The following is a 72089-nucleotide window of genomic DNA, read 5'->3' as shown; positions in this document are numbered from 1 at the left end:
TGCTCCATCTTCCTCTTGTGCAGTGGTGACTCTTTCTAGCCAAGGTCCTGTGTCACAGGAACTAAGTTTTCAGAACATATACTCAGGGTTTTTTGTTTTGTTTTGTTTTATGTAGGAATGCAGCATTGATTTGATTGACAATAATAACAGGAGAAAGAAAATCAAATAAAAAAGAAATCTTTGAAGAACAGAAGAATGGGTTTGATTCAAACATTGATTTATAAGCTGGTTATTTGAAAATGGTAATATGGTTCCCATTTATTAGCTATATATCCTCTATGGCTGTTAGTAGGACTCCTAGACTAGACCACTCAAGCATATCCTATACCCACATGGCTGAAGTGTGTGTGTAGTATTGCTTTTGTGGGGAAGATACATTTAGCTTTCCAGTTTGATTACCGGGGACATGTTTTCCCACCCATCACTGTGGTTCTACCAGCTATTGAGAGGCATGCCTCTAGTCAATTGCTCGAGTCAATGTCAGTGAGAACAGGGCTTCTCCTGGAAATGACAATACTTGGCACAAAGACAGGAATGGAGGAGGAGGAGAGGTGACTTGAGGCACCTGACTGGGTGGCTTCTATCACTAGGGATGGGAATATAGGGAAGAGTCAGGAAAAAATGTTGGAAGGGGTAGTCTTGGTGAGGAACAGAGTAAAAGATGTCCTAGCATTTGTACCTGCTAGGAAAGTGAGGACTGGTTTGCTGTCCTCACCAGTGGGTATGAAGTGGTATCACATTGTGATTCTTATTTGCATTTTCCTTATGACTGATGATAAGCATTTTTTAAGGTACTCATTGACCATTTGATGTTTTGCCTCACAGCTTTCAGGAGTTCCTCCTTTGTGTTGACTTTGGCCAGTCTGATGACTGTGTGTCTTGGTGATTGCCTCTTTGCAATGAATCTCCCAGGTGTTTGTTGAACTTCTTGTATCTGGATGTCTAAATCTCTAGCAAGAACAGAAATGTTTTTCCTGAATTATTCCCTCAAATAGGTTTTCCAGCCCTTGCATGTTTTCTTTTTCATCCTCAGGGATGCCTATGATTCTTATATTTGGTCATTTTACATACTCCCATATTTCATTGTGCTTTGTTCTTTCCTCTTAATTCTCTGTTGTTTATTTTTGACTGACTGATTTAATTTGAAAGTGTTATCTTCAAGCTCTGAGATTCTTCCTTCTGTCTGGTCTGGTCTATTCCAAAAACTTTCCACTGTGTTTTGTATTTCCTTAAATGAATTTTTCATTTCCAGAAGTTCTATTTTATTTTTTTAATATGTCAATCTCTTTAGTGAATTTTTCATTCATTTTCTGAATTGTTTTTCTGGTTTCTTTGTGTTGTTTTTCCATTTTCTCTTGGATTTCATTGAGCTTCCTTCCAATCTATATTTGGAATTCTTGACCTATCATTTCAACATTTTCATTGCTAGAGAGCTGGCATTCCCTTTTGTGGGCATCCTTTTGCTCTGATTTTTCATACTTCCAGAGTTCTTTTGCTGATTTCTTCTTATTTGGGACAGCTTCACTTCTTATCTATAACCTATCTTCTTACCTATCTCTGAGATAGTAGGTGATGCTTGTGGGTAAGAATCAACCACACTGTGTATGATTGAGTCAGTAAATGCTGTAAAAGGATGTGAAAATTGACCTCTCTGTCAGTGGGTGGCACTTGCTGGAAGGAAAAGCTGCAGTGTTGTTTTTGGGACCCATGACCAGCTCTAGCTCCTCAGGAGAAGCACTCAAATGCCCTAGAAGCTGGTGTCTCTGGTCAGCCATCTTGTCTCTCATCTGTTTCTATCTCCTTTGTCTTACTGCCTACCCTATCTGGCATTCTTTGCAATACTTCTCTTCCCGGAAATTCAAAATCTTAACCATTCACTTCAATCCAAACCTTTGTTCCTCTTTTTCTTCTCTGAATTCTAATATTATATATGGTTTACCTTATACCAGTATTATGGCTGGGCCTGGGAAAATTCTAACTGGACCACAGTAAACTTTGGAACATTTAAAAAAAGATGTAAATTGTTCAAAACTGTTGTCTTAATTTATTTTCTGCTGTTATAAAAGAATATCACAGACTGGGTAATTTATTTTTTAAAAAAGCAGCTTATTTGGATCATGATTGTATAAACTAGAAAGTCCAAGAGCATGGTACTGGCCTTTGGTGAGGGTCATCCCATGGAGGAAGGATAGAAGGCAGAAATAAGCCCACAAGTCAGAGGTAGAAATTGGGGCTAAATTTATGCTTTCTTTTATCAAGAGTCCATTCCTGCAATAATTAGCCCAATCCCAAGATAACAGCATTGATTCCTTCATGGAGTCAGAGCCCTCATGACCTAATCGCCTCTTAAAGGCCCCACCTCCCAATACTGTTACCATGGCAATTAAATTTCAAAATGAGTTTTGGTGAGGACATTCAAACCATAGCAACTGTCAATAGGTTTTCCAGAGTCAGTCTCTCTAAGTCTTTCTTCAATTGTAGGAAGGGAAAGAGGGTGAGGCTGGGTATATTAATGATTCCTTTCCATTTAATAAAGGTTTCTAAGAGTAAAAGTGTAAGTTTTACACATATGAAAAATAATCACAATAGTTTAATTTCAGACAATATTGGGCACATTCAGGGTGGTATGGCTATAGACACACAATAGTTTATTTTCAGAAGTCTAACACAGCCATGTTGTGGTACCACCATAGACACCAAAAAGCACATGTTTAGAATTCTCTAGCAAGGATGCTTCCTTAATGGTTCTGCAGCTCCAGGATGCGGTTGAAGTGTTGTTCCATTTGCTCCATGTTGGTAACCATGTGGCTTGTAAAGAGACTTCACCCTTCCATTCTCTCTATGATCCACCGAAAATTTTAAAAATATCATAATGAGAAGCTATAGGTTAAATATGAATTTTTCCACTGTAGGATTAAATAACAAGTTCTGGCTAGACATTAGATAATATTTATGAGATTTGAACATGTCTTCACTAGACAATGAATATGATTTTCGGTGATCCAGTACTCTGCATGGTTCTGGAGGAAGCAGTTAGAGAAAAATTTAAATTCTGACAAAGATTTATTCAGCCTGTTCTTTGGTGGGGAAGAGGAGAGGTATAGTAAAACCTCAAATATTCAAAACTGAATAATTTTCCTTGTTCCAAGCAAAAAATGACTCTCTAGATGATTCAATTTCAAAAGTGTTCTTGTAAGTTCCCTCTTCTTCAATACTCACAGAAACATCTATCCATGTCAGCAAAAAACATAGCCTTAATATATTAAAATATGAATCATATAAAAGGGAAATGAAAATGACAAATACGGGAAAAGAATGTGATGCAAAGAAGTGCATTATGTGTTTATTAGAAAAACTTCTGTGAAAAAGCTAAGTGCATAAGGTCACTAACTCAACATTTTAAATCCCCAGTGCTAAATTTTTATGGTTTTCAAGCAATCTGAAGGGCATTCAGGCTTCTGGGAAGAAGTTTTGCAACTCTGAATTTCTGCCTATCTCTTGGTCCTAACATGGCTGTTTAAAAATAAAGTATCAAGGGAACTCAGCCTGTCTCTAAAATGAGGAGTAACATTCTAATTTTATAAGCCTCTGACATCACATACTTACTTACTTTACAAAAGCTCAAATTCAGTGAGGATTAAAATGTTAAGAACCTTGTCATGCAGAGAAAACAAGAGTGGCATTCTCAGTTTCAAAAGTGACTGGCTCTGACACCCTAGTGTTCTCCAAAAGAATGTTATGTAAGGATGACATTTTTCTACATATATTCTGTCCAATATGGTGACCACTACCAAATGAATGTTTTATTTTTTTAAACTTCAAATAATTAAAATTAAAATTTAAAGTGAGATATGATGGTATGCTCCTGTAGTCCCAGCTATTTAGAGGCTGAGGCAGGAGGATCCCTTGAGCTCAGGAGTTCAAAGCCAGGCTGGGCAACAGTCAGACCATACCTCTGTTAAAAAAAATGCATCAGCCCTTTATCAGAGGGCTGATAACTAGAATCTATTTAGAACTCAGGAAAATCAGCAAGAAAAAAATCAAACAACCCTATCAAAAAATGGGCAAAGGACATGAACAGTAACTTCTTAAAAGAAGACAGAAGAATGGCCAACAAACATATGAAAAAATGTTCAACATCTCTAATCACTAGGGAAATTCAAATCAAAACTACAATGAGATATCACTTAACTCCAGTGAGAATGGCCTTTATCAAAAAGTCCTCAAACAACAAATGCTGGCGTGGATGCGGAGAGACAGGAACACTCCTACACTGCTGGTGGGACTGCAAACTAGTTCAACCTCTGTGGGAAGCAATATGGAGATACCTCAAAGTGATACAAGTAGACCTACCGTTTGATCCAGCAATCCACTACTGGGCATCTACCCAAAAGATCAAAAGTCAGTTTATGAAAAGGACACCTGCACTCGAATGTTTATAGCACCACAATTCACAATTGCAAAGCTATGGAAACAACCCAAGTGCCCATAAATTCATGAGTGGATTAATAAAATGTGGTATATGTATACCATGGAGTACTACTCAGCTTTAAGAAACAATGGCGATATAGCACCTCTTGTATATTCCTGGATAAAGCTGGAACCCATTCTACTAAGTGAAGTATCTCAAGAATGGAAAAACCAGCACCACATGTACTCACCAGCAAATGGGTATTAATGGATCAACACCTCAGTGGACATATAGGAATAACATTTATCGGGTGTTGGGAGGGAGGTAGCGGGGAGGAAGGAATGGGTGTATACAACCACAGTGAGTAAGATGTGCAACGTTTGGGGGATGGACATACTTGAAGCTCTTATTTGAGTGGGGAGGGGGGCATAGGCAATATAAGTAACCTTACACTTGTACCCCCATAATACGCTAAAATAAAAAAACATAAAATAAAGTGAAAAAAAATTGAAATAGCTACATGTGGCCAGTGGCTATAGGGCTTAGGCAATTAGGAATAGTTTCTTTACATTGTTAACAAATGTAGGGCATTGTTTTTATATTATAATGTTATTTTTTAGTTTATGTATATAGAAAAACTCGTTTTGTACCTCAGATGAGCACAGATTGTTAAATATTTTTAGTGCCATTCTTTGGAGATTTTTTTCTTGGAAATAATGACATCAGTGGTCCATTAGATGATGTTATGTGAGTCATGGAAATGCTTGACATAAAGTCCAAAATACCCTCACACATGCAGCCTGTGGAGCAGGCTTGGCTGTTATATAGTGAAAGGATTGAGGAAAACATGAATACAGGGAAGGAGGTGAAATCATTGCTGGTACTGTAGATCTTCTGTTTCCTTCTATTGCAATTTATAATTACTTTAATAAGCCATTGATTTATCTTATGCTAAATAAAAAGGATTACATATTTTATCCTCTTCTGAGTGATGTTTAAAATTTGAGATTAGACTAAGTAAGGACACCCATTGTTTAGATGTGTACACTGACCACCAGCCATCATATCATTGGCAAAGCCTTTAGATAATGAACTAGTACACATGATAAACTCCAAAGAAGCCCCTATTTGAGCTCTTTCCTTATTTTAAATATCATGTTAATGGTGTTTCTCAAAACGTTATGATTTTTTCCTGGAGTATTTCCAAGATAGGCTTATATATGCCACATAAGGAAACAAATTACCAATTACTTGATAATTATGCTTTGGTTATATAACCAGTTTTTGAGTGGGCTGGACTGATGAGGCAAGGTGGAAGACAGTCTTGTTCTTTCAAACCCCCTCTCAGATCCCATTAAAGTTCAGCCCTGGGGAAAACTGGATATTCACATGTGAAAGAATGACATTGGATCTTTACCTAACACCATATATAAAAACTATCTCAAGGTGGATCAAAGACCTAAATGTAAGACCTAAAATTGTATAAGTCTTAGAAGAAAACATAGGGCAGAAATTTCACAACATTGGATTTAGCAAAGATTTTTGGCTATTGCTCCAAAGGCACAGGAAACAAAAGAAAAAATAGACAAATTGGACTTCATGAAAATTTTAAAAATTGTAAACCAAAATATAAAATTAACAGAATTAAAAGGCAACCTGCAGAATAGGAGAAAATATTTGCAAATCACATAAGGGATTAATTAATATCTAGAATAAATAGAGAACTCCTAAAACTTAACAACAAAAACACAAACAACTTGTTTCAAATGGGCGAAGGACTTGAATAGACATTTCTGCAAAGAAGACGTACAATGGCCAGCATGTGGCCAATGAGCATGTAAAGATGCTCAACATTGCTAATTATTAGGGAGATACAAATCAAAACTAAAATGAATCTCACCTCACACTCCTTAAGATGGCTACTAGTGTTGGCAAAATTCTAGAGAAATTAGAACCCTTGTGCAACATTGGTGGGAATGTGTTTTCCTCAAATTATTAAAAGTAGAATTACCCCATGATCCAGCAATTGCATTTCTGAGAATATACCCAAAAAGCTAAAAATTGTGCACCCATGGTCATGGCAGCAACATTGTATTCACAAAAGCTAAGATGTAGAAACAAGCCAAGTATTCATTGATTGATGGATAAGCAAAATGTGGTAAATGCATACAATTATTCAGCTTTAAAAAGGAAGGGAATTCTGACATATGCTACAAGATGGATGAATTTTGAGGACATTATATGAATGAAATACACCAATCACAAGAAGACAAGCATTGCATAATTCCACTTATACAAGGTGCCTAGAACAGGCAAAATCATAGAGATAGTACAGTGGTGGTTTTTAGAAGCGGTGGGGAGGGGGAAATGAGGAGTTATTGTTTAATTGACATAGAGTTTTAGTTTTTAGTTGAGATGAAAAAATTTATGCAGATGTACTGTGGTAATAGTTGTACCACTGAACTATATACATAAAAATGATTAAGATGGTACATTTTATGTTATGTGTATTTTAACACAATAAAATAATTTGGGAAAAAAAGTCTGGCCTAGGACAACATCAAACTTTTAATCACTCATTGAATAATTTAAACCTTCTGTCCCTAGAGCTCAGGTCTGTCAAGCCTGGAAGCCTACAGTGGGGAAGGGGGCATTGTGGTCAGCTTCTTTGCTCTTCCCTAGCACCTGCTCTATCACCAGCTACCTGCTGTTTCTCATGCCTCTAGGGCAGCGGTCCCCAACCTTTTTGGCACCAGGAACTGTTTTCATGGAAGATGATTTTTCCATGGACCAGGGAGTTGGGGGATGGTTTGGGGATGATTTAAGTGCATTACATTTATTGTGTCCTTTATTTCTATTATTATTACATTGTAATATATAATGAAGTAATTATACAACTCACCATGGGTTGGGGACCACTGCTTTAGGGTAGGATGCAGGAGGGTGGGGAGGATTAGAGTTATAGTGAAGTCTTAGTTGGCTGGCACTGTTGCAATTGGGTGTTTCTACCTCTCTGGGGGAGGGGGACATGCCCAGATGCACCCTCGATATTTTCTCTCTTGGAGTGGTTGGTGACAAGGCCCAAAAGGCCTCCACACTGCCTCATTCTCTGGTTTTGAGTATCAAAGACCTTCTCGTTGTGAAGTAAGCTGTGTGCCCCATGACTGCTTATGAGCCCTGCTTAGCAACCTGGTCTGATGGGGCACCTCCCACAGCCTCTGCTCTACAGGTCTTGCTTTGCTCTTGCAGGCAGACTCCTTCCATGTGGTCCTTTCAAAACTTCTCGAGATGGCTACCTTCCATAGTGCTCCTTTAACCCACAGAACACTCAGCAGTTGGCTTCAGGCAGAGTCTCTCTTCACGTTGTTTAAGAGGGGGCTCTAGCAAGCCTATCATTAGATTTTTCCAGGTGAGTCAGGCACCTGTCTTGTGTCTCCATAAATCCGGGAAACTCTAGTGCAGTTTCCCCAAGAGCCTCCACTCAGGATCCGTGCTATTGCTGGAGCCTAGAAGTTGTACCCATGGTGCTGGCATCCAGCTGGTTGGTGGGGGGTGGGGTCACGGCAGGAGGGCAGAGTAGTGGGGGCGCTGTCTTACTCCCTTCCTGCTAGATACCCTAGGCTCTACAAGTGGTACTTCTGAAGACTCTTATTTGACGTGTGCTTTGGACTGAATGTGTGTGTTCTCCCCCAAATTTGTATGCTGAAATCCTAATCCCGAATGTGATGATATTAGGAGGTGGAGTCTTTGGGAGATAATTAGGTAATTAGGTGGAGGCCTCAAGGTGGGATTTTTGCTCTTATGAGAAGAAACCTGAGGGAGCTTGCATCCTCTCTCTCTCCACCATGGAGGGCTTCATCAGGAAGAGGGATCTCACCAAGAACTGACTCAGCCCCTTGATCCTAGACTTCCCAACCTCCAGAACTGTGAGAAATAAATTTCTGTTGCTTAAGCCACCCAGCCTATAATACTTTTGTATAGCAGTCCAAAGTAAGACAATGTGAAAATGGGAGAGAGGGATTCCTCCTATTCTCCCAGAGAGAGGTAGGCCAAACATACCAAAAAAAAATCCTATTAATCTGTTTACTCCTTCTGAACAGAAGCTGAAGGAAGGTGGGATAGGATGAGTTTCGAGTCACCTCTTGGCCAGTTATGCACAGATATTCTAGTACCTCTCTTCAGGACTTGAAACATGGTACACTAGGGTAACTCTCATTGAACTGAGAAAATTAATTGGTCTCAGGTTGAAGCAATCTCAAATTTATGAGGTACAAGATTTATAAAGAACAAGGAATATAAATACATTTTAAAAATACCTTTCCTAACCCTCAGGGGATGACACCAAACTGGAAAAATACCAATCATCTCCTATTAATCATGAATCACCTCAGAAGAGTCCACAATGTACACTATTATGCGAAACTACCTTCACAGGTTTTAGGATGTATTTACCCTTTAATTGTAGAATTAAGATTATTTTTAAAAATGGGTAAGTAGGAACTGAAATGTGGGGAAGTTGATCCCCGATAAACTCCGTCCACCCATGCTTTTTTGTTTTGGGTAATACCCATCCCTCTCCTCTGCAACCCTCTGCATCCTTTGCCCCAGCGGAACACAGAGACACGGACACGCCTCCACACACACGCATAGATTCAGAGACACCTGATGTGGAAAAACAGAGCCCTCAGTCTTTATGCCTCTTATTTATTCCCTGGTCCTCTTTCTCTAATGCATAATCCACTTAAATATTCTGGTGCAGTGTCTCAGGCTCTGGATCTTCCTGTCTTCTAAACCCTGGCAAGAGGCTGTGTGTCTTTGGTCCTAGTCCCTTGGGCTTTATTTTCTATTTGCTACTCAGAAAAAAGTAATTCCTGCTAGTGTTCTTGGTGGAGAAAAGAAAAATGACATTCAACCAATACCTCTCAGGTACCAAATGTATACACCTGATGGGTAAACGGCTTTTGGAAATCAACCGTATTAATCCACAGGAGTGCCTCTAATGACCGGAATCTAAAACACTCTGGCAGCTGGTGGAAGAGATGTTTTGGGAGCCTTAGGACCTTCTTTGTTCTCTGCAGTTCACACCATGTGGATACGTTTACAAAGGATTCCTCCTGGGAGGTTATTTGATACCTGCTGAATTTGTTTTGGGGGCTCAGCCACATAAAGAGATAACAGAAGCACCCTGTTATACAGCAGATATTGTGCAGATTTAATACATGATGTGTCTATTCTTTGCAAGTGGAATTATTTATCAGTAGGTTCTAAGAGGCTTTTAAAAAAATGACTAGTTTCATGGTGACTAAAGGTTCATTTTATATAAGTTTAATATTAAAGATTTTCATTCCTTCTTCATTAGTCTTTAAAAGTAACAAGTTCTCATCATGAAGTAAACTATGCAAGCCATGTAATGTACAAGACACTCCTCCTACCCTCTTCCAGTGCAAGGCATCCACGAACTCAGTAAAGATTGTTAGAATAGAAATGCAAAGAGAGGGAGGAGTCAAATCTTGGCTTTTGGCTGTCAAAATAGGCTCTTAAATCCTCCCAGTTTCCTTTTAGCACCTTCATTGGTTAACCCCTACTCATTTTTTAATGCACTTGAGAAATTATTTCCATACAAAAGCTGTGCATAATTAATATGTATAACTTGGTAAGTTTGGAGATAAGTATATACCCATGAAACCATCTGGCAATCTATGCCATAAACCTATCCATGCCTCCTGAAGTTTCCTCCCACCCTCTTTATTTATTATTATTGTTGTTATATTTTTGGTGATAAGGATCCTTACATAAAATCTACCCTCTTGGTAAATTTTAAAGTATACAATACAGTATTGTTAAGTTATACAACATAAAAATTACTACTCATCTTTTATCACTTGGCTTTGGTCTCATCTCTCCATAATCCCTCTTACAGCTTTCTGGGAAATTCTCCTCCTATTTTCCCTCATAGTGTCAATGCATCCCTCTATCTCAGTACTTAGAATATACCTGAAATCATCCAGGTTACCTCTTTCTCAGTCCTTAAAGTGTTCTTGGCAGGAGCCATGTCTCAGTCATCTTTGTACTTCTCTCCTGAAGTGCCTGCTTCCGTGCTGACCATATAGGTGCTCAGTAAATGTTTACTGAATAGAAGAAGGAAATAGGTAAGATCGGGATATATTTCTAATCACATTTTGCAGGGAAGAAAACCAACACTAACCAGGAATGGGCAAACTATTTCAGTAAAGGGCCAAAGAGTGAATATTTTGTGCTTTGTTGGCCATCTGGTCTCTTTCACAGCTACTCAGCTCTGCAGTTGTAGCAGGACAGCAGCCATAGGCGATATGTTAGTGGGCGTGGGCTGTGTTCCAATGAAAGTTTATTTACAAAAACAGATGGCACACAGATTTGGTCTTAGAGCTCCAGTTTTCCAGCCCCTGCACTAAACTAAGAGTGGTTTACTAGCTTAATTCCACACCTGGAATTTATTTGTGTGTGGCAGAACGCAAAGCATTTTTACATATTTGAATGATAGTGTATTATGGTGTAATCTTCTCAGTAGTTTGCTTGTGGCCTAAAGATTTGATGTTTAATCGAAAGATGTATAATTTACTACTGAGAGGTAGCTTCCTCACTATGAGAGAGCAATTTAAGTTTCAGTAACATACTTGTGAGTGGGAAGATACAATTAATATCAGCTACAATTAATAAAGATACAATTAATAAATTGTAACAATTTATTAATAACAATTAATAAAATGTAACAAAAGAGTACATTTTAAAGAACAATCTGTGCTCCTAGGGTCTCCTAGGTCATCAAGAGGATGAATTCCCTAATGGACAAGAATTATGTAATTAATAAAATTGTAACACTGGCTATGCCTGTCAAAGGAAATACTCATTATTCACAAATTTATATTTATCAGAGTCTTCCTGAGTCAATACCTGTTTTCCCACCATTTCTTTATAGTAATAACTTCCTCTGATGGGTCTATCTCCTCAGGGTTCTCCATGTGGTCCAAGCTGGATCTTTGCTTATCTGGTTCTTCCCACCAGGATGTGGGGGTGTTGGGAGGACAGATCCCTAGATCTCTTAAGGTCTCAACCAGCCCTCGAATTTATAAGCTTTTATCTCCTTTCCAAATGCATCTTTTCCATCCCAGCCCACTCTGGCCTTGGAACCCTTTCTAAGTTTAAATTAGCTGCTCCTTCTCTGACCTCCAGTTGCTCCTTTAGGCTACAGCACATATGGCAGGATTATTGTGACTGTTAATCTGATTTCTGTGTATTTCCTTTTCCTTCTGGGTCTTGCCTTCATTTGAACCCAGAGGCATGCCCAGACTCTAATCAAACAGCTACCTAAGCATTTTCAGATGGCTGCTGGTGAAGACAACCTAAGTCTGGGGCTGAGATCATGAGGGAAAGAAGGCAGGAGGGTGATTGGGATATGAGAGGAAGGTGTGGAGGCAACGGAATTTTCAGTGTAGAATCAGGCAGTGGAAGGAAGGATCAAATGTAGAGGGAGTCAACACCACACTGTGCTTGAGACCAACCTGCCCTCAGCAACTCATTGCCCATGGTCAACCTGTCATCCCAAAGTACTGTTCCTTTATTTGTCCCCTGAGCAGAAGGTGGGGTTACCTTGTCAGGGCAGGAAGCATGAGAGAAAAATATGGTGTTTTGGCCCAGATGAAACTGATCAGAACAGTTGGGAATTCCCCTGTCAGAGGGCTTAACTTTGGATCTACCATCACTGTTAAACACACTTCTTGGCCTTGCATGTCTGTTATTTCTTGTGAGTTAGTCTTGTTTTTAATTATTTTTCTGTAATGAATTTCTTCCTCTCAAGGTGGATAGCATAAGACCAAACTTGTAGATTTACCACGGGGATAAAAGAAAAGAATGTGTGCAATGTCTGTGAAGTTATCGTGATATCCCAAAATAAAAAATGATTATTACATTAAAAGCTCCCTGAGGATCGAGTTATATTCTTTTCTTACATCACATGATGACTCACATGATAGCTTATCACTAAGATGTGGTTTATGGGGAGATTTTCCTGAAATTACATCATAGTGATGTCACATTTACGAGCTTCTGCAGTTATAGAATTCCTCCTATGTCCTTGAACGTTGTCACTCTTCAAGATTCAATTCAAATGTCTTTGTCAACACCCCACTTTGTCAACACCTGGGATGCCTTTTTTAACAGCCCACTTCCTCCAGGCTCCCCAGTGCTCTGTTCACATTCTCTTACCCACAGCACGTTGTGTAATGATTATATATTTACATGTCTGAGTCTCCTGCTAGTTTGTGATAACTCGGAGGACAGAAAACACTGAGGCCATGTATTACCCATGTCTGTATGCCCAACAACTGCACCATCTGACAGCACAAATGCTCCATGTGTGTTAAATATCCCCTAACTATAATGTTGGGAGTAGTTCTGTAGCTTTGGAATTTTGCTCGTGTTTGAAGGGAAACCCAAGTTCAGAATTTTAAGTGCACTTAAATGTTTCTCAGGCTTGTAAATGCAGCTTGGAACTAAAGGCATCTGGTCTACCATAAAAATCTTCCTAGTGGTCTCCATTCCTCCATTCTTGTTTCCTCTCAATCATTCTCCAATTCCTGCCAAAGAGAATATTCTAAAACAAATCTGCTCATTACTTTTTTAATTAGAATTTTTCGAAGTCTTCCCTTTGCTAAGGGATAAATTTAAACTTTTTAGGATAGCAGCCAAGACTGTACATAACTCAGCCGTGCCTACTTTTCATGACTTATTTCTTGATGCGTCTTCTCCATCCTTTCCTGAATCCCACCAATACACAGAATTCCCCCCCATGCACTTCCCACCCCACTAGAAATGATCCAAATGGACTACAATGCATTAACGTCTGTTCTGTCTTTTCCTATCATTGTCCTATCCTTTTGTTTATCTCCTTGATTATTTAAACCATACTTATTTGATAGTTTGCTGAGATCTATTATATCTAGTTTGTGACACAAACTTTCCATTTGTTATATTTAGTAACTCTCATGGTGGTGGATTGTTTCCTACTGTGCCTGTGTGTGTGTGTTTTATTTTTATTTACTTATTTTATCGTGAGATAATCTTCATCAAGAAAAGAAACTTTTGCCAGTTTCTTCATGGCTTCATCCATCCTAGACGACTCTGTTGTACTATCTTAGCTTGGGATTTTGATACCATGGGGATAATATAAATTGTGCCTTAGGTTTGGGGTTTCCAATTTTGTTTTCCCACCTGGAGTCCCAGGCAGATAGTGAGCTTCCTTGCTACTTTTCTAGGCTGGTGGGCGGGGTGCTTCTGGTTCCCTTTTCACACACGGGCCTGGCTAAGTGCAGAGGACTCGGTTCCAGCTCTCTGCCTCACATGGGCCAGTGTCCTCATCCTCTTCCTGCCTGGACATTAAAACTCAGCCCTATTGCTAAGGAGGGCGGACAACCCCCTGGGAGGCTGCTGCATCCACTCCATTTACTACTTTGTATGTCATTTCCTTCTTCATTTCTTCAACCTGTGGGTTTCTTTCCTTTTCCTTCTTTCAAGCTTGGCTACTTTTACTTACGCTGTTTTATCTAGGACGCATGAGAGTCTGCATCGGTGTTGTCCAAAGTTGCTGGAAGACCTCTGTGCGTCCTGCTGTGGTTGTACTCACATCCGCTTTTACCTATGACACTCTGTCCTCAAACCAGTCTAGACCCCAGGGAAACCTCGCTCATCTTTCTGTACTCAGCTTGGGCATCCCCTCCTCAGGGGAGCTTTCTTGAACCTTTCTCTAGATTAGAATTTCTCTCTCCCTCACTGGGGCCTCCACTGTATACTGCTCAGTTTTCAACAGTAAGACCTGTGACACTGATTTGCACACGTTGTGTTCATGACTCTCTTTTCCTCCCTGAAGATTATATTTTCTTTATCTTTGTGTCTTCAGGGTCCCACACTTTACAGGGTCCATAATAGGCACCAAATAATTAATGTATGAATGATATATAAAATGAGTGAATAATAAGGAATAATAGAATTTAATAGTTATGCCTCTGCTTTTCTGCCTTTTTTATGGTAGTTTCATATCTATGAAGACATTTAAAAAGTCAAATTTAAATGAAACATATCATCCTGGTAAGAAGTGAAGTGTGAGATGTGTATTGAAAATAACAGCAGCAATTTCATGTAGTGCCCACTATGTGCTAGGCACATTAAGCCAACACATTTAATTTTTACACCAATCTTTTAAGATAGATACTATGAATATCCCTTTACAGGGGTGGAAACTGAGTCACAAAAAGGTTGATTAATTTGACCAAGCTCATAAATGGAAGAGCTGGGATTTGAGCCCAGATTCTGGTTCTAGAGTCTGTGCTTATAACCATAATATTAGATAGCCTCTCAATACTAATGAAGGAGACAGATTGGAGTTTCTGGGTCTGTGATTTTTTTGAAAAGTAATTATTTGTGAGTCCAAAGTAAATAGCTGTTTTCTAATGACTACTCAGCTTTTCTTAAAACCCTGCCACATGGGAAGATAACAGCTTCACCCAATAAACTATCTCTATATTTAACCGATAAGTCTAAAAATATCCTTCCAGAATTGAATTTATATCTCAGATATTGCTGTTTAAGCACCTTCTTTCCTTTTTGTTTTCCTTCTGGTAAAAGATGAAGAAGTAGAAGAAGAGGAGGAGGAGGAGGAGGAGGAGGAGAAGGAAGAAGAAGGAAGAAGGAAGAAGAAGAAGAAGAAGAAGAAGAAGAAGAAGAAGAAGAAGAAGAAGAAGAAGAAGAAGAAGAAGAAGAAATGAAAGAAAAAAAGAAAGGAACAAATACAACAACCTCCTCCTTGTCTTCCTGGAAATATGAGTTGAAACTTGATTAAAAATCATATGGTGGTACATCTCTTTTTCCTTAGGTTCCAGAAAGCATCTATCAATATTTTGGGTATATCAATACAAAATCACCACAGCCCTCACTCACTCATTCTTCTTATCACTGATCGAGAGGAACCAAGACAATAGTAGAGCAAAGCAACAGGTTCTGTCCACCCAGCTGTTCTGACTCACACCACCTGTGGTGTTACCACAATGCTTACACTGGCGGATGCACATGCCCAGTGATTCCTACACCTCCAATATGATCTCATCTCTTATCTTAACTCTTTCAATGGAATTTTGTGGAGAAATGATAACCTGCCTTCTATGAGTAAGAGTAGGCAAAAGAATCTCAAACCACAAGACTCATTAACTATAAGCAAAATGAGAATAAATTTTTAGAGCAGCGGAAATTTCTTACTTAGGATTATTAAAGAATATGCTAAAGAAAGATAAGCAATTCGAGCAATTACCAAATGTACCAAGTATGCATGGGGCTAAGATATGTGGGCTTATGTGCAGCTGAACAAACAAAATGACTATTTCTGTAGGGACTCTGAGTGTGTGGTGCTTTGGGTTTGATGACGCACCTTACTATTTAAGGAGTGCTGGAGAATTATCTTATCTGAGTCCAGAATAGATTTTTCTCTTCAAGAGAAAATTATTTTTAAATGTTTGAATGGACTTTGAGTAAAATATTCCACAAAAATTATCTAACAGTTTACCATGACACCAAGATGACACAGCCTAAGAACCATGCTGAGATCAGAAGAAAATTGATATAATTGGTAGAGTATAAGGGACCTCATTTTCCTTTTCCATTTTTGGAATAAGCTGGTTTCATTACTGTGATAGTGAATTTCAGAAAATGGATGGTTAATCAGATGAGATTACTTGTGGAGCATAATGTGGATTATTTGGGTGAAAAAACTTTCTTTTTAGGCCTAAATTATTATATTTAGGCCTAAATATATGCTCAAAGACAGGGCAGAAGTTATTAAAGTATTAAAATTTAAATGGGCTTACATTTAATTAATGAATAGCAGCCTTGCTTAAGGTGTCTTAACCATGCATAGAATTGTAAGATTTTTAAAGTATTAAAAAAGAAATTTTACTGAAAGATGGCATCTGGTAAAGAGTTCAGGTGGTTTGTGTTTATGCTTGAACCAGTATCAGGCAACAGATTTATCATTTTGAAAATTAATCTCCCTTGTGAAAGATATCTGAGTTATTTATGAGTTGCTGGCACTTCTGATAAAGCTCCAGTTGTTGCTTTTCTCAGAGAGCTGGGAAGTCCCTTTGGATTTTTTTTTTTTTTTTTTTTTGAGACAGAGTCTCACTTTCTTGCCTAGGCTAGAGTGAGTGCCGTGGTGTCAGCCTAGCTCACAGCAACCTCAAACTCCTGGGCTCAAGCGATCCTCCTGCCCCAGCCTCCCTAGTAGCTGGGACTACAGGCATGTGCCACCATGCCCGGCTGATTTTTATATTATATACATTAGTTGGCCAATTAATTTCTTTCTATTTTTATGGTAGAGACGGGGTCTCGAACTCCTGACCTTGAGCAATCCGCCCACCTCGGCCTCCCAGAGTGCTAGGATTACAGGCGTGAGCCACCGCGCCCGGCCTTTGGATTTTGGTTGTGTTCTGTTGACAGCCCTCTACCTCCAGAGATCGGACGATCTGATCTCTTTTCCAACTCTGGGAGAAAAACTGGAGCAGAGATGACAACAGACACAGGGACCTCGACAAAAAGATTTTCTTGCCGCAGCACTTTCTATGCCTGAAACTCCAATAGTTAATTATTCTTTAAGTGTCAGATACCTGTCAAAATGACTCAGAAAGAAAAAAACACGTTCTTTGACTTTGGAGGGATGTGTTTTTACGGTCAGGTGATTTGAGAGGGGATCACACAGTATCGGGATAGTTGACCTGAGTTGACTGAAGAGCCTAAGCTGAAAAAATAAAAATAGCAGCTTATTTCAAAAAAATATCTAGCACCATCGAGTAAAACAGTAGGGAACTCCGAGAAAAAGCAGAGAGGGTGCGGCTAGGGCCAGCTCTGGAGTAGATGGAACCTCACATGGCAGATCTTAATTGTAATACAGTTACTTATTTTATACCTGGAAGTTTTTCCGTTCCAAATGAAATTTTGTTGGGTAAGAACATTTTTCAATGACCATTTAAAAAGAAATGCAATCATACCCATGTGTTCTGGTATATGGGTGGTTATAAAAGGGCCAAAGAGCAACAGTAAAGAAATGCTATTAATACTGTGGCATAGAAAATAATCCATGACTGATTTTTTTAAGTAAAAAAAAATTGTATTTCAATGTCATTTTAATTTAACTGAGAGAGAAAATTAACTTAGGTAAAACTCAGAAAATAATTGAGTTTTAGACTTAGGATTCTTTTTTTTTTATTTTTTTTATTTTTTAATTTTTTTTTTATTTTGGCATATTATGGGGGTACAGATTTTAAGGTTTCAATAAATGCCCATTTCCCCCCCTCCCCCCAAAAGTCTGAGTCTCCATCATGACCATCCCCCAGATGGTGCACAAGACTTAGGATTCTTATTCCCCAAAATACTATTTTCTGGAAAAAGTCTTCTTTAAAAGAAAATGTGTTAAATAAATTTTGAAATGGATTTTATATGTTTTAAGAAACACTATATTTCAATTTTAGGTAGTACTTTTGAATAACTATGATAAAGACAGAGATTCTGCCATGTCACATTTCTTTTCCCTCCCCTCTCTTATAGGGTTAGGAAACCATAAACCTGCAGGTCAGGTGTGGCCTGCTGTATGTTTTTGTAAATAAAGTTTTATCATAACTTGCCTATTTGCCCATGTCCATTTGCTCATGTATTGTCTATTCTTTTGAGCTAGTCTTGAGAAAGACAATATGGCCCTGTTTTTATAAATACAATTTTAGTGCAACATGCCATGCCCTTTTGTTTATATGTAGTCTATTCTTGTTTTTGAGCTACAGTTGTGAAATTAAATAGCCTTGACAGAGACCATATGGCTCACAAAGCCTAAAATATTTACTATCTGGCTCTTTTCAGAAAAAGTTTGTTGACCCTTGTACTAGACTGCTACTTTTTATAGTATCAAGATTTGTAACTTCTGTAACATTTTTTGGTCTCATTATATTTAAGCACTCATCACTAGCTCTCTTTACCATAACTTCTCCAGTTATGAGCCCTTTTTAAAATTTTTTTATTTTGTTATTTTTTTTCTATATATGAGCCCTTTATTTTGGTTCTTTTTAAAATTTCAATAAAAGTTTCTAAGACTGAATTTTCTTTCTATTCACAAATGTGTGTCTTCACAAATTTACTTTGAAGCCTCTTTGGTGGCTATTACATTCTTCCTTAACAACTATGTAGACCACTGTGGTCTGATACAAATATAATGTGAGCCACATATGTAATTTTAAATTCTCTAGTAGCCATATTAAAAATAATGTATGGAAATAGATAAAATTATTTTACTAATATATTTCATTTAACCCAACATATCTAAGAATTTCAACATTTCAAGTGCTCAGAAGCCACATGTAGCTAGTAGCTGTCATATTAGACACTCTGCAGACAATTTCCTTTACTATTTGGGCATTTTGCCTTGCTAAAATCTGAGGTCTGTAATTGTTTCTTTGTAGATGATTAGCTTTTTGATGCCTGAAAAGTTACTTTTTTCGTTCTTGAAATTCAATCTTAACAAGCACATATGTATATTTTTTCTTCCTTTTATTTCATCATATTATAGGGGTACAAATATTGTTAGGGTTACAGATATTGCCTCTGCCCCCTCTCCCTCACCCGGATGTGCCAGAATTCAAGCGTGTCCAATCCCCTGGTGGTGCACACTGCACACATTATGTAAGTATACACCCTTCTCCTCCTCCCCCCTCCCACCTGCCCACCACCTGATAAAAGGTTTTTTTTTCTTTTTTGTTTGTTTGTTGTTGTTGTTTTGACATTTTGGTTACATTGTATATCTTTGCCTCTCCCTAAGAAGGGTTAGAGTTATGTGCTTCCCCTCCAAAATGCTCGCCACATCCCTAAGATTGGGTCTCCCCCCCAATCCCTGGTGAACATTATTACCACCATAGTTTTAATCAATCAGTACCAATTTGATGGCAAGTAGATTTTCCATGTCAACAAGCACATATTAATGTAAAAATTTCCATACCTAATTTTCATGTTCATTCACTATGCCAATTGAGTTCTGATTTCGGGGACATTATTTCATAATATATCTTTGTAATACTTTTCTTGTTCCACTGGTGAACTATTTTTTTCTTCTAGGACATCAATTTAATATTTGTTGGGTTGCTGATTTTTGTCCTCCATACTTAGAAGTTTCTCTGTGGTTCTTCAAGCACACGTTCATTTGCATTACTGTGATTATCACATTCTTTTAAATGTAAGTAAATGGATTTTTTGTTGTTGTTCTTTTGATCCTATTTGTTTTTAGCTTGTGTTTAGCTTGTTTAATTTTAGTGATATTATTTTGGTTCTCGTTTTGTTTTTTCTAATAGTATTTTTCCTTTTCATATTACGGTGTTTTTAATATTCTTTTTGCTCTTATTTTGTCAAATTCAAGTGGTGGTTGTTAACTTGTTCTATCACTCAAAGCTCTTCTGAAAATTTTCCATCTGTTTCTTGTTTGTTTTTTCCTCATTAGGTTATTTATTATTTACATATTATATTTTCTTCTCTTCATACTGTCCATAGTTTCTTTTCATTGTTACCTTGCCCTCTATTTTTTTTTTTTTTTAATCTCTTTCACTCATATAGTTGGCCATAGTCTTTGCTATTCTGGCCAGCAGGTATCTCACTTTAAGATAGTGGACTTTAGGAGATCCACTCTTAGTACCAAACTCGTGGGCTGAGGGCATGGGGGATGTATGTATGTGTGCACGTGTGTGCTCTCATATGTGTGTATGCACAGGGCTGGACTCTGTTTTCACTTTTGAGGCTCTCTTAATGTAAGGCACCTGGATTCTCTCCACCTGGTTGGGGTGTGTTCCATCCCTTGACCTTGGATTCACATTGGGCTTCAATTCCTGAGCATCTCAGGGACCTTATTTCCTTGGCAAAGAATCAGCCGTGTTGTTTGCTTCTCCTGCTTTTCTTTATTGCCTATTTTTCACCTTCCCTGTCAGAAGAGGGAAAAGATAAGCTTATATACGAAATTTCCTTCTTTTCAGATGTGTGTGTGTGTGTGTGTGTGTGTGTGTGTGAGAGGGTAGAATTCTCAGGATTTTGTTGATGGCTTGATGTGGATTCTTGGGAGCAGCTGGTACCCTTATCTTGGACTTGCAGCCTCTACAACTGTGAGAAATAAATTTTTGTTGTTTATAAACCATTCAGTCTATGGCACTTTTTAATAGCAGCCTCAACTCACTAAGGCAGTCTCTAAGACCATACTGTCTGTAGGCATCAGGAAAAGTAGAAAAGTTAGTTTTCATGGCCTGTATTAGAGGAAAGCTGAAATTTCTAAAAAGTTACTATATTGGTACATTTCTGTGCAGTCACTGGATCTGTGCAGTATATAACAAATGGTGTTATATACTCGATTTTAGAATTGAAATTTGGGCTATTTTCAAATAAAGACTTGAAAAGCTCTGCAATTTGCAAATCAGTGTGGGGTTACCATTGTGAGTTAGCATGGCATGCTGAAGTGAATCAAAGGATAACATAGAAACAAAACAAAAGGAGAAGAAAAGCAACTGGGCTAAAACCAACAGACATTGAGGAATAAGATTTTGGCAATCAGTCTGTGAAAGCAACTCATCTTAAAGAGTGGGGCTCAATGAAATACAAGTCTCTTGAGAGCCTGTGTCTCTAGTTAAATCTTTTAAAATTAAAATACATGCACTTATCTGTCTCATACTTTATGCCTGAGAAAGCCTGACTACTCAATGCAGAAACAATATTGAAAAATACTTTTGCCTGTGATTTGATTACATCCTATAAAATAAGTTTAAATCTCCTATTTTACAGAAAAGGAAACAAAAATGAGATATCCTTCAGTATGTTTTTGTATTTTAACATGAAACATTTTTAAAATTAACATATAGTAAAACTGATTGTTATTGTTGAGTGTACAGTTCTGAGTTTTAACACATGTATAGATGCATGTGGCCACTGCCACAATAAGAATACAGCACAATTCCCTCATCCCCCAACTTCTTAGTGCTATCCTTTTGTGATCACACTCTCCCCTCACTCCTAACCCCTGACAACCACTGATTTGTTCTCTGTAATTCTAGTTTTATGTTCTTGATAAATGTAAATGTAATATTACAGCATATAATCTTTTGAGACTTTTTTTTTTTTTTTTTTTTACCTAGCATACTGTCTTTGAGATTCATCCAAGTTGTTTTGTGTCAATAGTTTGTCCCTTTTCATTGCTAAGTGGTACTTCATTTTATGAATGAACTACAGTTTGCATTCCCTTACCAAAGGACATTTGGGTTCTTTATAGTTTGGGGTAAGTATAAATATAGCAGTTATAAACGTTCACACAAATTTTTGTGTGAACATAACTTTTCACTTCTTTAGGGCAAATATCTAGGAATGGGATTGCCAGGTCTTATGACAAGTCTATATTTACCTTTATAAGAAACTGCCAAACTGTTTTCCAGAGTTGCCTGCATCATTTTGCATTGCCACCAGAAATAAATGAGTTCTAGTTGCTGTGCATGCTACTCAACACTCGGTATTGTCAGTAATTTTTATATTAGCTAACCTGATAGGTGTGTAGTATTATTTCATCCTGATTTTAATTTGTATTTATTTAATGGCAAATAATTTTGAACATCTTTTCATATGTTTACTTGACATCCTATTATTTTTGATGGAGTGTCTAAATCTCTTGCCTAATTTTAAATTGGGTTGTTTGATTTTCCATGGTTGAATTTTGGGAGATTTTTATATATTCTGGATAAGTGCTTTGTTGGGTATGTGATTTTCAAATGTTTGCTCCTAGCCAATAGCTTGTCTTTTAATTTTTTAACAGTATTTTTTTCAGAGTAAAAGTTTTAATTTTGATGAAGTCCAATTTTTTCTTTTATGAATTGTGCTTTTTGTGTAATGTCTAAGAACATTTTTCCTAGTCTTGATACTGAAGATTTTGCTCCATGTTTTCTTCTAAAAGTTTATAGTTGTATGTTTTATATTTAGATATATAATCCATTTGGGATTAAGTTTTGTCCAAGTTGTGAGGTTTAGGCTGAGGTTCTTCCTTTGCATATGAGCATCCAATTATTCCAATACCATTTGTTGAAAAGAATATATTTTTACATTGAATTGCCTTTGGATGGTTGTCAAAATTAATTGGGCACATTTGTGAGAGTCTAATTTTAGACTCTATATTCAAATCCATCCATCATTATGTCTAAACTTTCACTAATGACCACATTGTCTTGATTGTAATTAACTTTATAGTACATATTAGAATCAGGTATTATGATTCCTCCAACTTTGTTTTTTTCAAAATTGTTTTGACTATTCCAATTCTTTTACAATTCCATATACATTTTAAACTCAGCTTCTATATACATACAAAAATGTTGCTGGATCTTTGATTGGGATTTCATTGGAGCTATTGATTAATTGGGGAGAATTTATATCTTTACAGTTCAATCCATGAACATAGTGTGTCCTCCATTTATTTAGGTCTTCTTCGATTTTTTTCATCAGTGTTTTATAGCTTTCAGCATGCAGATCCCATACATATTTTGTTAGACTTATATCTAAGCATTTTATATTTTTTGAATTATTATAAGTGGTATTGTGTTTTTAATTTTAGTTTCCAATTGTTTATTGCTAGCTGATAGAAATACAATTGATTTTTATGTGGTGACCTGGTATGTGATCTTGCTAAACCTATTTATTCCATGCTAAACTAAGAGATTTTTGTTTTAGTAGAAAACTTGGGACTTTCTATGTAGACACTTATATCATCTGCAAATAGGGAATTTTATTTCTTTCTTTCTAATCTGTATGACTCTCATTTCTGTTTCTTGCCTTGTCATGTTAGCTAGGACCTCCAGTATGATGTTGAATAGGAGTGGTGAGAGTGCACATCCTTGGTTTATTCCTTATCTTAGAGGGGAAAGAAATCAGTCTTTTATAATGAAGTATGATGTTATCTGAAGGTTTTGCAAATACCCTTTATTAGGTTTAGGATATTTGCTTCTATTCCTAGTTTTCAGGGAGTTTTTTTTTTAAATGCAGAATGGGTACTGAATTTTGTCAAATACCTTTCTGTACCAATTGATATGATCATGTGGTTTTTAACTTTTCAGGCTCTCAGTATGGTGGATTATATGATCGACCCAGACTTGTATTTCCAGTATAAACCCCACTTGGTCATAGTGTATTATTCTTTTTTATGTATTACTGGATTTTATTTACTGATATTTTGTTGAGGATTCTGCCTCTATATTCATGAGAGACATTGGTCTGCAGTTTTCTTTCTTTTTTAAAGTGTGATTCTAGACATATCACTTTCCCCTCACTCCCATGAAAACCCTTTAGAGATTGTCTTAGTCTTTTGAGTTGCAGGCCAAATAAATGGCAGATAATATTATTAATGGCTGTCTGAATCCCACTCTACCATCAAGACTGGGATTTGGGAAGAGAGAGTAAGAGAATGTCAAGAGATCTTAAATGTAGTCATACCTTCAGTATTAGGTAAGTTACCTCTCAGGGTATAAGGGTCTTCTGGATGTGTTGTCAGAGACTATAGGGAACTGGAGAGATGAAAGCAGACTGGTGATATGCTAATATTTTAAAAATGTATCTGAGAAATTTATTTTTCAGAATCTTTTGTTAGCTAGATGGTTGTTGAATACTTGGAATGGAAGATGGCAATCAGTAGGGACCAGCATACATTTTTTATGAATAGATCAGGAAAAGTAAACTCCACTTTTCTTTCTACCATAGATTTCCTAGACTCTGTGATCACAATAAAATAGCAGACAATGTGTATGCTTATCAACCAAGCTTCCTCCCCATTCCTCATCACTGGACCAAAATCCACATGGGAGAAGAAAAAGTAACAAACAATATAAATGAAAATTAGCTTTGATTACCAATAAGGACCAGGCTCAAAACTGTCTACAGAAAGAATGATCATATCTTAAGTAAAAGTCCAAAAAAGACTTCAATCTTCCATGACTCAAACGGTTGTCCTCTATCTCTGTAATTGTTGTACAGTGCCTACCGCATCCTATAATATACTAATCCTTTCACACATCTTAAATTATTCCACAATATCCTAGGGGAGTGAACAGCCATATTTCTTAGAAACATAGGCGTTTTCTAAGGAGATAAAGATTTCTGCATTCTCATGACCTTTTGCACATGATTTGGTTGTGTGCCCCACTATCTGAGCCCTGTGGTTTCTTTACAGACAGTTTCTGCTGTTGTATTGTGGTTGGTTCCTCCTTTTGCTTTCTTATCAGATAGATATCTGCACTGTACTTTTTCTTCTTTCCATAGCAGTAATGATAAACTGCACAAATGAACCCTTGGTAATCTTTATTATTATATTATTCCTAGATAAAGGTTATTTTATTAATTTTATGGATAAAATAGAGGCATGTAGGATGCCTGGTGCTACAGATGACTTTTCAAGTGGTTGGATAATCACACATAAAAGGTATAAATTAAGGGAGGTCAACTGGGAAGGAAATTTCTCAAGGTATGCTATAGTTCATTGTTCTTAAACTTTTCCTGTGAAATTTTTTTGTCAGTGACTTGAACATAAACATAGAAGCCACATTTATCAAGTTTAAAAATTTATAATGTAAAATTTGCAATTTAAAAAGCTGACAGTTAATGATGAAAGGTTCTAAATGATCTCACCAGTTTGGTTAACTAACTGGCTATGAAATGGCATGAAATATGTTAGTTAGTGTTATCAGCTTTAAAAGGGAAACTCTACAATGATAAGATATAAGGTCTGATTTTTTTTTTTTTTTTTTTGAGACAGGGTCTCACTTTGTCACCTGTGCTAGAGTACAGTGGCATCATCATAGCTCACTGATGCCCCAGACTTCTGGGCTTAAGTGATCCTCCTGTGTCAGCCTCCCAGGTAACTGGGACTACAGACCCATGCCACCATGCCTGGCTGATTTTTCTATTTTTTGTGCAGATGGAGTCTCACTCTTGTCAAGCTGTTCTTGAACTCCTGGCCCCAGGCAATCTTCCTGCCTCAGCCTCCCAAAGTCCTAGGATCATAGGTGTAAGCCACCATGCAAAGCTCCAAAAACCTTTCTGACAGCAGCTTTGTGAAAACAAAAGTAGAACATGAATGAATCAATTACTGACGAATTTGCTGTGAGATCAATATACCATGTGGCCTCCAAAAACCTGATATAGTCTTACACTGCAGCTATTGCCCAGAAGATCTGAATTCTAAATAACATGTTTTTATGCCTTTTTATATCCACAATTTTCAGCTCAGTGTATTGTGCTTAGTAGATTCTTTTTTTTTAAATTTTAATTTTTAACTGTTAATGGATACATAATATTAATAGTTTTATATGTTTATAGAATACACATGATGTTTGACATAGTCATACAATATGTATTAATCAAATCAGGGCAATTGGGGTATGCATCACCTTCTGGATCCTTGAGTGTAGCTCCTCAACTGAATCCAAATTCCATGGAACAAATCCCTCAGTTTTTGACTTTTGTTTTCATTTATATCTTTTTATGCTATCTCTTAAAAAGTTGTTGTATTTATTATTTTTGATAGGTTTTTCTTTTAGTCTCTCTACTCAAGAAATAAGTGGTTTATACAACACAATAACAGCAATACAGTATTCAGTATTTGTGTACTTACTGTTACTAGTGAGTTTTATACCTTCAGATATGTCGTTATTGTTCATTAATATCTTTCTTTTCAGACTGAAGGACTCCTTTTAGCATTTCTTATAGGACAGATCTGGTGTTGATGAAATCCTTCAGCTTTTGTTTGTCTTGGAAAGTCTTTATTTCTCCTCTATGTTTGAAGGATATTTTTTCAGGTTACAATATGCTAGGGTTAAGGTTTATTTCCTTCAGCACTTTGAATATGTCATGACACTCTCTCCTGGCCTGTAAGATTTTCACTGAGAAGTCTGCTCCTTTATATGGTATTTGTTTCCTTTTTCTTGCCTCCCTTAGGACCTTTTCTTTATTTGTGACCTTTGGGAGGTTGATTATTACATGCCTTGAGGTAGTCTTGTTTGCTAAATCTGCTTGGTGTTCTATTACCTTCTTGTACCTGAATACTGATGTCTTTCTTAGGTTTGGAAAGTTCTCTGTCATTTTTTTTTAATAACCTTTCTATCCCACTCTCTGTCTCTCTACCTTCTCTTAAGCCCAGTAACCCTTAGATTTGCCCTTTTGAAACTATTTTCTAGATCTTTCTGGTGTGCTTCATTCTTTTCTTTTTTCTCTTCTGTGTATTTTCAAATAGCTTGTCTTCAAGATCACTAATTCTTTTTTCTACTTGATCAGTTCTGCTGTTGAGAGACTCTGATGCATTTTTTTCAGTTTGTTAATTGAATTTTTCAGACCCCAAATTTCTGTTTTTTTTTAAATTATTTCAATTTCTTTATTAAATTTCTCTGATAGGCTTCTGAATTCCTTCTCTATATTGTCTTAGAGTTTGCTGAGCTTCTTCAGAACAGCTATTTTGAATTCTTTGTCTGAAGGGTCACATATCTCCATCACTCCAGGATTGGTCACTGGTGCCTAATTTAGTTCATTTGGTGAGGTCATGTTTTCCTGGATGTTCATTGATGTCTGGGAATTGAAGAATTAGGTATTTATTCTAATCTTTGCAGTCTGTGCTTGTTTGAACCCATCCTTCTTTTTTTTTTTATTTCGGCATATTATGGGGGTACAGATTTTAAGGTTTCAATAAATGCCCATTTCCCCCCTCCCCCCATAAGTCTGAGTCTCCAGCATGACCATCCCCCAGATGGTGCACATCTCACTCATTATGTATGTATATACCCACCCCCCTCCCCCACCACCTGCCCAATATCCTATTACTGTAGTACCTATGTGACCACTTAGGTGCTGCTCAGTTAATACCAATTTGCTGGAGAATATATCTGGTACTTGTTTTTCCATTCTTGGGATACTTCACTTAGTAGTATGGGTTCCAGCTCTAACCAGGAAAATATAAGATGTGCTATGTCACCATTGTTTCTTAGAGCTGAATAGTACTCCATGGTGTACATATACCACATTTTATTAATCCATTCTTGGATTGATGGACACTTGGGCTGTTTCCACAGCCTTGCAATTATGAATTGTGCTGCTATAAACATTCGAGTGCAGGTGTCTTTTTTGTAGAGTGTCATTGGATCTTTTGAGTAGATGCCCAGCAATGGGATTGCTGGATCAAATGTGAACCCATCCTTCTTGAGAAGACTTTTTAGGTATTCAAAGGGAATTGAGCGCTGTGATCTAAATCATTGGTCACTGCAGCTGTAGCCATATCAGCACTGCAAGTGCCCCATGCCCAGTAACACCATGACTTTTGCACACTCCTGGTGGTACCACCTTTGTGGACTTGGGTATGATACTGGATTACCAGGCAAAGTCTCTCACTCTCTTCCCTCACTCTCTGTGCTGGGCTGCTTGAGTTGGGGAAGGAGTGGTATGGACACTTCTTTGTGGTCACTACAGCTAACACTGTGCCAAGTCATACCTGAAGCCAGCCCAGTCTGACCCAAAGCCTGTCATGACTGCTGCCTGGCTGCCTCTGATGTTTATTTCAAGCCCAAGGTCTCTTTAGTCAGCAGGTGCTGAATCCTGCCAGTACTGGGTTCTTCCCAGTGCAGCAGGAATCCTGCCAGGACTGGATCCTTTCCCAGGGCAGTGGGCTTTCTTCTGGCACAAGGTGAGTCTAGAAATGCCATCCAGGAACTAAGGCCTAGAAGTAGGGGCTTGAGGAGTCTGTTTGGTACTTTATTTTACTGTGACTAAGCTGGTACCCAAGTTGCAAAACAGTTGCTCTGAACTCTTCCCTTTCCTTTCCCCCAAGCAGAAGAAGACTTTCCCTGAGCTGCACCACCTGGAGTTGGGGGAGGGATGACATAGACACTGGTTTGGCTGCTGCCGCTGGTGTCTCGCTGAGTCATATGCACCCCAAGTCCACTGGTTCTGAGCCAGCACAGCTGCAGAACTTGCCCAAGGACTGCAGTCTTTGTGGCTTGATTGCCTTATGAATTTATTTTGGGCCCTAGGCCACTTTTGTCAAACAGTGGTGAGGCTAGCTGTAAGTTGGGTTTCTACTGCTGGGCAGAGGATTTCCCTCTGGCTAGGCTGATCTAAGTGCTCCCTCAGTGGGCACTGGTAGAATTCCGCCCTGTGCTATGATCCCCTGTGGCAAGGCGGCCCTGAGTTTCAGTGGTGAAGTCCCATAATCGCTTCACTCTGTCCCCCAGGCACACAGGTTCTCTCTCCACCCAGCATGCTGGCACAGCATAGCCCAGGGATGGGGAAGGACTGGCGTAGGCAATGCAGGACTCTCTTTTCTGCCCTCTTCAGTGCCTCTTTCCTTGATATAATGTTAAAGCCAGATACTATGATTGCTCACTTGATTTTTGGTTCTTCTGAAGGTGCTTTCTTGTGTGGACAGTATAAAGTTTTCTGGTGGCAAAAGAAGCAGAGAGAGAGAGAGAGAGAAAGAGAGAGAGAGAGAGAGGCCAAATAACGTGACTTTATTGAGCGCTCCCGGGTGGGGTTTCTGGGTCCCAAGGTGGGGGGCGAGAAGTCTCGTCCATTTGGAGGGGGTGGGGGCCTTTATACTGTTTGGGGTGGACTGGAGACTTTTGGCGTGAAAAGCTGGGGATTTTCCATTGTGATGTTTGGTGGTTATTGAGAAATAGGAGGGGCTGGCGGTATTTGCGGAATCCAGGAATGGAAAACTTTCTTATCTGGGTGGACATCCAGGCGTTGTTGTTTTCAGTGGGGCCTGGCAGTTGTCCTTGGTGGGTCTGGTCTTGTGAGCCTTTTCTTTTTGATCTAGGGAGGAGAGGGGTCCCTTGCCACCAGCCTTACAGATGTTTGTTGAATTTGGTGTCTATGCAGAGGAACAACCACTGGAGGTTTCTATTTGGCAATCTTGCTCCACCCTCTTCTGTAGATTCTTAGTTACTGTTTGTTGAATAACAACTAAAAATGGCCAGGACATTGCTGGAATATTGTATTAAAATCTGTCTGTCACATTTTAAGGATCAGTGGTTAACTTGGAGTGCACACAATGATGACTCAACAAGGAGGGTCTGAAAAGCATGTTCATAGGAAGTCCAATGGAAGAATTAGGAGTGTGCAAAAGAGAAGATTAATGAGAGATAGGCTAAATTTCTTTCTTTCTTTCTATTCTTTCTTTCCTTCCCTCCCTCCCTCCCTCCCTCCCTCCCTCCCTCCCTCCCTCCCTCCCTCCCTCCCTCCCTCCCTCCCTTCTTTCTTTCTTTCTTTCTTTCTTTCTTTCTTTCTTTCTTTCTTTCTTTCTTTCTTTCTTTCTTTCTTTCTTTCTTTCTTTCTTTCTTTCTTTCTTTCTTTCTTTCTTTCTTTCTTTCTTTCTTTCTTTCTTTCTTTCTTCTTTCTCCAGGCTGGTTTTATACTGTCCCAGGGGAAGAATTCTAATTGAAGTTATAGGAAGGCAGTTTTAAACTCTGTATTAAGAACTTTCTATAATTAATAGAGATGAGTAACCATCTGTTAGGCATGTTATAGAGACAATTCCTGCCTATATATTTGGTATGATGATTTACCATGCCAATATACTTGGATGCCCTTTTCAACTCAAATATTCTATATTAAGTAGCTAGAATTTAATTAAAAAAATAATAAATGTGTGAGAGCCCTTAAATATTTTTCTGAATCTAAGAAGTGATTTTACAGTATTCTTTCACATTCAGATCATTATGATGACTTGCAATGTCAATAACATGTTTCTATTACTGGTATTTTACAATCTTTTTCATATTTAAGTGAACACAGAGAATTAAAAAGGTTTTTTTGAAAGTGTTAGTGTTTATTGTACAGTGCCTAAAATATCTCAACAGTGAAAAATTGAGTAAGTTTGAGTCAAACCAACTGCCTGCCCTCAATGTAACATTTATTTCAATTTGCTAACAGCATAAGCCAGCAGTTGGCTATTCTGGGTCTTTACATCCTAAAATTATTTTACCCTTGAACCCCAGGATGCTGTGTTTTCTGGTTATGCTGTCCTTGGTTTCTTCACAGCTGCCTCTCCCTCATTCTCATCTTAATTGTGCCCCTATCCCATGAAGTCTTTGTAATTTCTTTTCTTGCTTTATAATTTTCCATTTAGAGATCTTGTCTGCTTCCAGGCCTTATGGGGAGAAGTCCTGGTTCCCCACCCTGGCCCTGCCCTGCCTCTCCCAGCTCTGTATTAGGGCTCTCTGTTAAAGTTAACAGGTCTAACCTCCAATTCATTATCTTTCCCCTCAAAACAAGACTTTGGGATCTGCTCTGTCTCTGCCAGTGATTCAACCTGTTAGTCATGAAAGCTCAGGATGTATCACAGCCTCTCTCCTCCCTGCCCGGGGAGGCACAGTGCCCCATAAATATTAAGAGCGCAACTTGTGACTCAAGCCCATCCAGGTTCTAATCCTAGCCCTTCCCTTCTCCGGTTTCACAACTTGAACAGGTTTTTTTAGCCTTTTCAAAGCCTCATTTTTCACATCTATAAAGTGGAGATGACAGTAATAAAGTGTAAATGTTGATGTCCACAGAGTTGGATCAAGTGTTACAGATCTGACAGCCCAAACATCCAGACAGGCTGGCTGTGTCACGACTTCAGTTGTTCTGACACGGCTCTGATGAAATGTGGGCAGTAACAAAGCAGTCAGAGTCAGAGTCAGATTATACTGTTTTTAAGTGACTCCCTAGTGGTGAATTTTTAATATGTACTGAAACCGTGGAAAAGTTAACACACTGTATTAATTTGCTAGGGCTGCCAGAACAATGTGCCACAGACTAGGTGACTCAGACGACAAAAATCTCTTTTCTCACAATTCTGGAGGCTACAAGTCTGAGGTTAAGATGTCAGCAAGGGCTGACTTCTGAGGTTTCTGTCCTTGGCTTGCAGTTGGTTATCCATTCCCTGTGACTTCACACGGTCTTCCCTCTGCGTGTGTCGGTGTTCTAATTTCTTCTTCTTATAAGGACATCAGTCAGATTGGATTAGGACTCACCCTAATAACCTCATTTTACCTTAATTACCTCTTTAAACGCCTTATCTCTCAAAATAGTAACATTCCGAGGTACTGGAGGTTCGGAATTCAACAAACAAATTTGGGGGAGGATGCATGAACACAATCCAGTCTGTAGCACACATGTACCTGAGGTCTTAACTGGCAACAGACAAACAAACAAAAAAGCCAAACTTGTAGAGTTTTAAATTTATCCTCTCTGTTATTCCCCGTGAGGTAATCTAAAAGAACCTGGGGAATCCAGGTGGTTTTCGAAGCAGTATTTTTGTGGTGTTTCATCATTATTCTTGAGTGGAGGGAAATGAAACTCAAACTGGCCACCTTGGTTTCTCTGACGTCAGCTTTGCTTACCTTTCTTGGGGAGGTGATTTTGAAACCATAGGCTAGAAAAGGCTTTTCGATTATGTGTGAGCTATGTTCTCCCTCTGACTCCTACCATGCCATGCGATCGAGAGTTGGCTATAAAGTCACAACTCTGGCAAAGACCAAATTTCCATCCTAATATCAATGCTAATACGAATGTTGCCCTGATACGTAATGCAATATTGTGCGAAGTTTAAAATCAATCCACTTAACAATTTTCCTTTCATAAAAAGGGGGGGTTAATTGCTTCAAGGATCAAGTTTAGGGTCTGGGGTTGGGGCTCCAGGTAGGGGTGGGAGGCTGGCAGGAGTCCCAAAGAATTTTCCAGCAAAATGAGTATGAGCTCAAGTGCTTTCTTGTGTCTGCTTTGCCTTTACTTTGCAGAAGAGCCCAAGTGACATGGAATCACACTGCGTATCTAGTTCCTCATTCTCTCTTAATTTTCAGGCTTGTTTTTGTCCCTATCAGATAGCCAGGTGATAGAATCATTTTCAGAAGCAACTAGGTGCTTCAGGATTTTTGAAACCCCTTAGCTCACACAGTTGGTTGAGTGTTGTCACCGGTTAGTTAGCCTTAGCTATTTTGAGGTCATGGTGATTGTGTGGTTTATGCCAAGAGAAACTAGTCAGAGTCTGCCCCAAGTAGCAATAACAGATCTGATGATGGGCAGTCCTAGGGGTGGAGAACCTGTGGACTTTTGATTTCAAGATTATTCTTTTTTCAGCACCAAAGGAGGCAAGAAAAGCTTCATCTGTCTCTGCTGCACCCCTTTTAATTAAAGTATCCGTTCTGTAAAAATTGGATTTAGTCAAAAGGCTGCACTTAAGGACCTAGAAGGCCACAGGTTCCCCACCCCATGGAGAAGTTCATCCTAATGTGAAGCCCAAATGCAACCCAGGTATAGAGGAAAGAGCGTCTTCCACTGGGGCCTGACAATATCTGTAGAATAAAATGAAGTCGCTTTTCTGGTGGTTGAAGATGTCTGTTGCTGATGTCATGCATTCTACTTTGCTGAATGGGTACTTAGCGTCTGATTTGGGAGGAAATGAAAGCAAAGCAACTGGCAAGGGTGAGGAAGATCTATAGACATTGGCATTTTCTGTATATTTCTAAGATCTTCATGTCAATCCAGAGTCTTAAAAAAAACTTTCAGTCTACCTGCAAGCACTTTAAATGAGTCCTTTACTCTTTTTCTCATAGGAAAACTTAAGCTAGCTGCATTCACCCTAGGCAAGTTGTTTTCATTACTTATCAGTAAGTGTTTTTGTAATGCACTTCCCTCCTCTTCCTTCCTCTCTGGGCCCCTTCCGTTTCATTCCCCTGCCTTCCCTACCCCAGCTCCAAGTGGACTGTGATGCATTTTACTTATAGATTATGAAATTATCATTAAAGAGAATCTGTTCCACAAACAATGATGGTTGACTTGTGGAATTCTCAAATATGAAGTTTTGATGATTTGGACATCACATGCTTGATTATTTCTACCCCTACATGCAGATAACGTCTCTACAAGAGTGTTTTATACCCCTATTCTGTTTGAAAACTTTTGGTAGAAAAATCAGTGTCTTGGGCTGATCAATTGTCAATCACAACAGTGTTTCAGATTCAGAAGCCCTTCCTGTTGCAGGCACACCTTCTACCTGCTGACCTGAACTTGATGTCAGAGGCTCTTGCAAAGCCCTTATGTTGATTTCAGAGTAGGCTAGTGTAGAGACTAAGGAAGGGCTTTCACCAGCAGCCAGGAATTTTGGCCCCAAGCCCTGCCTCTGCCATGCTCTCACTGACTGCGTGGCCTTAGATGGATCATTTTGCCTCTCTGGGCTCAGTTTCCTCAACCTTAAAAGAAGAGCACTGCTCTGTCAGGAGCTCTAGCATCCTTTCCAGCCTGTTCCGGCCTGTGGCTGCTCCGCGACAGGATGTTCTTGTTGGACAGTCCTTTTGCTCCCGTTGAGCTTTGATTGCTAAGTAAGTTCCTTCTCCCCATCCTCTCCTAGACTCTCCAAGGCCCAGAGGGTAAGTCTAGCCAAAGAGTGAATCATTTTTGCTGCTACATCTTTGAAGAGTAACACACTCCAGAAACAGTAGAAACCATCTCCGATGGTGCCAGTCAGCGTGTCGCTGGCTGTGCTTAGGAGCCCCGGGCCCCACCGTCACAGCGACGCTTGCCAAGGAATGGGGCGTTCCTCCCACGGCTGTGCTTGAGGTCTGCTTCCCAGCCCTGTCTGTCCTTCCTGGATTAGGCAGCAGCATTCTAGGAACAAATCTCCTTGGCTTAGCCATGCTTCCCTGCCTTCCAACTCATTTTCTGAATCGTGCAGTTCTTGTCCCCTCCCCGCTGGCTCTGGCAAGACTCAGTGTGCCAAGCCCTGTGGAGTTCCTGTGGCCCTGTCCCGGTGGTTGGGACTTTGGTTGCTCTTGGCTTCTCTAGATATTTTTAAATGCTTTTAAGTGATTTGAAAAACATGCTAGCTTTGAGTTTTAAAGTATTTTTAATTACATCCCAAGGCTACTGGCTTAGCAGTAGAGTTGTCAAAGAACCATAAACAAACAAATTAAAAGGAAGAGGTGGGGTCATAAAGGCAGTTGCAGAACTATGAGCCAAAGGAAGCACTTTCTGTTTCGTGACTCTCTAATAGCCCTGACTGTGTGTGTTTATTCCCTGGACTCCAGGAATGGAGGACAAATTAAACTGCTATGTAGTCCAAGAAATGGGTTGTAGCAGGGCCAATATAAACCTCTTCTGTGACCCACTTCTTCAGGGCAGATCTGTTTCATGGCCACTTCCAGAATCATGGAACAGATGACCTCCAGGATAAGTCTGGCTTACCTTATAGCAACCCAACTCTTGCAGGATGGGAAAAATTTTCTTTTATCCCTGGCACCTTCTGACTACAGATGACATAGGGCTTGAACCAATCCTAATTAATCTCTTTTAGCTCATCTTTAGAATAAAATCCAAGTCCCTTATGGAATGGAATGGAATGGGATGCCCTTAGAGATGAGACACTTATTCTAAGGCAGTTGTGGTACTGCTTTGTGTTATCACATGTGTAAGTCAGCTTAGTTATGATAATACACAGTCCCCAAATCTCTGGGGCTCACACCAACAAATTTTCATTTTCCACTTGCATTACATGGTGACGGTTGTGTACTGGTTGCTACAATTCTGCTCCAAGTGTCTTTTCTTTATAGTTGGGACATGTTACTTTTGCAGCAGAGGGAAAAACAGAGAATCGCCTGGAAAGTGTCATGCATCAAAGAGTTTCCTTAAAACTGGTGCACTGTCACCTCTGCTTAACATTTCATTGGCCCAGACAAGTCATATGGCCAAGACTGACAATAGGGCAGAGAAGGATACTCCGCCCACAGAGAGGCACTGCAAGTCACCCAGAAGTAAGCTGGGATGTACAATCTCCTTACAGGGAAGAAAGCCAGTATGGGGAATAAAAGTACCATCAATCTATCAGGCTGATGTGCTAGACATGTAACTTCACGAGAAAGGCGAGGCTCTTGACAGACGCCTCTGATCCATAAATCTGTCTTTCCTGTCCTTTAGTGCTGTCATATAAAGACAGGGAGGAATAGCTCTTTGGTTTTCATATCTGGGGAGGCCTGTGCCAATGTTCCTTTTATGAGATGAGGTTTGGTTCTCTTCTAACTCCTTTGAGGTTTACTTATTCCTGTCTTAGACTATATTTCCTTTTCTGGCAAGATGCTTCAATTGGTTTGGCTTCATCTTAGGATAGAATGTGATGGCTTTGGTGTTTATAAATGTCTACTTTGCTCTTCTCTCAGCTGGCTCTGTAATGATGGCTTTGCAGATGCAAAATCACCGTGGTTTGGAGCAAGGCCAGAAAATGTAGGAATCGGCAGAGACAGAGACTTGGGCTGCTTGGCTCCAAGACAGAGTCAGGAAGTAGAAGATGACAGGAGAAGAGCTAGACATAAGAATAAATGCATCTATTTCCCTGATTTTAAAGGGACTATAAAAATGTGTGATTACATTAGGCCATCACTCACTGGGAAGTTTGCTGGCAATCCTTGGTATTATGGCAAAGTCACCAGGCATCAAGCAGAAATGGCATTAAATGAAAGAGGGCATGAGGGGGATTTCCTCATTCGTGATAGTGAATCTTCGCCAAACGATTTCTCAGTATCACTAAAAGCACAAGGAAAAACAAGCATTTTAAAGTCCAGCTAAAAGAGACTGTCTACTGCATTGGACAGCGTAAATTCAGCACCATGGAAGAACTTGTAGAACATTACAAAAAGGCACCAATATTTACAAGTGAACAAGGAGAAAAATTATATCTTATCAAGCATTTGTCATGATACTGATGACCAGAAGTGACTGCTACGTAGCTTTAATTTGTCATGTAATTGAAGACTGAGAAAATGGTAGTCCAATCATGCATGATTGGAAATTGCTATTTCTAACTCTGAGAATTGACTATAATACATAAGTATTTTTATTATAATTCAGCCTATATATATATATATATATATAAATACTATGTATGCAATGCATCTACATAGAACAATTCCTTATCCTTGATCTTCTGTTTTATTGTTTTCTTCTTTGCCATTTTTTCTCTTTGCTTCTAATGTTAAGGTTTTGTATTTTGGAAAAAGAATCAAATAATGAAGTCTTTATATTGAAGAATTCCTTTATTGCCTTTCCTTTATTTCCTTGTAAAGGTACCCTATTTCTTCTGTGATGATTTCTCTTCATATAAAATCATATCTATATATGACATATGCTAAAATAAATTTCTTGGAGAGTATTAATTTTTTCTGCGACTAAATAGCAATAATAAATGGAAAATTAGAAAAAAAAGTTAACATTTTTGCCCACTTTCTACAGGCAAAATTTTTTTGGACGATCTTGCTGTTTAGCAGTGAGTCTTTTTCATGGAATGTATAGCTTAGATGGTGAAACTATTTTTCTTGACTTTAGAATATCTTGAAAGTACAAGAGGATGGGTGTTTCTGATCTGTGACAACAATGAATTTTTATAATAACTTGAAATAGGAAAAAAAAGATTCAGTGTAGAATAATCAGAAAATTCCTTCTTTTTCCAGAAATCAAAGTGATTTCCAGCATATGTAAAACACCTTTGCTCATAAAGTAAAATAAACTCTCCTATAATTATTTATTTTTATTGGCTTGTTTGTAAAAGAATAAATAAGTATTGTGGTACATAATGTCATTAAAAATATTCTACCATATTTACATGCTTATTGACACCAAAACCAGTGTTCTTTTATCAGAAATTAACTTGCATGGGAACATTTCCTTAAGCCCTTCCCCTTCACCATCCAATCTTGCATTTGTCAATTTGCTTGTCTGATCCTCTACAGCTTCGGTTCCCAAATCCCGGGCCACTGACCAGTACTGGCTGGTCCATGGCCTGGTGGGAATAGGGCCACACAACAGGAGGTGAGTGAACAAGCAAAGCTTCTTATGTATTTACAGCTGCTCCCCATAACTGGTGTTGCAGCCTGAGCTCCGCCTTCTGTCAGATCAGCCAGGGCTCTAGATTCCCATAGGAGCAAGAACCCTATTATAAACTGCACATGCAAGGGATCTAGGTTGCTCGCTCATTATGAGAATCTAATGTCTGATGATCTGAGGTGGAGCTGAGGCGGTGATGCTAGTGCTGGGGAGTGGCTGTAAATAGAGATTATCATTAGCACAGAGGTTTGACTGCACAATAAATGTAATGCACTTGAATCATCCCGAAACCATCCCTGCCCCCAATCAGTGGAAAAACTGTCTTCCATGAAACCGGTTGCTGCTGTCAAAAAGGTTGGGGATGACTGCTCTACAGGAACTGTGTATTTAAGAAAAGTTGAGATCTCAGTCATTTTCTGTGTCCTCTGTCTATGTTTTACACAATGTCTGGCATTTGTATTGAACGGAATGAATAACTAAGCATATGAATGAACAAAATACACAATCTTGCACCAGAAAAGAAAAGAACATCAGATGCAGACCATGCAATAAAGAGGGGAATGACTGCCCCAGGTTCCCAAGCTTCTTTCCTTGGCCTTTCTGCATCTGTGCAGTTACTGCACCTGTAGCTACTCTGCTAGGACTCCTGGCTCTGGCTGCTCTCTTCCAAGCCCAAGCAATGACAATATCATGTTTTCTTACTCCACATTAGCACTCTCGGTTGGAACCCAAAGAACTTGACTAAAATACCAAGAGAAAAAAAAATATATATATATATCAAAAAAACAATTCAACCCCTGCGTACGAAAGATGAAAAATAACAGTTACCACTTATCGACATTTTCCTGTGTGTCAGATCCCAGGCAAAGGTGTCCACAGACATGAGAAGAGAGACTATTTTCTCCATTTTGGAGATGTGGAGGCTGGAGGGAGACGTGAGGCCTGGAGAGAGTTATTCCTTGCTCAAAGTCCCATTGCTGGTAGGTGGTGAAGCTTGGGATGAGAACAATGGCTGTTTGATTCCAGGGCCCATACCTTGAAAAGCAGATATTGCTAAGTAAAATAATTCTAGTTCATGCAGCAAAGAGATTGATTTAGCACAAAATTCCCTTTTCTTAAGACTCAGTGAGCTGCCTTGCAGCCGTTGTTGGGTGGGCCTTTTACAGTCAAGTTGCCTGGGTTTTCTGCCCCGGCCTCTGGTGCTAGCTCTTCTGCTGTCTATACACCACTTTGTTTCAAGTGAACACAGCTTTTCCTCTTTACCCGTTATTCTGGTGTTCTCCCTGCTTGCCTCTCACTCCCTCCAACCTAGGCTCTTCCAAAAAGTATGTCAGGCAGCTGGAGTGTCCACCTCTAACTGCAGAGCAGTGGTTTTTGGTACACAGAAACCCAAAGCTTGGCTAGTCTAGCCTCATCTTAAGTCCTGATGTCTTCCACTTTCTTAGTTTCTCTGCGAATCACTTAGATTCCTTAGCGCCTTGCTTCCACTCCACCAAAGAAAAGAGTCATCTCTTAGAATTAGGATTTTACATTAGGAATATATATGCACAATAACATACTTATAATGAGGATGTGTTTCTCTAAAAAGAACTATGCTAACATACTTTATAGAATTATGATGCAGTTGTTCTTCACGGCTTATGTCCTCTTCATAAAAACTACGCTGAACATGGCAAGATCTAACCAGAAGCAAGAACAACTTATTGTAAGTGCTGCAATTGTGTCAATTATGTCATGAAATCATGAATGGTGGTTCTCTTGTCAAAATGTGCTGTCTTTCCTTAGACATACAGAAGATGATGGATTCCCAAGATAACTCACTGAGGTGTCATTGTTAAACTGACATATGTAATATAATCCCCAGATAATTTACATGGTCAGAGAGATTCTGATTATGCAACCCAACCTTGAGCAAGAAGCACTGAGGATTTTGCTCAACCAGTAATGTTCAGATGAGTTGCTGGATTGTCTAGTGAGCTAAATCCAGTTAATCCTCTTTCCTTGTATGGCAGCATTTATTTAAAAATATTTATTGAGAGTGGGAGGGAGGCTGGATGATGAGAAATTACTGAATGAGTACAATGTACATTATTCAGGTGACGGGCACTCTAAAAGCCCTGACTAAATCACTACACAATCTATTAACATGTATGTAACAGAATTACACATGTAGCCCATAAATTAGTACCAATAAAAAAATATGCATTGAATGCTTTCTGTACACCAGGCACATTTCCAAGTGTGGGGAATTACCAGTGAGCAGACGAGACTCGTGCCCTGCCCTTGGGGAGCTCATGCTCTGGCGTTAGTCATCAAAACAAGACACTCTGAAAAATGAGGTTGGTGATTTTTAAGAATTAAATAGTTGAGGACTATCAGACTGTAGACTTATACATTAAGCATCTTTCAAAAAGGCCTTAGACAATTGTCTCAACCAGGTTATATTATTCATCTACTGCATTTCTTTCTTTCTTTTTATTTTTTTGAGACAGAGTCTCGCTTTGTTGACCAGGCTAGAGTGAGTGCTGTGGCATCAGCCTAGCTCACAGCAACCTCAAACTCCTGGGCTCAAGCAATCCTCCTGCCTCAGCCTCCCGAGTAGCTGGGACTACAGGCATGCGCCACCATGCCCGGCTAATTTTTTCTATATATATTAGTTGGCCAATTAATTTCTTTCTATTTATAGTAGAGATGGGGTCTTGCTCTTGCTCAGACTGGTCTTGAACTCCTGAATTCAAACGATCTGCCTGCCTCGGCCTCCCAGAGTGCTAGGATTACAGGCGTGAGCCACTGCGCCCGGCCTTACTGCATTTCTTAACAAGTAATTTTTGCTCTTTGTTTTCCAGTCACCATTCTATAAGGATCTACAAAGTCAGGAAACAGAATAAATTTCTTTAAACAATATGTTAGTTACATTTTCCAGTAATGTGCTCAATATGCTTTCAGGTGAAGTGGATTTACTCTAGATTTAAAATAATGGGCCTAGTTGAAAACCTGGGAAAAAACCCACAAATCTTATAAAACATTACTGACTGTCTAAAAATCCTGGAAGCACAGGTAACTTAATATACTCATTAAGCTTTTTAAGGAGTCTGGAAGTTGAAGAAATACAAATGGAAAATGTTGTTCAAAAATATAGCTGACATACTGTTGAAAAATGAGTGTATCCTATGTTTCCTGACTTCATGTGACACCCTATATTTTACCTTTATACTCACTGCAATGAAAAAGTAGCCACTCCCTGATAACTCAAATATTTCCCTTGTTTTGTCTTCCCTTTATTCTTTCTATCTTGTGACACAGAGGCCATGATGGAATGCTATTAACAGAAAGGTGGAACAGAATGCAGATTTTCTTGTAGAATATCACTGACTTACCTGGATTTTAAAAAACGGCGGTATGGTTTAATGGAGAGAGATAGGAAATCTATCTTTTGGTTCTACATTGGCCACAAAGGGCATTCTGACATGGGCCAAACTGCCTTCTTAAGTATAAAACAAGGAGTTGGGGATAAATGGTTTCTAAAATCCCTTCTTACCTGATCTTATGTGGTTCCACTCCACATGCATCCTTTTGAACTTGGGAATGTGAAGGGATCCATTTCTTCCCCACTTCTTGATGTATCTTGCCCATATTTCCATTCCTTTAAGGGATGGGATTTGTCATTAATGGCAGCAATTCTTTTATGCTTTTTTTTTAATAAAAGATTATAAAGTCAAGTGACTCTTCCCTCAACCATTGACAATTGTATGAAGAAGCAGATGCACGATTGTGGGGAGAAGAAGGGTAGTATCTCAGTACTTGTTATTAAGGATTTTAGGGCATGCATTTATTCTTGAACTACTCAGAAGAAAAAAGTAAGAACTTTCAAGAAAGATGATTTCTAGTAATCATAAGCATCGACTTCTTATATTTTCATAGTTGAAAAACTAAATCAATTTTGTGAGAGGTGACATATTAGAGATTAGGAAGATGAGGCCTGGAATATTCCAAGTGTTTTAACAGATTGTTCCTTAGGAACCTTCATGTAAGAGTCTGTAAATCAAAGGAAGCCACACTAGAAGCCCCCAAAATGAGTCTGTGGTCACAGATGGCTCACAAACCAGAGCATATGACAGAGGGCCCTGTTTTAAGGCATCCTGTCTCCAGCTGGAGAGCCAGAAATATTTCATAGGCAAATGATTAAAATAGTAATGGCTTATTTACTCTCCCCAAACGTGGTTGGGAAATACATTAGATTAAAATTCAGGCGACTGAGTTTCTGTTTCTGATCTGCCATCTACTAAGGTAAGTTGGTCTCTCTCCATGTGCTTGTCTTGGCAAGCGTCTCCGCCAGCCCCTTACTAGAGAGATAGAAAACAAGGATGGCAGAGCCAGGCAAGTCCAGACCTCACATGAGCCGCCTCTGTAATTTTGGATAGTTCTAGAAACTGGACCATCAGCCCTAATTACCCATGCTGGGAATCTTATGCACACCAGGCCGCATTTCTCAACAGCTTGTCCATGCCATGCCCCTAAAAAACAGCTCAGACCTGCTCCGAGGAGGCATTAGTCCTGGCTGCTGAAGAGGGTGAACTCATTTTAGGCATATGTTTCTGTAAACAACCCAGAGATCCACTATTAGAAGCACAGACCTGACTCAACTAAGTCTCCGCAAATTATCTCCCTTTTGCAAGTCCACAGAAGCTCCATGGTTTTACAACAAATCACGGTCAGATATATTTTAGTGAACTTTCAGCTCTCTCACCACTCCCTGAAAATCACTGAAACCACGTCCACCTCGAGCACCATAACAACAGAACAACTTTCAGTGGTTCAATGCCATTCCCAAGCTGTTTCTCAGAGCCATGAAGCTAGCTGGAACAAATGAACCAAGCTGTTGTGCCATCAGCACTAATATTAGAATTGTCAAGTGTGGGGTGTATGGATTTTTTCCACCATCCACATACCAAACTGTGAGCTGGATAGGAGGGCATGATGGCCATTTTATAGATAAGAAAGCCAAGGTTAAGATCAACTGTGCAAAGTTATAGCTTACAGTGTTAGAAATATCCCTTGAATCCTTGAATCATTCTACTGTAGTTTCAATCAAATGGCAAAAGCAAGCACAAAAAGATACTTCTACATCTGTCTTATTTTCATTCTAGGATTTTGAACTATCTTGTCAATATTAACATACCTAAATTTTGTAATAAGAATACTACTACTATTAAAGGTAATATATTACTACATTTGAGTGGCTGTATGCTACAAGGATATGATATAACTTGTAAGTGATTTTGAGAAATGCTCCATGAATATGCCTACAATTCATGATTTCTACCTAGTTAAAATTTTGTATTCATGAGAGATGGTTAAGAAAGAGAAAATATACCACACATTTTCATTTGATGTTTTTAAACAATTGGGAAGACAAAACTGATGAGAAGAATGTATAGATTATACTCTTAAGTACATGTGGCAAATGTATATTAAGAACTAACCATGTGTAGGCTACTTTGCTAGCTAAAAGATGTCTGCTCATTAGCACACTTGATTATAAGAGGAATAATTATTTTATAGGTTTATCAAAGGCCACTATCTTGAGCAAGCTAAAATATTTTAATAAATGATCTTGAGAGGAAAGACATTGACAATAAAGAGACAGGTTGTAGCACAATCTTCACTTGAACCTGGATTTATCAGAATAAGTGATTACATGATGATGTCCAATGGGAATCATAGGATGGCTCAGCTGTTTGGGACCTGTTGATTTTACATACGGAACAACTAAAGCCAAGTGAATTGATACCTTGCTCAAATCTAACAGTGAGCTGAGTTCGAAACCCAGATATTCTTTTTTAAAAATTTTTTAATAGTTCATTTTGTTAAATAACTAATTTATAAGTTAGACCATTGCATTGGATTATTTGGGGAAACCATTCCATTCCATTATCTCAAAGCCTAGCATAGATCATGCCAGGTGTCAGAACATTCTCTTTTATTCACAACAGAGTATGGAATGAAAATGGAAGGAGAGGTCCTTGCACATAAGGACAACTGTGTTAATGTTTCAACACATCTTGGTGTAAGTGGAGCCCAGGGCATGTTGTTGTTCCACATACTACCCACTTCCTCACCCCATCTCCCCACCAGTTTCCATCTGCCTTTTCCAGCAATCAACTCTGAGATGCCCTCAACCCAAAAAGTTTCTATTTAACCTTGAAGAAAGCGGTAAATATAGAAAACACCAGACTCACATCTATGGGATTAAAAAGCCTGGAATAGGGCACGCAAACTGTGGCTAAGACCAAGTGAAGATCTTTAAGGAGGCTTTGACGGAAATATTGAGAATAACATCTGAATTCAAATCCAGAAAAATTGCTATTGGCTGAAAATAAAGTCTTAGCCAGTGTTCTAAAAGGGTTGGGAATGACAATCTAGGCACAAGCTCTAAGAACTCTGGACACAATGGGAGCTTCAGCTGATGCAGTCCGGGCCTGCTGAGCCAGATGTCCTCAGGGTTGCCCGGCAAGAAGCCTGTCTTGCACACCGCAACCATCTGGCTCAATCGACAGAGCCCCTCAGTGCCATCACAGAGTACTCTCCAAGGTGCTACAGTCGTCCTTAAAGCTCTTCAGTACAAGGAAGTGCTTGGCACGTTTACCCTTCTGACTGGAGGGGAGGCAGGTCACCTGGATGGTTGCTGGGGAGACCTCAGGGGACTGAGTTAGGTCTTTGGCTGCTGACTGAGAGCTCCCCCTCCGTGCTTTGACCATGGTGGCCAGGTCGCTCAGGGCCTCCTGATAGCACAGGCATTCACTGTGGCCAAGACCCCTGCCCCACAGCAGGCCGTCCGATAGCCATCCAGCAGGGTATCAAGAGGGCCTTGCACACACCCTTGAAAGGAGTAATAGTGTTTTGCAGATGTAGCAGGTAGGAGTGGAAACCTTGCCCATTAGGGAGCAAGGATGCCGGCCTTCAGCATGAAATGGGATCTCAGAGACATGAATGACACCCAGAGCTTTCATCTTGCACAGATAGCTGTAGCAATTTTGATTTCCCTGGGTTTCCAGCTATAGCAGTCTAGCATCATCATTTGCAAGGAACTGGGGTTCATACTTGATATCCTGAACCCTGGATAGTTGAATATCAATCTCCTCTTTCAAGTCTTTGGGGGCATTGTGTCGCATAAGGACGTGAGGTCCTCTTCTAGATTTCATTGCAAAGTGCATGATTTGCCTCTTCACAAAAATAAATGGTAGTACAAACACCAGGCTTTCGCAGGCCATCAGCAGCATGACATTCACCCAGGGAGAGCCAATTACTGCAGAACACCTCCCTATCTTGTGTTCGGATTTACCGCCCTGCCCTGCCTCGACCACCGTGGCTTCCCAGAAGCGAGGAAGCCTGGGTTTCCTGGAGCTCCCTGGCCATTTCCTTATGGGGGAAGATCAAGACAGATCCAGCCTGAAAACATGGCAGATGGGGGATTAAACCCAGATATTCTGAGGGCAAGAAAATTTTTGCTGCTTCCAGCAAAACCCAGATTCTCTTCTAAAGAAAAAAAAATCTCCACCTGGCAGTTTTGCAAAATTTATGCAGGGAAATTAATTTGAGGTTGGCCACTCTAAAGGTTGGCTACTCTCTGTAGAAGAGAACTTGAATGTGCTTCTGAGAAATATTTTTCCCATCAAGAAATTACATAGGAAATTATAGTCCTATTAACATTTTAAATATGAGATTCAAATTTTAAATTGTACAAGATAAAAAATGGAAAACATTCCTTCATCTATCTTAAAAATGTCCACATGAAAATTTCTCATACTTCACTATACTTATAATAAACAAGATAAGAAAATATAGGCAATACATTTTGATTTGATCTCTGGTAAGAAAATTGTGTTTTATCATTTCCCAAACTGGAAACTGGTTATATCCTACATATCAATTCTTCATAACTCTGTATTTCTTTAGTTAATTGAAAGTAAAAATTGCCCACTGTTATTTCATACAATACCAAATTGCCATTTCCCCTTGACTATATAATGATTCTGATTCACATATAAAAAATAGTCAGCAAAAAGTGGAATATATATTTTTAAATAATTATTTATTTCCTAATATAACTTTTTGTCTTTAGTAACATGAACTTTCTTTTTTTATTGATACATAATAATTGTACATATTTATGGGCTACATGTGAAATATTGATACATGTATACAATGTGTAATGAAGTTGTATGAACTTCTAATCTGGGTATTCAGAGAATTTTTTTTCTTTCGGCATATTATGGAGGTACAGATTTTAAGGTTTCAATAAATGCCCATTCCCCCCTCCCCCCACAAGTCTGAGTCTTCAGCATGACCATCCCCCAGATGGTGCACATCTCACTCATTAGGTATATACCCGCCCCCTACCCCCTTCCACCTGCCCATCAGAGAATTTAATTTATCTTTCTTTTTAATGTATTTATTTTTAATAAATTAATTTTATTCATCTCTCTTTTATTAACAAATATTAAACTCCCTCTTAAATGTTTCCTATTTTCAGTTTATTCACCATTAGATATAGTGACACTCAATCTCTATTCACAAGAGGAAGGGCTTATTTCCCCATTTTCATTATAGTTCACAAAGTGCTTTTTTATGGGTGATTTCATTTCTTCTTCCAAGAAGAAGATTGGCTAACCTTCCTTTAAAAGTTATATTGTACAGCAAGTGTTCTGATGTTTCACTGAGTCACAAATGAGAAACAACTTATTACAACATGGCTTTGCTTCTGTGTGGGTGGGAGTCAGTATTACTAAAAAAAAAAAAAAAAAAAAAAAAGACAAACACTTCTTTGTCCTTCCTGTTCCAGGTTTAGAAATCTGAAGTTCCATCTAAACTCTTGAAGTTGTGTTATTTACATCCATTTCTCCTCTTTTGTAAAGAAGGTTATGTGCAGAGATTTTTAGAACAAGACTCTTGTTCAGCTTGAGCTCGGAGTAAAATTTTAATTTTCATCTTTAAAGTCAACAGTTTGCAAATTTTTTCTATACTCAGATTCTTTGGTTAAGAATAAAACTAACAAATCAGAACTCGTTTTTTAAAAATACTGAGTATTCTTGCTTTTATCTCTTGGTTATTAAAAAAAATTTCAGTGATGGCAAATAACAATATCCATTTGCCATAGTTTTCATATCATGAAATTGAAGAAGTTTTAATGTCTTTCTATAACTGGTACTCCCCAATTTTTTTTTTTTTTTGAGACAGGGCCTTGCTCTGTTGCCCCAGCTAGAGTGCAGTGGCATCATTATAGTTCACTGCAACCTCAAACTCCTGAGTTCAAGTGATCCTCCTGCATCAGCCTCCCAAGTAACTGGGTCTACAGCACGTGCCACCATGCTTCGCTAATTTTTCTATGTTTTTGTAGAAACAGGATCTCACTATGTGGCTCAGGCTGGTCTCAAACTCCTAGGATTAGGAGATCCTCTTGGGCCTGGTGCGGTGGCTCATGCCTGTAATCCTAGCACTCTGGGAGGCCGAGGCAGGCAGATCGTTTGAATTCAGGAGTTCAAGACCAGCCTGAGCAAGAGCGAGACCCCGTCTTTATCAAAAATAGAAAAAATTAGCTAGACATGGTGGCACATGCCTATAGTCCCAGCTACTTGGGAGGCTGAGGTAGGAGGATTACTCGAGCCTAGGAGTTTGAGGTTGCTGTGAGCTAGGGTGACACCATGGCATTCTAGCTAGGACAACAGTGTGAGACTCTGTCTCAAAAAAAAAAAAAAAAGAGAGAGAGATCCTCCTGTATTGGCCTCTTCCTAAGTGCTAGGATTATAGGTGGGAGCCACTGTGCCTGGCCTCAAATATTTTTAACTTTAAACATTCAAAATTGAGTCAGAGAATATTTAAATGTCTTCTTTATTATTGAGGTTCTATATAAGAATTCATATAAAAATGATTTCCACTTATTTAAAAGTTTGAAAACATCACTTAGAAAACTTTCCTTTTCAATTATAAAAGTATCACATTCTTATTACAATCAAAATATTTACGACATACAAAAGAGTTGAAACAGGCCAATAATCCTATCTCTCTATATAATCACTGTTAATGTCTGGTAATTCTTTTTTTTTTTTTTAAGTGTTCTCCCCTGTATATGTTTTTAAAAACATTTTGATACTGATGTTGTTCATGCAATCTTGTCATGCCTTAATATTATATCATATGTATTTTCCATAATATTATTACATGTCTGGTAATCAAGATTAAAAATATTTTTTGCTAAAGTAATCTTTTTTAAGTTACTTTTGTTTTGTTATTATAAGAGTAAATTAAAATAAAAATATGAAGTTTCCTACTCTCTGCTCTTCCCAACAATCCGCCATGCTCCCATTACTGCCTACAGATAACCACCTTAAAGAATCTCAGATATCCTTCCAGAAGTTTCCAGCATATAAAAGTATATTCTTCTCTAATGTAATATTCCTACACACTATGTTATCTATGTATGTGTACACACATTCTTTGAAAAAATAATTTATCTTTACTCAACTGAAGAAAATGTCTTAGTGATTTCTTTTTCACATCAGTCTACATAAATTTCCTCATTTGTTTTTTTTTTTTATTTCGGCATATTATGGGGGTACAGATTTTAAGGTTTCAATAAATGCTCATTTCCCCCCCCTCCCCAAAAGTCTGAGTCTCCATCATGACCATCCCCTAGATGGTGCACATCTCACTCATTATGTATGTATATACCCGCCTCCTCATTTGTTTTAATAACTCTATAGCATTCTATTGTATCGTGTACATTAATTCAGTATGTGGTCCCCTACAGGAGGGGGATTTAAGTTATTTCTGTTTTCTTGCAATTATAAAATGTGGATACCAAGGTAGCTGCCAATTCCATGATGCCTTATTGTGGGTAAAAAAATTGGCATTGTTCTAGGAAGGGTGTCTGCCCTGGGCCCTTCTGGCTCCACTTTTCTCTACCTTGGTCTGTTCTTTAGGAGGCCAATCTACCTATGGACCACATCAATGTCCTCCCTGGCTGGTCTAGCTTTGGGGTGCATTCAGCCAATGGAAGCGGCTGCAGGAAATTGGAAAGTGGAAGTAAGGAGAGGTTGGCTTATTTATTTCCCGGGCTTTCTTCCTGCCTGTTCCTGGAAGGCTAGCTTCCTCCCTTAAGATTTCTTTCTCTCTCAAGCTCCCAACCTCCCTCCCTCAACTCTGATATCTGTTCCTTTTCTTGCCTTTCTTGTCCTAGGATACTGCATTATCCTCTCTAGTTTCTCTACACCTTGCCTTACCTTTGTAAATAGCCTATTCATCAAATTTGGCTTATATTACCCAGTTTGAGTATGCCATCAATTTCCTGCTAGGACTCTAACTGAAACACCTTCCTGCTGACAAATAGAGCCTCACATCAGGATGTTTCTTTTGGTGACTGGAGCTTGTGCTATAATTCAGCCTTCCCATGCCTGCTCCCTCCTGCAGTTCCGTCTCAGGGGTGTCCTGTGCAAGACACAGCCTGGACAATACATGGCAGTCTTGGCTGCAACCCAAATGATGTGTGTGTATGAGTGTGCACGTGTGTGTGTGACCAGTGTGCTTGCACTCGATCTGTAGGATAAATCCTAGCAGTGGAGTTGTTGGGTCAAAGGTTAAAGATCTTTTGAACTTTGAAAGAATTTGCCCAAGGGCTAGCCAAAAAACCTTAATTTATATTCTCACTGCACTTTTGCCAACTGTAGGTAATAAAACTTTAAAATTTCTGCCATTTTTATAGGTATAAATGGTATTTGATTTTTTTCTTTGACATTTCATTTTTAAAATTATGAGTTCAGCTGGGTATCTTTTCATATATTTCTTGATGTTTATATACTCTTAGTCAATTTTTCTATTGAGTTAAATTTTCTGTACTTATTTAAAGGTACTATTTTTATATGAAAGAAATAAGCTCATTGTTATATGTGTAGCAAATACTCCTTTCCAATTTTTCATTCTGTATGGATGTTTAAAAGTTTTCATATAGGCAAATTATATCAAATGTTTCTTTCATGGCTTCTGGGTTTTGTGTCACATTCAGAAAAGTCTTTCTCACTCCAAAATAATAATTGTTAAAAATTCCATGTCTACTTCTAGTATTTATTATTTTTCTTACATGTATTTTTGATCCATCAAGAATTTATTTTGGGCCAGGTGCAGTGGCTCACGCCTGTAATCCTAGCACTCTGGGAGGCCAAGGCAGAAGGATTGCTCAAGGTCAGGAGTTCGAGACTAGCCTGAGCAAGAGTGAGACCCTGTCTCTACTAAAAATAGAAAGAAATTAATTGTTCAACTAAAAATATATAGAAAAAAAATTAGCCGGGCATAGTGGCACATGCCTGTAGTCGCAGCTACTCTGGAGGCTGAGGCAGTAGGATCACCTGAGCCCAGGAGTTTGAGGTTGCTGTGAGCTAGGCTGATGCCACAGCACTCTAGCCTAGGCAACAGAGTGAGACTCTGTCTCAAAAAAAAAAAAATAAAAAATAAAAAAAAATTTATTTTTGTATGGGATAGGTAGGAACCCAGATGGGTTTTTCCAGATCGCTAGCTAATTATTTGGAGATGATTTGATTTGGCAATGGCATGATAATTAGTAGAGCTTTTCATCATTAATATGGAATGCTATCTTTATTGTATACTAAATTCTCAAAAGAATTTGGGCCTATTTCTATACTTTCTATTTTCTTCCATTTTTTTTTCCTTAAGTGGTGGTAGGCAGATTTAGAAGATGGCTCCATGGATTCCTGCCCCCTGGTGTCCACATCTGTGGGTAATCCCCTCCCCTTGAATGTGGGCTGGACCTAGTGACTTGCTTGCAACGAATAGAATACCGCAAAAGTGATAGGATGTCACTTCTACAATCTACAAAAACTGCTATCTCTGTCTTAGTGCTCTCTTGCTCTCTCTCTCATCCTCTCGCTTGCTCTGATAAAAACACATGCCATGTTGTGAGTTGGCCTTTGGAGAGGTCGAGCTGGCATGGAAATGAGGGAGATCTTTTGCCAATGCCTGGGAGTAAATAGAGGCCACCAGTCCAATAGCCTGAAAGGAGCCGAATCCTTCCAACAACCAAGTGGAATATGTACAATCATTTATTTTTTCTTATTTGATTGCATTAGACTTTACTTCTAAAAAATGGACAATAAAAGCACCTTTGTGAAATTTGAATGGAAAGTTGAAAGTTTACCATTAAATTTGCTGCCGGCTTTTGATGTGATTAAATGTAAGAATCAATCTCTTTTGCTTTATATCAGGAATGAATGTTATATTTTGTGTCATTTCTTTTCTGCATTTATTAAGACGTGAATCTCATTTTTCTCATGCAAACTAGTAATACCACATTTATATAGTAGATCCTCTAACATTCAGCAATGTAGTTCATGAGTACATAATATTCAGTCAGGTGAAATCACTGTAGCTTGCGTTTCCATGCAAGCCAGTTTTTGCTTTTATAAATACCACTTTAACAAACATCTTTACATATGTAACTTTATCCTTTGTTAATAATAATGGCTAACATGTATGGAAATTTCTATATCTCAGGGACTCTAACATCTATCTTCCTATTTACTAATTTTTTAAAATCATTACAATAACCTTGTGAAATAGGTATTATTATTATGCCCATTTTATAGATAAGGTACCTGCGACCCAGAGAGTTTAAATAACTTGCCCAAGTAAGTGACAGAGACAAGATACAAACCAGGAAGACTGGGCATAGTCAAAAACTAGACAACAGCCACCACCATAGTCAAGATGTGGAACATTTCCATTACACCAAATAGTGTCTCCCAGCCTCTAGGCGATCAACTGTCTATCCCGGATGGCTCCAGGTAACCACTGATGTTCGCTTACCACTATCCTGGACTTTCATATAAATGGAGTAAGACAGTATATATTCTTTCATACCTAGCTTCTTTTGCTCAGCATAATGTTTTCCAGATTCATTCATGTTTTTGCATATATCACTAGAGTGTTCCTTTTCATTGTTAAGGAGTATCATGTTGTATGGGTTTGCCACACTTTGTTTATCCATTCACCTATTCATGTACATATGGGTGGTGTCTAATTTTTGGCTATTATGAATGCAGATGCTATGAACATTTGCATGCACATATTTTGTGGACACATGTTTCTATTTCTCTTGGGTAAAAAAGTGTACAATATGTCTTTCTGTACATCAATACTACACTGTTTTGACTAACATACAGTAGAAACTTGATATTAATGAAGTGTTTTTCCAAGGTGGTTTATTAATTTCTAAATTCTTCTAGCCCCTATTTCATTACATTTCTCCTGTAAAAATACATGTTATCAAATTAAAAAGCTTCTTCTCAGCCGAAGAAACTGTCAAGAGAGCAAACAGACAACCCACAGAATGGGAGAAAATTTTTGCAAGCTACACATCCGATAAAGGGCTGATAACTAGAATTTATTTAGAACTCAGGAAAATCAGCAAGAAAAAATCAAACAACCCTATCAAAAAGTGGGCAAAGGACATGAACAGAAATTTTTCAAAAGAGACAGAATAAAGGCCAACAAACATATGAAAAAATTCTCAACATCTCTAATCATCAGGGAAATGCAAATCAAAACTGCAATGAGATATCACTTATGTCCAGTAAGAATGGCTTTTATCAAAAAGTCCCCAAACAATAAATGTTGGCATGGATGTGGAGAGATAGGAACACTCCTACACTGCTGGTGGTACTGCAAACTGGTTCAGCCTCTGTGGAAAGCAATATGGAGATACCTTAAAGTGATACAAGTAGATTTACCATTTGATCCAGCAATTCCACTACTGGGCATCTACCCAAAAGATCAAATGACACTCTACAAATGGGACACCTGCACTCGAATGTTTATAGCAGCACAGTTCACAATTGCAAAGCTGTGGAAACAACCCAAGTGCCCATCAATACATGAGTGGATTAATAAAATGTGATATATATATATATATATATATATATATATATACACCATGGAGTACTATTCAGCTTTAAGAAACAATGGCGATATAGCTCCTCTTGTATTTTCCTGGATAGAGCTGGAACCCATTCTACTAAGTGATGTATCTCAAGAATGGAAAAACAAGCACCACATGTACTCACCAGCAAATTGGTATTAACGGATCAACACTTAAGTGGACATATAGGAATAATATTTATCGGGTGTTGGGTGGGTGGGAGGGGAGAAGGGGGCATGGGCAATATATGTAACCTTAAAATTTGTACCCCCATAATATGCTGAAATAAAAAAATAAAATAAAATAAAAATACATGTTATCACTGAAATTTTAAAATAACTTTTTCAGACTCTATCATCTCAGTATTGTCATCTATTGATTGCATTTTTCATTCAGTCTGAGGTCTTCCTGGCTCTTGGTATGACTTGTAATTTTTTATTAAAACCTGGACACTTAAAACACTTTTATCAAACAACAAAAAATTCACTGCTGCCCATTTGCAGTCATTTCCCATTCTAAATCCTAGCCCCAGGCAACCACTCACCTGCTTTCTGACTCTATAACTGTGCCTTCACTGGAGATTTCTTATAAATTGAACCATTTAATAGGTGGTCATTTGTGTCCAACTTCTTTTACTTAGCATGATATTTTTGAGGTTCATCCATGATTTTTCATCTATGAGTAGTTCATTCTTTTTAATGCTGAGTAGTATTCCATTGAATGAATGCACCATTTTTTTTTTAATCCATTTGCCATTTGGAGGACGTCTGGGTTGTTTCCAGTTTTGAACTATTCTGAATAATCCTGCTATACACATTCACACAGATGTATTCATTTCTCTTGGAAAAATGCTTAGAGTAGAATTGTTGGTCCTATGGTAAGCATATGTTTAACTTTTCAAGAAACTGCAAAACTGCTTTCCTAAGTGGCTGAAGCATTTTACATTCCGACTAGCCTGTGCGTTTCCATTTTCCCCACATCCTCCAGAAGTCTTTTAGGTGATGGGTGTTGTGTCCCAGGAGCAATGATTCCTCCTCCTCCTCTTCCTCCTGCTCCTCCTCCTGCTCCTCCTCCTCCTTCTCCTTCTCCTCCTCTTCCTCCTGCTCCTCCTCCTGCTCCTCCTCCTCCTCCTCCTTCTCCTTCTCCTCCTCCTTCTCCTCTCTCCCACTTGCCCCATCCTACTGTGTGCATGCACCACACTGGGTGTAGTTGAAATAGCCTACTTAATCCCTCACTGGGGTTTGTTGTTTAGGAGGATTCATGTCCCGGGTTGTAATTCTTCCCACACAGTTGAGTGAAATTGATGTGGCCAATTATCTCTTTTATTCAGTGTTTTCTCATGGTCCTAACCCTCTCCTTTGTTGTACAACACTGCTACTACCAGAATACTTGAAAATTTGACTATGTCATTTGTGATGTTTGTCTATCTGAAAGAAAGGATCACTGCTTATTTTCTAGATAATACGCCATTTGTAGCATGTGTAAACTCCTCTAAATAAAGTCCAAGGACTGTCAGCCTCCTTTAAATGTATAGAGCATGCTGTCCTAAGTTGGCTCTGATGTTTGTGATCTGGTAGTCTGTGAATTAGCAGCTGTGGCTTATGGAAGAAAGAGGGGTACTGCTGCCTAAAAGTCTATCCACTCCCAGTGTCTGTGGACTGTTTTCAAAGCAGGAGCTGGTGTGATTTACAGCCATTGTTTCTCTCCTCTCTCTGTCTCTCTCTCTCTCTCTTTTTGTAGAGACAGGGTCTTGCTATGTTGCACAGGCTGGTCTCAAACTCCTGGGCTTAAGCAGTCCTGTGGCCTTTGCCTCCCAAAGTACTGGGATTACAGATGTGCACCACCATGCCTGGCTCTTAGCCACTTTTTTTCTGCATAGGAAAAAAAGTGCAGTAGATTGAAGCTAGTTGAGGGGAAGGCATCCAATCATTTACTTTTCCTGTCTGATGATTTAACAAGATATATTGTATCAGGAAGTAGCCATTGCTCTCTAAAGAGCATCTGCCTTAGGAGTCTCGGGCCATATGCTAAAATATGAGGCTTTCATAAGTTCATTTTGTGATCTTCAGTGAGATACATATTTTCCTAAATCTTATTTTTCAAAATTTGTGAAATGGTGTAAAAATTATGCTAGCCCATTACAGCACGTTTGGCAGAATTATGTACTAACAAGATTTACAAAGAGATTAGCCAATACAAATCCTTACTATCTATATATTCCTTCTATTCAGACTTTGAAAAGATACCCAATTCAAAATATTTTTACTTATTAAATGTTCAAAAGAAACTAGAGTCTTAAGCAAAGAGGCAAACATGTGACCAACAGGTCATTGTTGAATCACAGAGTTTTGGGTTTTTTTATTTTGGCTTTTACATAGGTATACAGATTGATTTCTTCTTGTATGCAGTAAATTGCTGCAAATGGTTTATTGAGGATTCTTAACATGATATGGCATAAAAATCATGTTTCAATAATTTCTTCCTCCCCAGTTGCACTATATTTATCATCTCCTTTCCTGCTGGGTACCTTGGATCTTACCAACATCTTGGCCAGATTTTCTAACTTCCTGTCACTCTAGGTATAGCTCGTACCTATGTAGGATTTTCAAATTCTCTGAAACTTTCCTGCCATTGAGAGGTATAGCTTCTGTTCCCTTTTCTTGAGTTAGTTGAACTTTGGACTGCTTTGATCATCAGAGAACCACAGAAGTAGTGCAATGTGACTTCTAAGTGAGGTCACAAAATACGAGGTGATATCTGTTCTTGGAGTCCTGAACCATGTAATAAGTTTTACTAGCTGGAGAAGGCCATGCTGTGAGGAAGCTCAAGTAACATGGAGAGGCACTTAAGCATTTAAGCACTCTGGTCAAGAGCTCAGCCATTGAATCATTCCAGGCTGGGTAGCAAATATGTTAGTAAGAAAAGTCTCCAGATGGTTCCAGCCTCCACTTTTCCAGTCTTTCCAGCTGGCAGACATTGTGGACTAGAGAGAATCATCCCTGATGTGCTTGTCTGAATTCTTGACCCACAGAGGCAAGCATAATAAAATGGTTGTTATTTTACGCCACTACATTTTGGAGTGATATGTTACACAGCAACAGGTGTTAGAATAGTATATAAACTCAGTCCTATTCATTTTAAAATTTCAAGTTTGATGCAAAGATAATCTCATCCCTTCTCCCTGGCTCTGGCTGAAACTGTCAGTTTCTCTATGGCATGGAAGGAGAAATGGGGACATGTTCTTATCTCCACACATTTCTCCCTACCTGCTACCCTGTACTTCCTTCTGGAATTGGCTGGCAAGAAGTGGGGTACAAGTAGGGGAGGCTGCAGATCTTGCTTTTATTGATTGCCATATTCCTCTGGCCAACAGTGACCAATCAGCAATGCCTGTTGTGTGACAGGTGTCTACATACTGTCTCCCCTGTGATGTGCTGTGGCTACCAGGAGGTCTGGGCAGAGTCTTCACGCTTTCCCTTTCCAGCACCACCATTTGCTACCACTGGTGTTCTGGCCTAGAGATCCTCAGCTATGCAGTACATGAGAATCACATAGACAAACTTTGAAGCTCTCAGTGCCCAGGCTGCACCCCAGACCAATTACAGCAGATTTTCTGGGGAGCAGAGAGTGCACCAGCCATCAGTATTTTTAAAAACTGTTCAGCATGACTACCAGTTTTAAAACTTGGCTGCCATTTGAATCACCTGCAGTTAAACAAAAACAAACAATGATTCAGCTTATCCTCATAATTTATGAACACCTATAAAGTGCCAGACAATATACTAGGCTCTTTACCTTTATTATTTAGTTTTAACAATGATCATATAAAGCGAATTCTATTACCTGTATTTTTGAGAGCAGGACACTGATGGTCTGGGAGCTTGTATAACTTGCCCAAGTGGCAAAGTCAGGATTGCAAGCTTTCTGTCTGACCCTAGAATCCATTGTCATTTCTCTATACCACCTGCCTCTTTCTTTGAGAATGTTAATATGTAATGGACAATAAAAGGTGTTTTTTTTTAAACTTTGTTACTTAAATTATAAAGTGGACAAAAAAACAGAGTTCATGGAATTTTCCAAAGGAAGTGAACTTCATCAAATGTTTCCTATTTTGCCCTTTTCCTTGGAATCAGTTTCTTTTAAACATCTCTTTAATCCTCACAATGTTCTAATGAAGTATGAAGGAAGAAAACATCATTTTCTTTTCCAAGGACTTTCGACTTACGGACTTTAGAATGTGACGTAGTAGAAAAAGTATAGACTTTGGAGTCTGACTGAAGCTGTAAGCCCAACTTTGATGCTGAAGATCTGAGTACTTTCAGGGAAGTTTCTAAACCATGTCCTTAACTGTAAAATAGAGATAGTACCTTTGTACTGTCATATTATACCTTTTTGTGGAATATGATAATTAAAACAATACAATAACATATGACAAGCAGGTGTGTTGGAGCTGGTTCATAGGAGATATTCAGTACACGTTAGCTCCTCTCCTTTTCCTGTTGAAGCTATGATTATTTCAACCAGTGAGACATTCAAGTGAGATTAAGTATGGACCACATAGGCAGGATGTTGGGAGCTGTTTTGAGGTTATTTGACCATTTCTACATAAAGCAATGCTGTGCAGTGATACTTACAAACATGGATAGCCCAAATCAATATGACTTAATGGGTACATAAAAGGCAACTCCAAAAGTTTAGGGGAGAAGGTGCCTGAAGACACATAGATGATGGAGAACAGGACAAGTCTAGGACTCACTCAGGACCAAGTGCAGGAATTCTGATTTCCACTGGAACGAGCCAAGAGAAGGTAGAAGAAAATTCGTGTAACAGGAGGAGTTGGAATTTGGGTGCAGCCTCCTGGCACACGCTTATCCTGTGCTTCCAATTTCTGGAGGCTATGCCTACATGACTTTGCCTGTTGCATACCTCACATCAGTCATTTCTCTTTTTAAATTATAGCAAACAGTGCAGTCCTTTCTTCTTTGTTTTTGTTAGGATTTCCTTCTCTTTATCTCTGGCACGAAAAACTTATCCCTTGAGATTTGCTCTGGGACGCGATTATTTACAGTAACTACAGTTTAATAAATTCTTCAGGATTTCTTCCTGAGTTATCCTCTATTTTGTTTTTTCATTCTTACATGTAGTTCTTTTGTTTTCAGCTGCTTTTCTCTTGGGTATTTTGAATAATTAAAAAAAAATCTGCAGCTTTTCTATCTTCTTTCTAAAATCTTTTCAAAGTGCTTTATTTAAGAAGATAATGTCCACATATATGACATAGTGCATATAACATTTGTGTATCATTATTTTTGTGTGAAATAGCTTTGTGTCAAAAGATAATAAGCTGCCACTTCTGGCTATTCCTACCGCTCAGGGGATGATCAGCTCAGTTCAGGCCATTATAATCCTTTACTCTAGTCACCAGATCGACCTCTTGTCTGGTCATTCTGGCCCTGGATGGCCTCACCTTCCAGACTTCCACACATTGAAGCCAGAGAAATCTTTTTCTGAGGAGAAAATCTGATAATATTTCCTTAGTAGCTTTCAAGATCATCACCAGTCTCAGGGGAGCATGATCTAGCCTCTGCCTGTCCTCCGGACCCTCTCATGGGCTCCCACCCTACACTATGCCCTGTCCACACTGGCCCCTTGAGAGTTGTGTGAAACGAGTTTCTCTCTCTCCCTTCTCCTGCCCTCTGCACCTGTTATTTTCTCTGCCTTGGGAAGCTCATCCCTACCCCACAGCTTCTTTTGGGCTGTTTAATTCATTGTTTAGGACCTGTCTTAGTTTGTTTTGTGCTGCTATAATAGAATACTATAGACTGGATAATTCATGAGAAACAGAAATGGATTTCTCACATATCTGGAGGCTGGGAAGGAGTGAAGACCTTCTTGCTGTGTCCTCACATAGGGGAAGGTGGAAGGATGAGACAGAGATAGAGATAGGGATAGAGAGAGGAAGAGAGAGAGGAAAAGAGATGAGGGGAAGTGATAGAGGGAGAAGGGGGCTGAACTCATCTTTTTATAATGAACACACTCCTGCAAAAACAGCATTCATTAATTCATTCATGAGGTTGAAGCCCTCATGGCCTAATCCCCTTTTAACAGTCTCACCTCTTAATACTATTACAATGGCAATCAAATAGCAATGAAATTTCAGCATGAGTTTTGGAGGTCATAAACATTCAAATCATAGCAGGGCCCAATTTAGGCATGACTTCTTCCTGAAAAACCTTCTCTAATGTCTCCTAGACTGGTTTTGTGTTCTTTATTACTCCTGTGTGATGTACCTATCATGATACCATGCTCTTTCCAAATTATTTGACTGCCCCATCAGGGCAGAGGCCCTGCCTGATGAGATAGGCACTCAATCAATATTTGTTAAGTGATTGAGTAAATGGATGAAGATGATGTTTTGAGGCAGTGTTGTCCAATGGTTAAGGAAGCTGGGGTGAGATGGTTCAGGTCTGGATCCTGGCTCTATGCCTAACTAGCTGTGTGACCTCTGGCAAGTTACTTCACCTCAGTTTCTTAATTGGTAACATGAATATAATAATAGTAAACATCTTATCATATTATTATATTGATTAAATGTTAATAGATATAAACAAATAGAATGGTACCTGCACAGGATACGGTTTCAGTAAGAGTTAGCTATTGTTATTATTATGGCCTAAATATTCATCTGGAAACTTAGTAGACAAAGTAGAGGCATAGTATTTGGCATGGCTATTAGGAATTGTCTACTCTTAGCTCTATAAGGGAATTCACAAAAATTGATTTTTAAAATGCAGGATTTCTACAACAATGTTGTAAAGTGATTTTAGCAATAACATGTACGAAAGGCATTTCAAGTTATAATTTAACTTATGGAGAAAATAGCTCATATCTTTGCTCAAAAGTTTTAATATGTGTTGGTTAAATAGGATTTAAGGAATTAGGATCTGTAACAGTCTGAATTTTCAGTAACACAGTCTTGATGACAGAAAGGAATCCATGATAAAGGTTGTTCTCTAAAATCTATTTAAGATACTAATCAGAAAATGGGTAGAGGAATCTATAGAATTTTGCAAATAGGAAACACTGATTATAATTTAGAAGAAAGCTGTTGGAAAGCTCATAAATTAGGGAAAGATAATGGTTGACTTGATCAACAGTGATGGTATGATTAATGTGTGTTTTTTTTTCTTTTTTCTTTTTTTTACTGGGTCTAGAAATGAGGGGGAGTGGAGAGAGAGGGAGAGAGAGAGATTTGGAAGGAATATTTTCCACCATAAATTGCAGGGAGTAGCTATAAATCACACTTTTTAAGGAAATCAAAGATTGGATGAAAGTACTTGCAGGGTCTTTGGACACAAAGATGCCAAGAAGCCAGATAAACTCTGAGAAGCACAATCTCCAAATTAAAAGATTCAACATGAATTGGAGTTACCTAAACTGGTGGAAAACCAGGATTAGATTTAGCACTGATTCTGAAATGTTAGAGGTTAGTAACTGACAAAACTATACATCGGTACTAACATAAATGATACTAGGTATTTGAGTGTAATCTTTAAAATCGACATTTTTATTATTTTGGAAAAATAACGTTAACTAAATAAAACCATACTGTGTCACATTTTTTTTGGATTTAGTTACTTCTGCCTATAGGAAACAACTTTTTGGATCTGGAGGCAGTGTTCAACGTATTAATAATACCGGCTACAGGAACTAACACGCAAGAGTTTCTGCCCTTGCCTTGAGGCAATGTAGCTTGAGTCAGAGGCCTGGGGTTGGATTCTACTGCAAGTCAATACAGGCAGAGCTTGGAAATATTGCAGGTTTTGTTCAAGACCATTGCAATAAGCAAGTCACACAAATGTTTTGGTTTCCCAGTGCATATGGTAGTTGTGTTTATACTGTTCTATGTAGTCTATTAAGCGTGTAGTAGCATTGTGTCTAAAAGATGTACACACCTCAATTTAAAAGTACTTTATTGTTAAAAAATCCTAACAATCACCTGAGCCTTCAGCCAGTCATCATATTTTTGCTGCTGGAGGGTCTTGCCTCAGTGTTGCTGGCTGCTGACTGCTCAGGGTGGTGGTTGCTAAAGGTTAGGGTGGCTATGGCAATTTTGTAAAATAAGATAACAATGAAATTTGCTGCATCTATTGACTCTTCCTCTCACAAAAGACTTCTCTGTAGCATGCAATGCTGTTTGATAGCATTTTACCCACAGCAGAACTTCTCTCAAAATTGGAGCCATTCCTTTCAAACCCTGGCACTGCTTTATCTACTAAATTTATGTAATATTTTAAGTCCTTACTTGTCATTTCAACAATGTTTACAGCGTTGTCACCAGGAGTAGATTCCATCTTAAGAAACCACTGTCTTTGCTCGTCCATAAGAAGCAACTCCTTATCCGTCCAGGTTTTGTCACGAGATTGCAGCAATTCAGTCACATAGTCAAGCTCCGCTTCTATTTTTAGTTCTCATGCTCTTCCCACCACATCTGCAGTGACTTCCTCCCCTGAAGTCTTGAATCCCTCAAAGTTAGCCATGAGGGTTGGAACCAACTTCTAACAAATTCCTGTTGAAGTTGATATTTTGATTTCCTTCCATGAATCCTAAATGTTCTTAATGGTATCTAAAATGGTGAATCCTTTCCGGAAGGTTTTCAATTGACTTTGCCCAGAGCCATCGGAGGAATCACTATCTATGGCCACTGTGGCATTATAAAATGTTATTTCCTAAATAAAAAAACTTGAAAAGTTCAAATTACTCCTTGGTTCGTAGGCTGCAGAATGGATGCTGTGTCAGCAGGCATGAAACTAACATTAGCCTTCACATCTCCGTCAGAGGTCTTGTTGACCAGGTGCATTGTTAATGAGCAGTAATATTTTGAAAGGAAACTTTTTTCTGAGCATGGCATCTCAACAGTGGGCTATGGGCTTAAAATATTTGGAAAACCATGGTATAAACAGATGTGCTGTCATCCAAGTTTTGTTGTTCTATTGATAGAGCACAGGCAAAGTAGATTCAGAATAATTCTTAAGGGTCCTTGGATTTTCAAAATGGTAAATGAGCATTTGGTTTTTCACTTAAATTCACCAGCTGCCTTATCCCCCACCAAGAGGGTCAGCCTGTCCTTTGAAGCTTTGAAGGCAGGCATTAACTTCTCTCTAGCTATGAAAATTCTAGATGGCATCTTCTTCCAATAGAAGACTGTGTTGTCTACATTAAGACTCTGTTGTTTAGTGTAGTCACCTTCATCAGTGATCTTAGCTGGATCTTCTGGATAACTCGCTACAGCTTTCGCATCAGAACTAGCTACTTTATCTTGTATTTTTATGTTATAGAGATGGCTTCTTTCCATAACCTCATGAACCAACCTCTACTGGCTTCCAATTTTCTTTTGCAGCTTCCTCACCTTTTTCAGTCTTCATAGAATTTAGGAGAGTTAGAGCCTTGCTCTGAATTAGGCTTTGGCCTAAGGGAATGTTGTAGTTGATTTGGTCTATCCAGACCACTAAAACTTTCTCCATATCAGCAATAAGGCTGTTTTGCTTTCTTTTCATTCCTGTGTTCACTGGAATAGCACTTTTAATTTCCTTCAAGAACTTTTCCCATGCATTCATTCACAACTTGGCTAACTATTTGGCCCAAGAGGTCTAGCTTTCAGTGTATCTCAGCTTTCAATGTACTTTCCTAAATAATAATTTCTAGCTTTTGACTTAAAGTGAGAGACATGAAACTCTTCCTTTCACTTGAACACTTAGAGGTCATTGTGGGGTTATTAATCGGTCTAATTTCAATATTGCTGTGTCTCAGGGAATGAAAAGGCCACAGGAGAGGGAGAGAGACAGGGAATGGCTGGTCAGTGGAGTAGTCAGAACACACACATTTATTAAGTCCATCATCTTATATGGACATGGTTTGTGGTGCCCACACACAATTACAATAATATAATAACATCAAAGATCACTGATCACAGTGACGGTATGATTAATGTGTGTTTTTTTTCTTTTTTCTTTTTTTTACTGGGTCTAGAAATGAGGGGGAGTGGAGAGAGAGGGAGAGAGAGAGATTTGGAAGGAATATTTTCCACCATAAATTGCAGGGAGTAGCTATAATGCAGAGCTATAATGCAGAGCATCATAACAGATATAATAATAAGGAAAAAGTTTGAAATATTGTGAGAATTACCAAAATGTGATACAGACACACAAAGTGAACACATAGCTGTTAGAAAAATGGTGCCAACAGACTTGATTGACACAGGGTTACCATAAACTTTCAACTTGTAAAAAACACTATATCTGTGAAGTGCAAGAATGTGAAGTGCAAGAAAACAAGGTATGTCTGTAATTTAAAGGGTGCTTCCACCTTCTTTCATAGGTACTATATTTATAAAGACAAGCCTATCAAGTAAGAAACATATTCTATTTTATAAATGTCACGATTTGTGACAGATATTTTTTATATTTCACTAGAGCTTACAGTGCCTGTGGCTATTTAGATATGGAGCTTATTTTTTAAATTGTGTGATATGTTGCAAGTATTGTAGTTTCACATCAGGCAGTAAGGTGGACTCCTGACCTTGCTACGCCAGCCAAGAAGTATGAAACAAACTTGCGCCCACTTTATAATCCCATTCTTCTTTCCATCACCTGACATATAAAGAACACGTGGCCCAGTGCTGGCACACAGAAAATGATCCATGGACTTTGTCTGCTCTTACTGTTGTTAGCAGTAGAGGTATTTGTCTTTGCAATATGCCAGATGCTTTGCTAAATTGTTTGCAATTATTAACACATTTACTCCTCAAAAGAACCTTGAGAAATAGGTGATACCACCCCCATTTCTTGATGAAGAAACTGGGCTCAGATGAGCTCAGGAATTTGTACCAGAGAGTGGGGGGCACAGCCAGCGTTTAAGCCAAGTTGGTCCAAAACTGAAGCATTTTCTTTCATACCATAGTGCTGGTTTCTGTACTGCCAAAGAAGGCCAAGCAGAGTTTAGCATGGGGGGGAGGAGGGACAGGGGCAATAGAAAAATATTGTTCAGTTCATCCTCAATTACCAGGTCCTAGATTTGAATTACTTAATTATTAAATAATATTCTGGAATTCATATTATATATATAATATATACAGGAATATTATATATTTATATGTGCACATCATTTCCCAACTAAAGGCAAATATACATTTCTATTAAAACAAATTCCAATGTATTGGATTATATTTTTCCTTCAATTTCATTATAAAATTGGAAATTTGCTCATTAAATATTCTTTGACCACAAGATTCACTACATCACATTTAAACAGCAGCAAATCTATAAATCACCACTATTTAAGAGGTAAATATCTGAATTTTTTATTAATATGTTAAAAGCCTAGAGATTTTGATTTGCAACAAAGCTTATGTAAAACCTGACTGCATTTGAGGTCCGCCTGGGCATATCTGAGACTATGGCGACAACCACCCCCACCCCGGTCCCCATGCCTGGGACTCCGCATCAAAGATTGCATTTTAACTGATGGGGGAATTGGTACTGTTTGAAACTTCCCCAGGTGATTCTAATGGGCAGTCAGGGGTGGGGATTATTGGTCTAAAGGAAACGTAGAAGCACCTAAATTGAACGGGACAATAAATGCTTGCTGAAATGGATTAAGTACACAGGGCTTTAAAAAACAAAAATCAATGCCCTTGCCTGTCCAGCATGCATTAAACAATCTTCCTTTCATCTTGAACCTTTCTCAGATGCTATCTCCTTCCTTCAGAGCTACTTGTCTCTAAAGAGTAGAGACCGCTCAATGTGTCTATTTCCTCTACTTATCTCAAATCAGCAGTCATGGTCTCCATCCTTCTGAAGCTGATCTCACCAAGCCTTAAGCAGTAATCCATTTAATATATCTTAACATGTAATTTATAATTAATATGTAATATTAATATAGATTGAAGACCTACCTGAAGACTATTGTGGGTCACAAGCCAGGCTACTTAATGCCTTACTCTTTAGGAACTGAAAACACTATAGAGCTGAATAAAGATTTGGAGATTACCTTGTCCTGTGGTTCTCAAATAATTTTACTTAAAGCAACACATCCTTGTATTTGGGAAGCTTATTTGAAAAGTCAGTAGGTAATAAAAGAAAGGGCGGGTTTGCATGGTGGGGGGGGAGGTCAGAGGCCTCATTGCTGCGTTCTGCCCACCTTTGCTTCAGAGACAGCCCTTAGAGATTTAAACAGACTCTCTGTATCTCCGAGAAGCACAGTTTGGAAACTACCCATCTAGTCTCGATCGCTTCCAGACAGAGCACAGGACATACCTGCTCCCTTAAGAAGCTTCCAGGTTTTGTAAATAAAATACCTCCCAGTGTTATAAACATCATAACTTATGAGCTCACATTTACATTGTGTTTATTATGTACCAGGCATACTTCTATGTCACATGTAATGATCTGTTTAGTCTTCACAATAGTACTATGAGTGCAGGTATTACGGATGAAGGCACAGACGCTGAAGGCTTTGTATCACTTGGCAGTTACACAGCCGGGGAGTACACTTATGAGCCCATACTCTTAGCCAGTAATACCCTGCCTGATACAGACATGGTATGTATCTGGTAACCTGCACCACACATATACCATGCCTCTGCAAATACATTATGTAACCAATAGATCATTGGTAGTAATGGCTCATCATATTGCAGATACTAGAGCTATAGGAGTGAATCCCATGGTAGAGAGACAGACAATATACCTATAAACAAATAAGGAAATATGGTGATGCACACAGGGAAGATGCAGTTAAGAATATACAACAGGATGAAGTCATAGAAATTACTGGGGGGAGGTGCATCCTACTTCATATAGGCTTACTACAACCTTGCTGTTCAAAGGGTGCTCAACAGCCTGCAAAAGTCAGTGTCCCTTGAGAGTTTGTTAGAAACAAAGACTCTTGGGGCTGGGGGCGGTGGCTCACACCTGTAATCCTAGCACTCTGGGAGGCTGAGGCAGGAGGATCACCTGAGCCTAGCTAGGAGTTTATGGTTACAGTGAGCTATGATGACGCCACTGCATTCTAGCTTTTGGGTGGCAGAGGGAGACTTTGTCTCATACATACGCACACACACACACACAAAACAACAACAACAAAACAAAATAAAGGTTCTTGGGAACCACCTGAGATCTAACTCAGAATCGGAATCTGCATTTTAACAAGCTCCCCAGTTGATTCGTGTGCACATTAAGGTTTCAGAGGCACTGAATAGCACAGAGCAAGTTTCTGTTGCTAGCAGCCGGGATTCATTCTTTCTCTCCCCTTCTCACTTGAAGGAACTCTCTCTCTCTGTATATGATAAATAGAAAATATGTACTTTGTATTTAGAAATGTAATATTGTAATATGAAAGCATTCCTAATTTTACAGTGTATTCTCAGAAACTTCATCAGTTTAAAACAGTATTTTGTCATAGACCTAATGATATAATTGGGGGTTATATTGGTGATTCAACATGAAATGACTCATAGCTCTGAGTAAAAACATCATAAAAGTAAAACTGTAAGTAAAATTTCTATATATCAATTTAAAATATGAAGTTTAATGCTTCAACTCCATCTAATAAAATGAATAAAAATATACTGTAAAGCTAAGTATATAAAGAACTTCATTTTGCTACAAAAATATGCATGGTATATAAACATGACTCCAATGTAAATTTGCTCTAAATTAGTATGCCAATTATAAGCATTATTTAAACATTTAATTAAATTGCTGTGTTTGCAGTTTGAAGAGAAAATTAATTCATAATTGTCCAGGTCGTTTTATAAAACCATCTAATTTTATTTTAGCTCATGCAACCCTTTTCTCTGACGATAGTTTCCTCTAACAAGTAACATTCAGAATCACACCAATTACTTTAGAGTCTTAAGAAACCACTACTCAGAGTACTGGGGTGTTATTTCAGTAAAGGTTTGTGGCACTTTTCTTGCTAAAGACATTTAGAAAACTAGAAACTACCCAACATTCCTCTACTCTGCACTGCCCAGCCTTCTGTTTCCTCAGAGCTCTTGTATAGAAAAGGTCAAACAAAAGCCACTGGGCAAAAAAAAAAAAGGAAGTACCACAGTATCCAAGTCTTTTGAAAGTAGGCAGAACAATCATTAGATAGAGTGACTAATTCATTTCCCCTTGCCTAGGACTGTTTTAGTACCGAAAGTCCCAATTCTCAGGAACCATCTCAGTTCTGGAAAACCTAGTAGGTTGGTCACTCTTGGTCACTAAAGATTAACTTTTAAAAAAATGAGTTTCAACATAACTCTCACAGAATTGTGAACACAACATTGTACCTTATTTTGCTACTTTCAGTGAAACCCCCCCTCATAGTTAAAATTTAACAATATAGAAGAATACCAAATGTTCATTCAATAGTATCAAATATTAGATAAAACATGTATTTGGTAAAAAGCAAAATAGAAATTATGATAGCCTTCTTTTTCCCTTTCTTAATATTGTGGTATAGCCTGTTTGAGAGAAAGAAAAGACAGCAGAAAAATAGGCATTGCCTTCATTATTCACAAGACCACTGAGCTCCGAAATGTAGGTAAATAAAGAAAATATTAGCAATTCTAATTTTATTTAATTTTTCTAAAACTGAATGATAGAAACTATGCTTTACTGGTGTGTAATATACAGATTGATACTAGTGTCTTCAATGGATCCGTAAGTCAGAATGCATACTTTCTGGAGGGAGGAAGAGGTGACAGTGGTTCTTTCTGCCATTGCTTTATTTTTGAGAATCTTAGGATGCATTATTGGTGACAAGCTACAGGAAGTCATCTTTGTGCTAATTTATAAAAATAAAACCTTTGAATATAGAATGTATAATTCTTTGTACTTGAGATGGAGTGTTTTTTCTTTTTCTTTTTTTTAATTTCAGCATATTATGGGGGTACAAATGTTTAGGTTACATGTGTTACCTTTCTCCCTCTTCCCCCCCAGAGTCAGAGCTTCAAGCATGTCCATCCCCCAGATGGTGTGCATTGCACTTATTATGTATGGATATACCCATCCCCTCCCATCTGCCAGACGCCCAATAAATGTTATTCCTATGTGTTCACTTAGGTGTTGATCAGTTAATACCAATTTGCTGGTGAGTACATGTGGTGCTTATTTTTCCATTCTTGGGATACTTCATTAGTAGAATGGGTTCCAGCTCTATCCAGGAAAATACAAGAGGTGCTATATCACCATTGTTTCTTATAGCTGAATAGTACTCCATGGTATATATATATATATATATACCACATTTTATTAGTCCACTCATGTACTGATGGGCACTTGGGTTGTTTCCACATCTTTGCAATTGTGAATTGTGCTGCTATAAACATTCGAGTGCAGGTGTCTTTTATAGAGTGTCTTTTGTTCTTTTGGGTAGATGCCTAGTAGAGGAATTGCTAGATCAAATGGTAGATCTACTTGTATTGCTTTACGGTATCTCCATATTGCTTTCCACAGAGGTTGAACTAGTTTGCAGTCCCACCAGAAGTGTAGGAGTGTTTTAATTTGCTTTTGTTGTGTAAAAAATCACTTTAAAACTTCATAGCTTAAACCAGCAACTTCTTTTTCATGATTCTGTAGGTAGGCTAAACAGTTCTTCTGGTGTCAGCTGACTTGTTTGAGGTGTCTAGGATGCCTTTTTTTTTTTGGAGACAGAGTCTCACTTTGTTGCCCAGGCTAGAGTGAATGTGGTGGTGTCAGCCTAGCTTACAACAACCTCAAACTCCTGGGCTCAAGCCTACTGCCTCAGCCTCCCAGGTAGCTGGGACTACAGGCATGCACCACCATGCCTGGCTAATTTTATATATATATTGGCCAATTAATTTCTTTCTATTTATAGTAGAGACAGGGTCTCGCTCTTGCTCAGGCTGGTTTTGAACTCCTGACCTCGAGCTATCCGCCCACCTCGGCCTCCCAGAGTGCTAGGATTAAAGGCTTGAGCCACCGAGCCCGGCCTACGATGACTTTATTTAATCTGCCTGCTGGCAGGCTAGGGAGGCTGGGGCAATCTGTCTCTGCTCCACATGGTCTCTCATACTCTACCAGGCTAGCCTGGGTCTCTTCACTTGGTGATTAATGAAGAGAAAATAGCAGGAAGAGAGAGGAAACACACATTTTTCAAGCCTTTACTTGCACCACCTTTGCTAGTGTCCCATTGGCCAAAGCAAGTCACATGGCCACGCCCAGGTTCACATGTTAGAGAAAAATACTCTGCCTTTTTATTGGAGGGTCTGCAAAATCATATTGCAGGAATGGGCAAAATTTACGGCTACTTTGCAAGCAATCACAGAGGTGGAACTATTAAGCCATTAAAATATTCTGTAACACAGAAGTTCCTGGATCAATGTCTGGCAAAGTATTTAAACAACATATTAAAAGATGGCATGCATAATACAATCTAAATTTTTGACTTTTTCTGTAAAGGTGAATCACTGTTAGAATCATGTTAAGGAGCAAATATTTTGGACAGGTAAACACAATCTGTCCATTCTAGAAGTAAATATGACATTTAAACAATGAGTAAGAAAGCAACTATTTTTAAAAAGAAATTTGTGATTTAAAATAAAAAACCTTTCAAAATACCTGTTTGAAAGTATTTCCAATGTGAAATTATTTTGCATAAAAAAATGGATATTACGAGATTATGCAAGAAAATCTAAGACATCCCCACCACTTATAACTGTGCTTCTTAAATTGAGGTATACATACTTGTGAATATGCCAGGAAGAGTAGATTAATGCAAAATAAACATACCATATATTTTGGGGGTATCAGTACTCAAAAATTTGTGGTAAAATATTTTAGATTGAAACAAAATGGTTATATTTTGGAATAACAGGCAAAAATTTAAAAAGTAATTTATAATGAAACATGAAACTTCAAAGGAAGTTTGAAATTTGTATCATGTCTCCAGTCTTGGTGAGGAGGGGCGTGAAGGAGGTATGAAGTGGGACAAACTGTGTTACCCAAAAGTGGATAAGTCTTACAAATAAAATGTCAAGTGGAACAAAACTAAGTGGGCAAGAGATTATCTAGCAGAGGTCTCCAACCTATGGTGAGTTATATAGTTATTTGATCATATATTACAATGTAATAATAGTAGAAACAAAGTGCACAATAAATGTAATGTGATTGAATCATCCCCAAACCATCCCCCGCTTCCCCAGTCTGTCAAAAATTGTCTTCCATGAAAACAATTCCTGGTGCCCAAAAGATTGGGGACCACTGATCTACAGCGTGCTGCCTTTTGCTCATTAAATTACAAAAACAAATAAAAGTATATATGTTTTAGAAAAACATAGAGGTAAAAATTAAAGAATAAAACTGAAATTCTTGTTGAATTGAATTTCATATCAATTTAATTTTTAAAATATAATTTTCTAATGCAGTACTTAAGTGCTAGATTCCAGTTAAGGCTCATGACAGCCAGCCTCCAGGATGGCACCTCATGATCCTCAGATACTCACATTCCTGTGCCCTTTTACTTTGATTAGGATGGAGTTTTGTAACCTGTAGGACATTGCAGAAGTAACCGTGTGTGACTTCTGAAGCTAGATTATAAAAGCAATGCAGCCTCTGCCTTGCTCTATCTTGGATGGCTCACAGACTGAGCCTGTTAACATGACTTTAGCAAAAATCTGGAGAGTGAACATTTAAATTTAAAAAACAGTTCCAGCTTTTTCTCACTTCTTTGTCACTTTCCTTTGGATGGTGTTAAATTTTCATTACTCTCTTCAGTTCTTCACTGAGTTTAAAGTAATGATAAATAACAAATTTTAAATGTCACTTAATTATAAATATATATTAAGTTGAGCCCTACTGACTGTACCTTATTTATTTATCTCAAATGTTGGATGTTTTCAGAAGCATGTAGCACAGAGCCATTAAGTTTTCCAGGAAAGGTTGGGGAAGGTTTTAATCAGGAGATGAATAATTTTGAGCTGGGTCTTGGAAGCAAGTAATCAGTAAAGAAGGGGCTTTGGGTACGATGCCATTTAGGGTGAGATGATAGCAGGTGGAAAAGGACAGACCTGATTTTCTCTACACTAGCAACAGACAACTAAAACATAAAACATAAAATTGTTTAAAAACAATACCATGTACAACACCATCAACTGACATAACATATTAAGAATAAATTTAGCAAAATGTGTTCCTGGACAATTGGTTTTTGCACATTAACCATGTATTCTGTAACCTCATTAAATTAATGACAGTAAGTTTTAAATTTTTTTCTTATGATTTTTCTATATAAAAGAACATATCAACTGTTAATATAGAGTCTTACTTCTGTCCATTTTTCATTCTTTTTTATTTATTGTTGCCTTATCGACCTTCCTATTACCACTGGTATAGTACAAAATATAAAATATTACAGAGAAAATGGAATACATCTAAATAAATGATGAAATATATCATGTTCATGCATTGGAAGATTCAAGACTGTTGAGAAATCACTTCTCATACCAATATAGCCAACACTATTGCAAATAAAATCTCAGCATGTTTTTTTTAAAAAAGAAATTTATAAGCTGATTCTAAAATTTTATGGACTGTAAGGGACCTGGAATAACCAAAACATTCCTAAAAAGAAGAAAAATATTGGAGATTTTACACACATGATTTCTAGATATACTTTAAAGCTACCATAATTGAGATAATATGGCATTAGTGTAAGTATGCACAATTAGATCCCAAGGAAAGAGTAGAGTCCAGATGTTGTTCTATACTTACATGGTAATCAATTTTGGGCAAAGTGTAAATCAATGGGAAAAAAATAATTTCAACAAATGGTGTGGAATATCTGTATATCTACATGGGGAAAAAATTAACCTTGACCTCTACCTCACACCATCCACAAAAATCTATTTTCCATTTATCTAAAAATGGAAAATATAAAAGCTAAAATGATAAAACTTCCAGAAAATGAATAGGAGAATATCTTTGAGATCTTGCTATTGACATAGATTTCTAAGATACAACACACAAAAATACTAACTATAAAAAGAAAAATTGATAGGTGATGAATATCACTAAGAAAATTGAAAAGCAGAAGAGACAAGAATAAAATATTCTCTTTCTGGCTCTTGCTCTCCCTTTGTGTGCGTGTGCACGTGTGTGTGCATGAGTATGCATCTTGTATACAGAATATATGAAGAACTCTTAAAAATCAGTAATAAAATAGGAGCAATCAATAAAAAATTAGCCAGGTGTGGTGGTGCATGCCCATAGTCCCAGCTACTCCCAAGGCTGAGGTGGGAGGATTGCTTGAACCCAGGAATTTGAGGTTACAGTGAGCTCTGATCACACCACTACACTCCAGCCTGGGTGACAGAGCAAGACCCTGTCTCCAAAAAGAGAAAATAGTTTATCACAGCCCAATTCACAAATGCAAAGACATGAAACCAACCTAAGTGCTCATCAACTGATGAGTGGATAAAGAAAATGTGGTATATATACACCATGGAGTACTGCTCATCTATGAAAAAGAATGAAATAATGTATTTTGCAAAAGCTTGTATGGAACTGGAGGATTTTTAAGAGTTCCTCACTTACCCTAAGTGAAATAACCCAGGAAAAAATAACCAAATACCACATGTTCACACTTACACATGGAAGCTAAGCAATTGGTATGCATGGTCCTACAAGGTGGCAATATGAACACAGGAGACGTACAGAAGAGGAAGGGCAGGAGGGGGCTGTG

The 72089-nt window shown here is 38.4% G+C and overlaps 1 long non-coding RNA gene and 1 pseudogene across 1 annotated transcript; both read right to left on the bottom strand.

The window, feature by feature from the left end:
* Positions 1-20071: 20071 nt before the first annotated feature.
* LOC142871938 (uncharacterized) lies at positions 20072-64350 on the bottom strand. The gene is made up of 3 exons (XR_012920181.1): positions 64294-64350; positions 38189-38395; positions 20072-20435 (listed from the first exon to the last, which is right to left on the bottom strand). It is a non-coding gene; the product is annotated as an uncharacterized LOC142871938 (long non-coding RNA).
* LOC105880102 (protein C1orf43 homolog pseudogene) lies at positions 43933-44643 on the bottom strand (annotated as a pseudogene).
* Positions 64351-72089: the final 7739 nt, after the last annotated feature.

This window comes from Microcebus murinus, chromosome 1 (genome assembly GCF_040939455.1).
Source record: "Microcebus murinus isolate Inina chromosome 1, M.murinus_Inina_mat1.0, whole genome shotgun sequence".
Taxonomy (NCBI): Eukaryota; Metazoa; Chordata; class Mammalia; order Primates; family Cheirogaleidae; genus Microcebus; species Microcebus murinus.
The sequence above is the reverse complement of the archived record's forward strand: the minus strand, read 5'-3'. Positions and strand labels throughout refer to the sequence as shown.